Below are 72,089 nucleotides of genomic sequence, written 5' to 3' on the forward strand. Positions count from 1 at the left end.
GGGGAAGATCCTCTGGAAGAAGAAATGGCAACCCACTCAAGTATTCTTGCCTAGAAAATCCCAAGGACAGAGGAGCCTGGCAGGCTATAGTCCAAAGGGTCACAAAGAGTTGAACATGACTAAGCATAAGCATGGATGGATGGATGAATGTAATTATTAAGTTGTAGAACTGACATTAGAAATAAAGAAAAAAGATAAGCTCTCCAGCCAGACTATGTGTTGTCTTCAGTGTAATTTTCTCTGTAAGCAAAACACTACATATATCTATAGCTATGGGTATTTTAAATATGTGTGGGAGAATAAATATCACCATGTCTTCCTACACATTTTTTTTAAAAAATCTGAGGGAAACTGAGCTTAAAATTGTCCTTGAAATGTTATCTTGCTTATACTAAGTACATGACCACTGTCCATAAAATGCAGCCTTCATAATTTGTCAAAATTACAAATTGTGGTAAGTCCTATGACATGTTGGGGAACACATAAGAGAGTAATTCATCAGAAATAAACCTTTTCAATGAGGAACCACTTAAACTAAGACTTGAAGATATATGGAGAAGTCACAGACTAGAAGAGCCTAGTTGCCCATGTGGACGACAAAGGCATGAGCTGGTGTTTTAAGGCTGGCTGGAGTGTAGTCAGACAGGGAGATGAAAGGAATGAGGTAAAGTTGGAAAGGTAAGCTAGGGTTAGATGATACAGAATCTAGTAGAGACTGGCAAAGAATTCACATTTCATTCTATATGCATGAAAATCTATTGCAGACTTATAAGCATATAAGCAAAATGATTTGATAAACTTTTTAAAAAATGACCATACTGGCTTTTGCATGTTTAACAGACAATAGTCAGAGCAGGTGGTGTACAGAACTAGATGGTTTAGGATCATCATATTAAATTAATTATCTGGATTTCTTAGTTGAACATGAAATTTTTAAAAGTGGTCTCATAATATGATAGAACTCTCTGGATTCTCAGTGAATACCATGTATCCAGGCCTGAATGATATGTCCTTTAAAAATAATATATTTAATAAACAAAGTACTATTCATCTTTATTTTGTTGTTTAATTGAAATTGAGAACAGCTTTTCTTTCCTTCTGGTGAAGAATCCTAAGTATGCTAAATATGGTTCAGATGATATATTTATGTATTGGTATATAGACAGGTAGGTAGGTAGATATTATATTTTGCTAGGTGATTAGTATATGATGCATTTGGAGTAGCCTAGATGAAAAGTTTAGCTCTACTTTTCTTTAAATAGTTTAGAGTTTTAGCTAATAATTTTATTTCCACCATTGTATATTTTGCAATTCAGAGAAATACAAAAATTAGACCTATTTTGGTCAGTTGATTTGCATGTGATGTATGATAAATAATAAATTTCTTTCTTTTCTTAAATTTTTGATATGAGAGCTGACATACAGAGGTGTTTTTGTATGTGTATTCTTTCCTTCATAATCATTTTCTTTTCTATTCACATTGTGAGGTCCAAAAATTCTAATAAATATTTGAGATTTTTTTTCTCAGCTAATTTTTTTTTTTTAACTAGGAAATGGGTTTTTGAAATAAATCTTTTGTCCATATGTAGTGTGGGATTTAGTGACTGAATAACACCAACAAAGGGTGGGAATCCATTAAAGAGAAGAAGAGGAACTCTGTCCAAAGAGTTTAGGAATATCTGGATTTCATTTAATACACCAATGGCTCAGGGAGCATATTTATTTAAATCAGTCACTCAGTCCTTGATGCAAAAATATTTTTAAAAACTAGATTTCAAAAAAAAAATCCATCAACATAGCAAATGATCTGAATGAGTCTGCACCAAGCTGTGCTTGTTTTCTGAAGACTATGTAAAGGTTTCCAAAGAAAAAATTATAGAGATTCAAGAAAACTTAATCTTTCTGTGATAAATTCTTATGAGAATTTTATTTGGGAACATAAATATGTTCTAACTTAGAGGCCTGAGGACAATTCAACATCCTAGAGAAATGCAAACACACACATACAATGGCCAAGATGTCAGAAGAATATTTGGAAAATAGTGCACATGGTCAGCATGTTCAATATGAGCAACTATTTCAAATGCATGTAGACGTTGTCAGGAGGTAATTAAGGTAGAAAGTGGAATTCTCCAGGCAAGAGTACTGGAGTGGGTTGCCATTTCCTTCTCCAGGGGATCTTCCCTACCCAGGGATCGAAGCCAGGTCTCCTGCATTGCAGGCAGACGCATTACGGTCTGTGCCACAAGGGAAGCCCTTATTAACAAGTAAAGACCAATTGATCAGTTTATATGTGCTGTGCTTAGTCACTCAGTCGTGTCCAACCCTTTGGGATCCCATGGACTGTAGCCCGCCAGGCTCCTCTGTCAATGGGGATTCCAGGCAAGAATACTGGAGTGAGTTGCCACGCTTTCCTCCAGGGGATCTTCCCAATTCAGGGATCGAACCCAGGTATCCTGCATTGCAGGCAGATTCTTTACCATCTGAGTCACCAGAAAGCCCAAGAATACTGGAGGGGGTAGCCTATCCCTTCTCCAGTGGATCTTCCCGACCCAGGAATCAAACGGGGTTCTCCTGCACTGCAGGCAGATTCTTTAACAGCTGAGCTACCAGGGAAGCTGATAGCCACTTTAAAACTTTAAGTTTATATATATAAACATTTATATATATATATGTTTAAGTTTTATATATGTATATATAACTGTTTTATATTATATATAATGTATATATATTTCTAAGATTGTGAAAGTGAGGAATGAACTTCTTTTATATAACTCACTATTTCAAAATGAAGATTACTTTTGTTGATTTCTATGTGTAAAGGCTTCTGAAAGTGAAAGTAAAAGTCGCTCAGTTGTCTGACTCTTCGTGACCCCATATAATAGTCCATGGAATTCTCCAGGCCAGAATACTGGAGTGGGTAACTAACTATTCTTTCTCCAGGGGATCTTCCCAATCCAGGAATTGAACTGGGCTCTCCTGCATTGCAGGCAGATTCTTTACCAGCTGAGCTATCAGGGAAGTGTAAAGGCTGCTATTGTCAATACATGATATAATCTCTCTGTGTTAGACATACACTTAGAAAAGAAAGAGGGAATTACTTGAGCAGTAGAGATCTTTCCAGACCTGGAAAACATGTCTATGACTCAGGGAATTTAAAGGCAGAGGACAGCACCTGCAATGTGGAAAATGTCATTCAAAACAAATGACCTTTTATCTATCATATGTTGTTTGGGTTTTGACTTGTTACTCACTTCAAATATTTTTAGAATTCTCTGGGTTAAATTTTTAAAATTTTATTCAAAAATATTTGTTCAGTGCCTATATCATTTAGGAAGGTGATAAAAGGTTTTAAAGCCATTAAAAAAAAACAACCCACCACCACCACAACTGTCCTTACATTCAAAGATGTCTATAATTTTATACCAAAAGAAGAGATGCATGCTAATAACTATTAAACGAAGCCTAAAAATTAGAAAAGAAGGTAATGACAGACTGAATGTTTAAAATACAGAAGTTCTCCTCTTTGGGAAGGAGAGGCATATGCAGACTTCAAGACACGTTTCAGTTTGCTTCTGAAATGTAGGATTTTAACAGGTGGAGATGTCAGAAGATATTTCAAAGGAGTAGTATGAGGGAAGATGAACATTTAAGAGAGGATGTTAAATTGGGGTGTTAAAGGATGTTAAGTAAGTGTGGCAGATGCTACTGATGCTTGCTCAATATTTCTGGCCAGGGCATATCTGTGATCCAATTCTGGCCAACGGAACCCTGGCAGAAATCAGGGATGGGTTTCCTGTTACTCTGAAAGATTTTACCCTTTATTAAATATAAAACGTATGAAAGCTAGATGAGGTCATGACTACTGGATGAAGTCAAACCTTAAGAACTTCCTTATTCACTGGGTCCTTGCAAATGTAAATATTCTATTCATACACATAGAAGAGGAGGGGAAAATGTTAGAATGGGCTTATGTACTGTTGCAGCAGGTTTCAAATGGCATAATATGGCAACTTGCACTTCATTTGGTAAGTCTATGATAGCAGAATAATATAACTGTGGAAATGTGTAGTATAAGTAATAAAAGGTTTACTGTTTGCATTGTATACTCCTGTACTCCAGTCAGGCACATAGTAGGAGCTAAGTCAATATTTGATGAATAAATGAAGGTTTGAAACCACACAAAGAGTCATTATAGAGTCGTCAATAATTCTTAATATCTTTGACCACTTTTAAACAATCCTACTTGGATTTATAACATAAAATTTCTCAGAATACATGGATATGTGTAGATGGTGTTTGAATCATCAAGATCTATGTATTTAAGTGGGAGGACCAAATTAACTGCTAGTAAATTCAATTATGCTGCTGAGTATTAATTATATGTTACTGAAAATAAATGTAAAGGAATATAGGCAAAAGAGTAGGAAGTAGGAAAGAATGTAAATGTAGCTATTGGATCATGGCAATTTGTTACATATTTCCAAATTAGCTGGGGACAGTGTTGTAAGATTGTATTTATTTATTTATGCATCTGTAAGTAATGGGGAAGCACCTACCACTTAGGAATAATTACTCTCACCCTGCAATTTCTATAGGCAATGTATGGCTTCTGTAAGATTGTCCAGGATATATTATGTCATTTTTGATTGTAATCTATATTACTGAAACTGAATAGAAAAACAGTGCATTCATAAATGATGCATTTTCCTACAGTCTTTTTTTAAAAATTAGAAAAACAGTGCAAATGTGGGAAGACACCCATACTCCTTAAACAAACTGGAGAATAGCTGATGTTTGTCACTGACAAAATAAATAATTCATTGTTCAGTTTAGTAGCTTGAAAGCCTGTTATGTCACGTTCTTCACTGAGTGACACACATTCTTCTGTAGAAGTGTTCTTCTGCTAAATGCACACCAGAATGTTGGTAATTGGGGCATGCAAATTTGTTCTGCAACCAAGAACAAGAGGAGGATTTAGAAGTTATTTTAATGTGGTAGTACATTTATGTTTAAAGTACAATAATATTCATCTCATTATCATGCATTATTCATATGCAGTGTTTGAAGTGGAGGTCTTTCCAAATATATTAAGAAACTCTTATTCACAATAATCTAATTAATTCCCATATCCTCCCTTTCTCTGATTTCAGCAGGTGTAAATCTTCAGGCTGAATTATATCATAGCCTTTAAACTGGCACTTCATGGGCCAGACCCAGCTAGTGATATGTTTTGCCCACAAAGTGTGCAATGTCTTAAAGATCATTTGCAAGAATCTAGAAAAAGGAAGCTATTACAGAAAAATCCAGATTTTCAGTCCCTTTTCTTAAAATCAAAAGAGCTGGGAAAAGGGAGCCTACACTTCTTCATGGCAACAATTTTCTGTACCTCAGTAGGCCTGTAGGGGACACCCTTATGCTTTGATTTCATGCAGGTCCCATCTTCCCTCAGTCTAAAGAGGGCTTCTTCAGGTACTGGAAATATGTAGATGCTACTCATCACATCCTTACACACAGCCTGGTTCAATTTAATAGTCTATGGCATTAGCTGTAGTTTGGCATGAATGAAAAACACTGGCTACTTCTGGAATGCTATTTCTGTAACTGGGGATGAATGGTAAAGCCAATTTCAGTTATCAGGGGGTTCACTGGGAAGCTACATCAATAAAACGTCTTGAAGAATCATGTCTGCTTTTTCAAGAATCAAGTTTTCAAGTCTCTTAAAAAGGTGTTTTTCATCGTTGTTAAAGCTCAGTTTCCATGAACTGACTTTTCTTTCTCTCTTAAACTTGTTTTATGTAAACCCTACTAAAGAAACTCCGGGAGTTGGTGATGGACAGGGAGGCCTGGCGTGCTGTGATTCATGGGGTCGTTCGTGGAGAGTCAGACACGACTGAGCGACTGAATTGAACCGAACTGAACTGAACTAAAGAAAAGAGAATGCCGTAGATTATGGAACCATGAAATTAAAAGACACATCCTCCTTGGAAGAAAGGCTATAACAAGCCTAGATAGCATACTATTAAAAATCAGAGACATTACTTTGCCAACAAAGGTCCATATGGTTAAACCTATGGTTTTTCTAGTAGTCATGTGCAGATGTGTGATTTGGACCTTAAGAATTGATGCTTTTGAACTGTTGTGTTGGAGAAGACTCTTAAGGGCCCCTTGGACTGCAAGGAGATCAAATCAGTCAATCCTAAAGGAAATCATCCCTGAATATTCATTGGAAGGACCGAGACTGAGGCTAAAGCTCCAGTATTTTGGCCACCAAACGTGAAGAGCTGACTCATTGGAAAAGACCCTGATGCTAGGAAAGATTGAAGGCTGGAGATGAAAGGGGCGACAGAGGATGAGATGGCTGGATGGAATCACTGATTCAGTGGACATGAGTTTGAGCTAACTCCAGGAAATGATAAAAGACAGGGAAGCCTGGCACGCTTCAGTCCATGGGGTCGCAAAGAGTCAGACGCAACTGAGCGACTGAACTGTACTGAATGATACAGTGTTAATATTTTAGGTAGATATGGAGTTTAGATTTTAATATCTTTTTAAATATTGTAACTATGTACTTTAGCATTATGGTGCAAAAATGTACTAAAATGTATTATAATTTTACAAACTAAGAATAATGCTAGTATCTTAAATTGCAGCGTATTTTCTAGTCCTTCGAAATAGAGAATTTTATTATTTGGGTTTTTCCATAAGATATTATGGTGCAATCAATGTGCTGCAAAATGCAAGCAGCAATGTCAGAGATTTAAGATTGATGATTTATTTTTTCTTTAAAGTACAATATGTTTCTTTGACACCTTTTTGTTTACCTATTTTTTCTATTTTATTTTAAATGACATTTCTTCTATGAATACAAGGTAGACACATTAATTAATCAGGCAATATTTCTGTATTCAGTCTGTAGATGTTGTTTAATCAGTAATTAATTTTTTCTATGAAGAGTTTGTTAAAACATCCTAAACTCATATCTGATGGAGAAAAATAAACACGTTGGAGGTTTAAATAACTGTTGGAAGAGGTAATTGAGAGGACATGACCGCCCTGTTCTAAGAACTGGACCTGAGCTATCAGAGGCTGCTCACCCGCTTACTGTCCTTGGAATATACATCCTTCCCACTGTGCCCACAGTGGGGGCCATTTTCAAGGACACAGACTTGAGAGCAACATGCTATTGAGACCATCTGGATGGTATTTGTGACCAAACCCAGGTAAGGTCTCTACGTACCCTTTCAAGATTCTAGTAGGCAGGTGCAACAATCTACTCCTCCTGTGGCCGCCCATGACCAGCCTCCTGAGGAGGTTTCCTTGCTAATTAAATCTGCCACCTACCAATCTGAAGTGGTCTGCCTTTTTCTTCAGTTTTCTCCCCACCCTCTGTGTAAGGGGGCCAGATTGGTAACCAATAACTGACCGTAAATTCATCCTATTTCTCTGTGGATGTGTCAAGGGCTGTATTACGGGAAGAGGCTTTCAACCCCAGTCATCTCCATCAGCATCTCATCTGAATAAAGAAAGCAAAATTCTCTTCTGAAACAAATCTCTGCTTGCTATTTCTTAACCAGGGTACATACCACCAAGCCATTTAGAGCAGAGAGATGGTTAGAGGTGACATCTTGGGAGAGAGCAACTGCATCTTATGTTGCAGGAATAATAATTGTAAAGTTATGGCCAAACATCAATCATAGCACTCTTGCTTCTGTGGCTCCCTTTACTCTGGTGTCATAACTTAGAGTTTTCATAAAATACAAATTTCCCAGTGGCTAACTGTGGCTTCAACTGTCTCCATGTTCTATGTAGTCTGTGGCAGTGTAAAATGTATATAATTATTATTTTATAAATTATAGATTATTTTATATCTTTGTACCATATAATGACATATATTATATAATACACAAGTTTATAATTCATTAATATTTATTATCAACATATATTATTGATATAAATTAATGTAAATATATTTGAAGGTTACTGACAATTAGGTATAATACATACAATCATGTGCTTCTCATCCTGATCACTATTTCAAATGTCCAAAAGATTTTGTTAGATCTAGCCCTGTCCCAGCTTTTAGACTTCTTGCTATGTTTAAGCTTTTTAGCCTTTCTTTCTCTTAGAACAACCAAGCTCATCCTACTGTATGGCCTTTGCTTGTATTCTATTTGTGTGGAACATTCTGTGTTCAAACAGTCACATTTCTAGTGTGCATAGGTACTACCTGAAAGAACAAAAATGTTTCTAGAAAATTTGAATATGCATACCCTGTGATGCAAAAATTCCACATATAGGGACATACCCATAGAGAAACACATATGCATCACATTAAAAGTCTGATTTTAAAAATAATCAGCACTATCATAGTTGTAATAGAAACAAGAAGAGAACAAACAACTTGAAAACAATCCAAATGTCAATAGAGAGCAGGATGGATAAATACACTGTGATGAATTCACACACAAGAATATTATACATTGCATTGAAAATGCATGAATAAGCATGGATGAATATCAGAAACAAAATGTAGACCTAAAAAAATATAGTTGCAAACAAATGGAAAAAGCTATGATTTCATTTTTGTAACATTGTAAGTATGTAAAACTAAACAATCTGTTTTCAGGTATATATGTGTGTGGTAAAATCACTAGGAAAACCAAGCAAATGACAAATACAAACTTAAAAAATGGTGGCAAATTCTGGACGTGGTGGTAAGGGAGAAGTTGAGATCATCAGGGTACATAGAGGATTCAATGTTTTATTTCTAAAGATAGAATTTAGGCATTTGTGTATTTTAGTTTTATATGTGTGGTATAAACATGGAATAAATAATAAAAATAATGACATTTTATGTATTAAATTGGCCATCAGTCACTATGTATTCATGTTGTTTATACTTATCACCATCTGAAATCACCTTATTCATTTATTGATGATCTGTTTATTATTTGTCTCTTCCTTTCCCCACCAGACTGCAGGCTTCATTAAACTGGTACCTGGTCTATATAGTTCAGTGCTAAAAATAAGATAGTATCTTACACTTACTAGGTGCTAAACATAGTGATCTGTTCATTTAATGAATCACTAGCTGATATGTATCACAGATGTACTAACTACAGAATATTGTGAGGGAGACATTTTTAGGTATCTATGTTTCATTCCCATAGGGCCTTGGATTGTACTTGGATTTATTTATATCTTCAGTGACTCAAACCATTTTCTCATCAAACTGGGTTTCCTGTTCCTGCACCCATTGCTCTTCCTTGAATAGCTGACCATCCACACACGTGATTTTATTTTCTTCATTGGAGGCATTTTGAATTTTGGCATCTAATGAATCCTAATGTGACAAGATGAAAGATTAGGAGACACTTGAGCGATGCTCCTCTCATCTATTCTATCACTGGATAGGAAAATTACTTGTAAATTTCCTGAAGGATTTAATCCTATTCCTCTTAACCCCATGAAAAATAATTTGCTTGCATTAAAGAAACATCTTTTTCTTGTTAATTTAATGAAAAACAGTATAAAAACTATTACTTAAATGGTATGGAAAAGCCAAAAGAACTTAATTACCAAAGAAAGACCAGAAAAATGTTAAGTGAAGTGTAACAACAATTATAAAATGAGCTAAGAATCCATTAAGCAACATTTACCATATGTATTTCAAGATTTTGCTTTTACTCAAATTGTACTCTTTGGCTATTTAATTATTTCAGAAATAATAAATGATAATTCTTTAATGTAGAGATTAAAAATAAATTCTTAACGTCATCCCCAAGAATGGAGTCATTAACTAATATATATATATTTTTTCTAAATGAGTTAATACAAAAAATAACTTTCAACTTTTGCCTGTACAATTTATGAAGTAACCTGTTCTTCCTTCTCAGCTCTTTCCTTAAAATTTACTCTGTAAAAAAATTACTGATTAAAAACTGATCATCACCTGCCAGATAGAAAACTGATGGAGATAGAGATACTATCAACCATGAACAATCACAAATTTTAATGTTGCAGAGAGGAGAAACATGACCCACTGTTAACGGGATGGAATAGTTCAGCCCCAAGTTTCTGGACTATACTGCTGGAGTATGAACACTACTTTTGCTGCCCAGGAACGGTCACGTGACCTTCAGAAAGTTACTTTATTTCTGTCGCATATCCTCATCCATAAAATGTGGATAATAATAACAGTTCTTGTCTCATAGAGTTTTGAAGGCTGAATGAAAGAATACATATAAAATACTTGGAATACCTCCAGCATACAGTATCTATTTTACCACTGGTTATCTGAAATACAAAACTTTAAACTTGGATTTTTTTATTTGACTCAAGTTCTGTGTGAAAGAAATTATGGATAACTTACAAAATATCTCTTGAAACCTAACCCGTGACAATGAACATGTCTAAAATAAACTAAGAAAATAGAAATAGTCAAGTTAGCATATAAAGTGATTATCTGGCAAGAAACCATGGATCAACTCTATGTTTAAAATCTTATAAATACTTTTTTCTTGTTTAAGTTGGATGAAATAATATATCACAAATCACATGAAAAATATAGCTAATATTTTCACAGCAGAAAAGTATCTGGTCAATAGAAGGAGAAGACAAGCCATGAACAAAAAGAAATTATTTGCAAAGGACACAATGGATAAAGACTGTTATTCAAAACATTAAAAAGAATTCTTAAAACATTACAATGAGGAAATAACACTATTAAAAACAGGCAAGTCTTTTCACAGTCACTTCACTAAAAAAGATGTATCGATGACAAGAAAGCTTATGAAAAGACTATGAAAGTTTATGGAAAAAATTAGGGAATGGCACATTAAAATAATTAGATAGCATTACATGCCTATTAGGACGGCCAAAGCCTAAAGTGCTAACAGTGACTTAAAGCAAAAGAAACTTTTGGTCACTGCTGATGAAAAATGAACACTTTGGCAGTTTCTTATGAAACTAAAACATTCATATCATACAACTGAATAATTCTGCTTCTTGATAATTACCAAAATAAACTGAAAACTTCAGTTCAGTTCAGTTCAGTTCAGTCGCTCAGTCGTGTCCGACTCTCCACGACCCCATGAATTACAGCACGCCAGGCCTCCCTGTCCATCACCAACTCCCGGAGTACACTCAAACTCATGTCCACACAAACTGAAAACTTACATCCACACAAAAATTTCCACACAAAGGTTTATAGCAGCTTTATTCTTAATTGCCAAAACTTGGTGGCAACCACAATGCCCTTCTGGAGGAAATGGATAAACTCTGGTACATCCAGACAAAGAAATATTATTCAGTGTTAAAAATAAATGAACTATCAAAGTCACGAAAAGACATGGAAGAAACTTTAATGCGTATTACTAAGTGAAAGAATCCAATCTGGAAAAGCTACATGCTGGATGATTCCAACTACGTGACAGTCTGAAAAGAAAATTATGATCACAATAAAAAGTTTAGTGGTCGCCAGGGCTTGAGCTGGGGGAGCAGAGCACAGAATTTTGGGGGCAGTGAGCTTATTCTGTGTAATACTCTATGATAGATACATGTCATATGTTTGTCTAAGTTCATGGAATGGATAGCACCAAGAGTGAACCCTAATGTAAACTATGGACTCTGGGAGATTAGGATGTGTCAGTGTAAGTTCATCAGCTGTAACAAGTCAGTTGTACCACTCTGGTGGGGAATGGCCATAGTGGAGGAGGTAGTATATATCTGTTAACAAGAGTTCATAGGAACTCTGTATTTTCCTTTAAATTTTATTGTGAACCTAAAGTTATTCTGAAAAAAGTACAGTCAATTCATTAAAAAAATGTATCTAGCTTGTAGATATCGACTAAGCAATAATATAATAATGTTAGTAGAATATAGAATCTAATTTTTCAGTACAAGATTTTGAGACTGGGTATTGAAAATATGTTTGGCTTATACACACTTTAGCCATGATTATAAAACAACTAGAAAATTAAGTTCAAATAAAAAAAATGTTTCAAGTTTATTGTCTGAAATTAATCAACTAGGTGATTTAATTTTTTTTCTAGCACTTGGGCTTCCTTTTTTATATTTTTTGTGAACACGAAAAGTTGAGTAAATAAAGATTGAAAGTTGAATTGATAAACTCATAAAAACATTTAGATTTATACCATTATGCAGAATAAGTTAAACATTAAGCCAAGAGTTCTGTAGTTAGTAATAAGAGTGAATGTAAGGGGGAGAAAAAATAGTGACTATAGAATAAATTGCAACTTAATAATGATATCAACAACCTATAATGGAATATAGTCTGAACAAAATGAATCACTATGCTGTATATCTGGAACTAATAGAATTTGTAAACCAACTATACTTCTATTAAAATAATAATGATATTATTCTGAATTGCAACTTAGAGTTGAGCCTCGAGGAAGTAAAAATTAACCTTATTAAAAATAATTTGCATAAGTTTTGTAAAAAAAATTTCAACTAACTTGAATTAACAGGAGATCATATTCATTGGTGACTAAATTTTTATACCAAATTTCAAGCACTTTCCATATATATATATATTTAAACTGTATACATATATATATTTACTATATTTATCTGCATATATACAGGTAAAATACATATATTTTACATATACAAATACATACATTTTACCTGTATATATGTACACACACTCATCCACAGGCATGGGCTTCCCCTGTGGCTCAGCGGTAAAGAATCTGCCTGCAATACAGAAGTCACAGGAGATGCAGGTTGGATCCCTGCTTCAGGAAGATCTCCTGGAGGAGGGCATGGCAACCCACTCCAGTATTCTTGCCTGGAGAATCCCATGGACAGAGGAGCCTGGTCGGCTATACTCCACAGGATCACAAAGAGTTGGACATGAGGCAAGCCACTTAGCATGCACACATGCAAACAGGCATATTCTACTGAGACCAAACTTGCTATCTGTTATACTATTTTATTTACCCCAATGTCAAGTTATTTGTGTTTTATGTTAAGCATTATGTTAAATTTTAGGGGACCTGAGATTTCCTAGTGTTGGGAATGATGCCTATAGATTAACAGTATGGTTGGAAAACAATGTCAATTCTAACTTTGAGTCAAATGGATTAACAGTCCAACTGGAGTAATCAATTTCTTCTGTGCTAATGGTGCTAACAAGCAGAATGACACTTGACCAAATACTACCAGATGAATGATTTCCAGAACAGTTTGGGCACCATATGTGCAAGTAAACCTGTTTTTGTTTCTTTCTTGAAATTAGGAGCTGAAATAGATGTTATTGCCCCATTCTGCCCAATAAAATCAGAGAAAATAACTTAACTTTTCAGTATTTAACTTTCCCTACATGTAAAATAGCTGAAATAGTACAGACTATTTTCTTGTTTTACCCAAAGAAATGTCAAAATTAATATGTCTGTACTGATTTATTATGCACATTTAAAGTCTTTTGTCATCCCAGGACATTCAATGACACATAGTATTTTTGGTGGAACATAATAGTCCTGTGCGAGAATTTTGAAAGTTATTTCACACCCATGAACTTGTTTGAGATTTTCAATCGTCCAGCAAGGTTGTCAAATTAGATATTAATATCTCCATAGAACAGATGAAAAAACTAAGGTTTAGAGAACTGACACACTTTCCCACAGTCATTTGGTGGTGGTGGTTTACTCACTAAGTCGTGTCCAACTCTTGTGATCCTATGGATTGTAGCCTGCCAGGCTCCTCTGTCCATGGGATTCTCCAGGCAAGAATACTAGAGTGGGTTGCCATTTCCTTCTCCAGGGCATCTTCCCGACCTAGGAATTGAACCTGGGTCTCCTGCACTGCAGGCAGATTCTTTACCAACTGAGCTATGAGGGAAGCCCAAGTTCTCTACCCCAGTCATTTGGTCTATATCAAAGCCTAGGCAAGTGACTCCTAAAGTAAATTAGGTAGAGTCCAGACCAAAACCTAGGTTAATGACTCCTAAAGAATTCCTCTTTGCTGCAAAATGATGTTTTTTACATTCTTAGTATAATATTTAAACAGCCTTAATAAACTGTGTAATTCATATTTGTTTGTGATTTTTGTGGTGTGCTTGCTGATCTATTTCATTTTCCTTTAGATTGTGTAGAATAATACTCTAGGAGATACTATTCAAAGAAATAAAATTTATAGCAGCATTTCTCAAACTATTCAGTGGAACATGTGTTCTGTGAGGCTGAAGTTAATAAATATTCCAGAAAAAAATAGATCCTTCAGTCAAATTAGTTTGAGAAATCTAGCATATTAGTATCCTTTGAACAATTAATATACTGAATCCTGCAGTAAAGCTACCTGTTTAACTTTGTTACATATCCTTGTATACCAAGTGATATAACTTAAATTGATTTTCTTATGCGTTGAATTAGAGTATAATTGACTTTAGAACAATTTGTGAAATAATTCTTTACAGAAAATATCTTGAATAATAAGTATTTGTACTTTTTCTTTATTTTTTTTTCTAGTAAAAAGGCCTTGACTCTTCTCTAGTTATAATGATTAAATTCTCATCATTTTAAGCACTTTGAGGGTAAGCACTAGATGTGGCTCATCCTCTTCTTTCCTACTAACTAAGAATTGCTGCCCACACAATGGTAAGTTTTATATGAATATAATGATCAGGCATTTATAGAGTTACTATGAGTACACTACTGCATTAAAAATAAAAACAAATTTAACCAATTTGTAACAATTTTCCTTGAATTGAGTCAATAAGTGACATGAAAAAAAAAGATGAGAGCTCTAACCTTGAGATCTTTCTCCTCTTTTCAATGCATTTCTGATGAAAAATGCATCCTACTCTGCTAGAGACAAAGGAAAAGGCAGAAATCACATTTCTCCTGAAAAATCTTCACTTGAACAGGGGAAAATTGGTTCCACTATTGACAAGATAAACTATAATTATATACACTCACACACATTGTTTTAAGATAAAGCAATACAGCATAGCATTGGTGATGGGGGGCAGTGGGGGAGGCAATGCATTGACCTAACACTTTCAAGATAGTGTATGCATCTTCAAACATTGAGTGTAACACTTTAACATCTTTAGCAGAATGTTAGGACTAAACCTTAACTCTCATAAAGGCAGTGACTGTATTTCCTTCATCACACAGCACCTGACACTTGGCTGAGAGCTGACACACTGGTAGTTATTTGTTGAATGAATGGATGTCTGAATGAGCATATCACCAATCCTGCCCTTTTCAGTATCTTTTGAGACGTTTTCTCACTGAGCTAAGAGTATCTTCAGTTGAAAACTCTTACTATTTTCTTTCCAAAGTTTGTTTTTACTAAATAATTTTTCATTAAAATTCTAACCAAGAGATGAAAAACAGTGCCTTAATACATAGTAATATGTATCTGGTTAAATCCTCAGGCATAGAGCTGCCCAGCAGGATAACTTCAGGGTTAGATTATTGCAGGCTCTGCTAGTGGTCAGTCTGGGCTTGGGCCAAAATGGCCTTGAGGTCCTATTACACTTTGGAGTAATGGCCCCTTTATCATACTCTCTGACCCTAGAGATATTTAAGAAGCCTAGAGTGTTCTGCCGAACACAGGAATCCAATTTCTTGTCCTAAAGTCTTATGGAAAGCTGACCTGCCTAGAGAAGACATATTTTCAAATGGAAGAGAGCTAGTTTATTCATGGTAAACTGAGTTGTTTCTCCTGAACCTAGTGAAAAATGTCAAGAAAATAGTAATTTTCCCTCTCTTCTAGTAGGATGCATTCCCCAACTTCCTCTTAATAATCAGGCAGTCTATACCAGGTATGCTTTTCTTAAAAAGAATTGCAATTGAATAATTTCCACTGTTCAGAACAATGTTGCTCTGTCTAGCCTGTAAGTATAAAGTTTTCCCTATATTTTACCTGCTCTGTAGCCTCAGAATTCAATGACCTAAGTCCAAATTTGATACTACTGAGACACGTAAGTTTAGGATTAGGGTTCACGAAAACAGTCTTGTGTATTCATTGGACTTGGTTCCTTTTGCTAGGATCTGAAAAGTGGAGGTAACAAACACCAATAACATGGTAGGTACTGCAATGTGGTTCTATTTTCCTGTTCTGAATATTGATGTAAACACTCCATCAGTAACATTAGACACATATTTTCGCATTTATAGATATATGCCATATCCTGTGAGCTGCAAAATATTCAGTAATTGAAGACTGCTTCAATCTTGCAATTTTGGACTATTTTGGTCTTGCAATTTTGGAGTTATTTTCAGATTGAGCAAAGATCAAAGCATCCTACATATATGCATAGCTTTAAACATATTAGACTAGAAATAAGCCATGTTTGTTGAGAAAACAAAAGGAAGGTAGAATTATAAAATGTAAAAGTAGTCTGCAAATAATAGTCACTTTTTACTTTATTGAATTTTGATTTCTAATGAAACACTAATAGTAAGTTCTATTTATTTCACCATATTTGATCTAGGTCAGAATCTTAAAACCGGGTTTTCCAGAAGCTACTAGTTTAAAATAAGGATTACTTAGTCAAGATACTTGTTAATCTGCAAATTTTATGCTATATACTTAGCAACAGATAAACTTCAATTTTAATTTTAAGTTCAGCTAAAGCATCAATCATCTCAGTGATTATTTCAGCACTGGACCCTGCATACCCTTGCATCTAATAGGCTATATTTTGAACCCCATAAATGTGTACATTTTTTTCTGTAAAAGATCTGGAGATGACAGAATATATTTTTAAAAGTCAAAACTGTTAAAACTTTAAGCCCATTTACCTAGAATGAGAGTAAACAATAATAGAGCTTGCTATTTCAAAAATATGTTTGGATTATTAATAGGAATCACTGAAACCTTCAGAAGGTTAGAAAAATATTTGCTTTCAACTATGTACCCTCTAGGCAACTAACCCCCTTTCCAAGCATATTCAACGCTATTTACCTTGAAAAAATGTTACACCTCCCTGTTATCTGCTTGCCATTAGGATATAGCAGAAAACAAACCTACTGCATGTTCTAGCTGCTGATACTGCTGTTGCTTTAGTTGTGTCCAACTCTGTGCGACTCCACAGATGGCAGCCCACCAGGCTCCATCGTGCCTGGAATACTGGAGTGGGTTGCCATTTCCTTCTCCAGTGCATGAAAGTGAAAAGTGAAAGGGAAGTCGCTCAGTCGTGTCCGACTCTTCGTGACCCCATGGATTGCAGCCTACCAGGCTCCTCTGTCCATGGGATTTTCCAGGCAAGAGTACTGGAGCGGGGTGCCATTGCCTTCTCTGGCATATTCTAGCTAACTACTCACAATTTTATTTGTAAAAGAAAATACAAATAAGTAACCCTGTTCACTTACTCAGTATTTTCAGACATTTACCTAATATATGATTTAAAATAAGGGTTCTGAGTAATATAATCTTTATGAAATTGCCTCAAAAGTGGTTAACTTAGGAAACCATATGTCTGATTAAGATGCATTAGAAATCTTAAGAAACAATAATGTTACAAGTGGGATGATCAGAATGATAGCTATTATAATAAAGACATTAGGAAAATGGTTTTAATAATCTCAGAACTTTAGCAGAACATTAAATTGCCTTTATATCAGAAGTAGCTATGATTATTTCTGAAAAGAAAGTATAAATAGCAAGCTCTTGCGGGGAGAGCACCAACCCTTTCAGGCAGATAAGAAGGTATAGCCCTGAATCTCCCTCACACCCTTTGGAGAATTTGCTTGATATCTAGGAAGGCAGGATTAGACCCTGGCCTCTGCTTGTGTCTGGGCACCCAGCTCCTCCTCCAGTGGTCAGGTAGCATTTCACTGTGTATGATAAATTGATCCAATCTTCAATCCAATCTAGCTTCAAGTCATTTATTCAGAAGCTACAGGCTCCTTTGGGGCTGTCCAGAAAAATGAGGATAAATCAGGTTTCTCTTACTACTTCACACACCTCAAGTCTCTTTATGTAGTGTCATACTGGGCACTCAACATGGATCGGTTTCTTAGCCTCTCAGTACAAAGTCGGGAAGGGACAGGACATCTCATTCAGGTTCAAAAAGGAACATAGCTTTTCTGTGCTCAAGGTCTGATTTGTCATTTAAATTATAAAGATGCCCAAAATTATTTATTTAATTCTTTTTGGCTAAGTATGTGGCTTCATGTACATGGAAGTATTGAGATGATAACCAAACAAGATGGGCCATGTTGCTTTCTTATTTCTCCCTGCTTCTCTCATAGACTGTGTAAAAACTCTGTTCATTTTTACTTCACCAGTCCCTCATAATCTATTCATTCTTTAGGGTTCTGCAAACTGACCTTCTCGTTCACCACTTTCTAATATGGTCTTTTTGATTCTCAGTCTGTTGACCACTTTTCAGGTTATTCTCCTATTTCTCTTCTTGAATCACAGCCATGCCTTCCTATAGCTTAAGTAAAATAATTTATCCTCTTCCTTCACCTTCAAGATCGAAACCGAGGAAAGCTTTGTCTAAGAAATTATTAACAGTTTAAGTCCTTATCGGTCATGGCTGCAAAGTTTTGTCTGGGTATTGGAATAACCAAAAGAGCTATTTTCTCTATTTTCAATTCTTAAAAAGGCTCAAATAAAAACAGTGTGTGGTGGGTGGGGTGGAAAGTAGGGGTGTGTATGTGCTTGTGGTGTGAGGTTGTGGATGCTCATGGTATTGGGGGGGGTGCTGTATTGTTTGGGGCAGTTGGTAGGGGAAGGATTTTAAAAAATCACTATTTTTGTAATAAGAAATATTCATTCCGCTGTGAGAAAGATGGCCTTGATAATCAAAAAGGCAGGTAAGAAAAAGTTTTATCTCATGGGATAAACTTGCTTCCAGAAAGTTACTGTTCATCTTTGATAAGTGTGTGAATTTGTTCGTACAGTTGGAGGAGTAATTTGGAAGGTCTCCACTGGAGATAAAACTATGATGGAGGTCTTGTCCATCATAAATTATTTCACCTGGCTGGGAGTGTCAAAGCCTCTCCCCACATCCTCCATCTCATCAGCACCAAACCTTCCACCCACCTCCCAACAAAAGTCAAAATTATGCTTGATTCTAAAGGCAAAATTCTCTAAGAACTAACTGGCGGGTGATCCAGGGACTAATTCACCCTGAATTTCTTAGGTGTGCGACTTGTACTGTTGGAAAGCAGAAATGGTTCCTGAAAGAGAAATTAAAATGATGGAGTTCATAAAAAGCAGTTGGAATCTAGGTGTCAAAGGATAGAAAGATATTTTTCCAGAAAGGCTCGACCTACAGATAAGGAAGCAGGATAAGATCTGGAGTCTTTAATGATCTATGAAGGTTTCAATACCTTGGCTGCTTTTCCTTCAGCTTTACATTTCTCCCCTTCCAACATACAATTAATGACATGACACATGACATCTTAGAAAATTTCCATAAATCATCAAATCCTTGTTTTCATATAAAAAAATCAAGGAGTGGGTCTGAGCTGACATGGATGGAACAAGAGCTGAATGAATTCACTGGCAGAAGGTGAGCAGAGTCTGAGTGACTGTGAGAACCTATGGTACCCAGGAATTCACAGCAAACTTGGTGAGGGTGCTGGACTTTCCACAAATCATGGACTAGAGCTTGAACCTAACTTACCTGTGGCTAAAGGACAGAGTGATCCTAGCAGATTCTTGGATTCTGTGCTGGGTAAACATTCCCTACAGTTCTCTCATTCTTGGCAAGGAGTACTGAGTATTATATCTAGAACATATCAATCATTTATGAGATTGAATTTCCCTGTTGAGATCACTTAAAATAATCTCATTACTGGATAAAGAACAGAATCTTTTTCCTGACACCTGAGGCTGTGACAGAATCTACTCTGAACACTGTGAAGCCTATGGTAACTAGTAGAGTGCTTGAACTCTGGGAAGTGCTTAGTAAATGTTTACTGATGATTAAATCCAAAATGTTCCAGAAGCTTTATGCTGCTGCTGCTGCTGCTGCTAAGTCGCTTCAGTCGTGTCCGACTCTGTGCGACCCCATAGACGGCAGCCGACCAGGCTCTGCTGTCCCTGGGATTCTCCAGGCAAGAACACTGGAGTGGCTTGCCATTGCCTTCTCCAGAAGCTTTATAGGAGGTTACAAAACAGACTCGGAAAATAAAAATCCATGAATCCCTCAAGAGAGAGAAATCTTACAAGAATATTCAAACTGTTTTCTCTGAAGCAGTTTTAAAAGAACCATGAAAGAAAAATCCTAAATATCCTATCTTTATGATTCAGGTTTACAAATACAATCAGAATGTAAAGTATTACTATAAAAGGCTTGATTTTTTTTGGTTTAACCTTTCCTTTTGCCTCTCTTTGTTATGAAAAATTTCAAACAATAGAAAGTTGAGAGAATAATAAAATGAGTGTTCATATGCCCATCATCTAAAGTCAACAGTTACTAATATTTTGCCATATCTGTTTGTCCTCTCTCTTGCTCTCTTACTTTCTCTTTCAGCCTGGGAAGGATTATCTGAAAGTAAATTTCATACATAAGGCTTTCCCTCAAATAATTCAGTTTTCACCTTCTAAGAATAGGCATATTTTCTTATGTAGCTATAATTTCACTATCACACTTAAAATACACTTAAAATATCACACTTAAAAATATAATTCTGTAATATCACCCAATATCCAATTCAAATTCAAATTTTCCCAACTGTCATTAAAGTGTCTATTATAAATCTTTTTTAAAAACCAATATCCAATAAAGGGTCCCATATTGCCTTTGTTTGTTATGTCTAGAGTCGTCCCCCACCACTTTTTTCTTCCATTATACTGATTTGTAGAAAAGACCAGGCCAATTGCTTTGTAGAATGGCTTACTGTCTGGACTTCTCTGATTGTTTCCTCCTGGTTTGAGTTAATCTGTGCCTTTGTCCTCTGAAATTCCTGTGAACTAGAAATTAAATCTAAAGTTTTGGTTATTTTTTAAATTTTTTGTTTGTTTTCCCCTTATTTACTTTTTATTTTATTTTAAATTTAATTAATTAATTTATTTTACTCCAAAATATTGTATTGGTTTTGCCATACATTACCTTGAATCCACCTGGTTATTTTTAAATTAAACAATCTTAAGCAAGAATACTCTGTAAGCAATACTCTTACTTCTTATCACTTCAAATCAGAAGGCATATAATGTTAGCTAATCCCACTAGTAATAAAGTTAAATTTGATCTCTTGGTTAAGGTGATTCCCACAGGATTTCTCCATAGTAAAAGTAAGTTTTCCCACTTGCAATTAACAAGCAATCTGTGGAATAATACCTTGAAACCTTACAATTATTCTGTTAGCATTTCCCTACCCTTTAGCATTCACTAGTGATCTATCTTTGAATCAACTGTTTCACTAGGGATTACTCAGCACTTTTTACTGCAACTAGAGATACAAGTGATATCCTAGAGGAAGTGTAAAGAGGAAGCCAGACCATTAATAAAAGTGCTTTTGTTTTGAACTCATTTTGAGAATTGTTCCTCCAGAACAGCATAGAATGGATAAACAATATGGTCCTGCTCTGTATCTTTAGCACAGGGAACTATATCCAATCTCCTGGATAAACCATAGGGAAAGGAATATTAAACAAAGAATGTATGTGTGTGCAAAACTGAGTCACTTTGCTGTACACCAGGGTTTGGCACAATATTGTAAATCAGCTATAATTCAATTTTAAAAACACCAGAAAACAACACACACACAAAGCAGAAAGCAGATAAGAGGAGCCACACAGAGGAACATAATTGCTTCTGTGGGACAGACATTTGAAAAACCGTTCACAGATTTAGGGAAGCTTGAAGAGAAGAACTTTACAGTTTGTCATTATGACCATTCTGGTGGTCTTCATCAATTTTTGGTTACTTATTCTATGGGAACCTGGAATAACTAGATAGCAAACATATTAGAATTGCCTACCAGAAACAAGAAATACAGGAGGGGAGAGTAAACACAGCAAACATCTTTGAAGTCTGAAATAATAAGATCCTAAAAGTAACTTCGGAGAAGGCAATGGCAAGCCACTCCAGTACTCTTGCCTAGAAGATCCCATGGACAGAGGAGCCTGGTGGGCTACAGTCCACGGGGTCGCTACTAGTCGGACAAGACTGAGCGACTTCACTTTCACACATTGGAGAAGGAAATGGCAACCCACTCCAGTGTTCTTGTCTGGAGAATCCCAGGGATGGGGGAGCCTGGTGGGCTGCCGTCTATGGGGTCGCACAGAGACAGACACGACTGAAGCGACTTAGCAGCAGCAGCAAAAGTAATTTAGTAAGTTAGGAAGACAAAGAACATCTTCTAGAATGGAAAGAATTCCTTAATTTCCTCTAGTTCTGACCATTTTAACACTACCAAAGTCAAGGATTGAATGAATTCAGAGGGATGGAAGTCTGAGATGTGAAGCACAGCTTATCTGAAAACATGAGTTTGTGAATTTGAGAGTTACCAACCGGTTTATAGTCAGTCTGTGATTTTTTGCAAGCTTGTTTTCCAGTTTTATGATTTAAGATAGAAATACGATGCTTTCTTTTATTTTCCTTTCCTTTGTCTGAATATAAAAACTGGGTATGCCATTAGCAGAAATTATACAAAGAAAAACAAGGATAACTCCTAATTACATCCTCCAGACATAATATTTTCTAATACTTTGGTGTTTATCATTCAAGATATTTTGACGGAGAAGCCTGGTAGGCTACAGTCCACGGGGTCGCAAAGAGTCGGGCATGACTGAGCGACGGAACAGAACAGATATAGTTTAAGAAAAAATGCAATTAGATTATTATACTGTTTTTGTAATCTGCTTTTTCAGTTAATGTGTATGATGGACATCGTTCTGTGTCCTCTTTCTGTGTTATGTTATCATTAATGATGGAAATGATTACATTATACAAATGTACAATAATTTATTAAATAATAATCTTTTGAAAGGCACAGGGCACTACCAGTTTTCACTGTTGTGAACTGTATAGAAGTGATTTTTCTCATATTTCAGTTTTTGCGCACTGTCCTGTAATTTCTTCACACAAAATTCCAAGATGTAGAATTGCCAAGTGAAAAGACATACATTTAAAATAACTACTTGAAATATATGTTTATTCTACTTATTGCTACATGTTTAGCTACCTAATTGTTTTGTCTAAATCTGACTATTTTATTTTGCCTAAGTTCAGTTTTTTAGTAGAACACTTTACATGTACAAACTTACCAGAAAGCTAGCTATAACATCACCTTCAATGGTCTGTTTGTTTATTAAATATCTCTTCTAGTAATCAGAGGCACAGGATTTTTCTACAGACCTCAGGCTACCAGATGCTATATTACAACAAAAGCAAGTCTTATACCAAATTCTTTTACAAAGGTTGATTGGAAAGTAGACATAAATGTTATCATACATCATTTTATTGTAAATTAAAGGAAGCTTATACTCTCTGTCCTGAGAAACTCTGGAAAAGACTATGAATGGAAATTCCTTTTTTTGTTTTTTTACATCATAGACAGAATGCAGCAAAGGCAAAGACAGCTAATTTTTGTGATGGTCAGGCAACAAGGTACTTCAGAAATGGGTACAAATGGGTGTCCAGATATGGAACTCATTTCAGCAGGTTTTGACCTGTTGAGTCCATATATCCTAATGACTTGTTTAGGAAAGGACATGAAGTCCTTACTACCTTTCTAGGCAACACATTTTATACATCTGTCATTTGTGGTGACCTCAATGGGAAGGAAATCCAAAAAAGATATATATATATATATCTGATGTTCACTTTGATGTACAGCAGAAAGTAATACAACATTGTAAAGCAACTACCCTCCAAAAAAAATGAATGAAAAAATGCTGAAGTCCTCAAGGAGCCTAATATGTCTATTTTAACTCAAGTGTTATATGCACTTTTCAGTTCAGTTCAGTTCAGTTGCTCAGTCATGTCTGACTCTTTGTGACCCCATGAATCACAGCACCCCAGGCCTCCCTGTCCATCACCAACTCCCGGAGTTCACTCAAACTCACGTCCATCGAGTCTGTGATGCCATCCAGCCATCTCATTCTCTGTTGTCCCCTTCTCCTCCTGCCCTCAATCCCTCACCTGACTGCTAAATTCATCTTTGTGAACTTAAGAAAATTCTTAACTTTTCCTAAGAATTTGTGTAGGTTGTGGCCTGTGGGTATTTTTACCCCCTCGTTACAATGGAATGAATGTGTGTGTGTTTTATGTACCTGGTTGGGGAACAGGAGGAACAGGTGGTATGTTAAAACACATTGATTCATCCATTCCACACCAGCTCTCTGGGATACCTTACCTTTTTCAGTTCTGAAAGAAAACATTGATTGTTTGGCCCTCACCATTTCTAAGTCATGAAGGTACAGAATAGAAAATTTCCTGGGCAGACCAAGACTTCTGAAACCAAATGAAGGTGTAATCAGAGTGGAAAGTCATCTACTTTTAAATGATACTCATCTGCTTGTATTAAGTCATTTCCAGATCTGACAATAGGCTAATCATACGTGTTTGAACTTGTCTGCATTGAGGATTGTTTCCTTTAATGTCTAGGTAATAGACTCAAACAGACACAGTTGTTCTTTCGCTCTTCATGTACCTGGACAAGGACATACTCTGAATAAATTTGTCTCTAATTTCCTTTGTTTCCTGTTTCTATTTTGATTTTCTGATCCTGCTGTATTTGGCAGGTAGACAGTTTCTAGATGAGGCAGTGAGGAAGGCAGGAATCAGGACATGTTTTATGATGTTCTTTTCAGGTTGCTTTATGAAGCACCATATCTAAAGAACCCAGCCTTCCTGAATGTCCAGGCAGGTGGCTCCTTTATGAAGTCACTGAAATAGCTCGTCCCAAAATGGACAAGTGACAAGCTACCAACTGAGCAGGTAAAAGCACTGTGCTTGGGGTTCTCTAAGGTCAGTCAGTTTGACTAAATGTACAAAGACGAGAACTACACTGACTTTGGGGCTGCTTTTAAAATGGGTCAATAAATAATCACCATTCAATCAGAACAGCAGTGAAGAGACTGGATGTATTTGAAGGCAGTTAAATGGAGGTGAAAGTAACTTTCTTTCCATTTAACTGAGCTGGTGTAAGGATCAAGCGAGAATTCAGATGAAAATGTTTCAGAAAATGTTGTGTGATTCTTATCTATTCTATCCATTCTTTTTCTATTATTAACTATTTTTGATGATTCCGCCAGAGAGAAGCTATAAATATTACCTGAATTATTACCCTTTACAAAATTATTAAAAAAGAATTCCCCCTTTAAAATCAAATATAGGATGGGTAGTAAATCGCTGACCAACTGTGGTCTTCAGATGGATTTGGTCAGAGCAGACTTTTCATTTTAATGGACTTGTCATCAAAATTAAAAAGTTAATGTTCCAATACAAATTTTGGATTTCTCTTCTTTATTGAGAAAGTGGGAGATTTGGAACAATGGTTTCTCATTCATGCATTCATTCAACAAATATGTATAGAGGTTCTACTACATGTCAGGCACATTTCTAGGCATTAAGTAAATGATAGAACAAAGTATGGCAAAAATCAGCTAAAAATAGCAGCTGCTACTTCATACAAGCATATGCTCTTTAGTTTTATCACAGCCTCTACCACCCCTACTTTACATTCTGACCATCAGGCACACCATATTCATTTCTTGTAACTGCCTGGTCCCTGTAAACATTTATGTGTTTGAGATGCCTGCAATACACCTGCAGTTTGCATATCTTCATTCAAATTCTAGAAAGATATACTAATGAACCCAATTTATTCATTCTTAATAGTACATGAGAAATTAAGTTAGGAAGAAAATTGCTGTCTGTTATTAAATTCAAGCCTCTATTGAGTCTCTGATACATGTCCATTCTTAGGGAAGTTTGGGAATTGAGTTTGGAAGGAGGGGATTTTCCACAGCAGGATGCAAAGGAGGCATGTGTCATTTCAGAGAAAGATAGCAGATCTGGCATGTTTGAAGATGTTGAAGAGACAAGTTTGGGAGGAGCATGGGATAAGGGAGGAAACAGCACAGTTTCACAGCTCTTCACATGATTCAAAACATAATATTGTCACTGTATCCAGAATATTAGCAATCAAACATAAACAAATCCTCTAGAAAATATTGAAGGATAACAAAGAATCAAGTGGTTTTAAAATATTATGTTCTTATGATACCTAAATAAAAGAAAATGAGAACAGACTTGGATCATGTGTTTGTTACTGTATTTGTAAAGCTTTGAAAGGGTGGAAAACAGCCAACTGAGGAATTTTTAAGCATCTATATTTGGTCCCATTTAAGTTTCCACATACTTGGGCATGATTGAACCATTCAGATAACTATTCAGATAATACTCACAGAGTATTCTAATATATTGTTTGATGAGTCATGATGATAAAAGTACTTATTAAGCCTTGGCTTCAGTCTAAGAAATATTTTTAACTTGTTCATGTGTCAAAAATAACTTTTGAAATCGTATTATTTTCATGACATTTTTGGAAAGGATGATAAGATGCCCAATTGTACATGCGTATAAACTATATATAAATGTATTACAAAGAGAAGTGAGGATAGTAGTTAGGAAGTTAGAATGTCATTCTAGCACCTGACATTTTGTAGTTCAGAAAAGAAAACTTCTGATGTCTTTAGGGGCCAAGAAATCTCCACTTCATCAACATGCAATTTGTTTATTTTATTTTAGAAAGTGCTGTGTAAATACCATGTGCCTAGTGCTAGATTAGGAACAGTGGAAATGGCATCTTAGAGAAATCACAGAACTTGTTATCAAGGAGTTTGTGATTTTCAGGGGTCTAGTTTTCCAATGTGGCATTTGCACAGGTTTAAGGAAAGGCTGAGAATCTCATTTTCTATTCTCTTCTCGGTCCCAGGGTAAGGCAAGTTTTCATTATTGGGAGTGGATTGACTGCTAAACTAAATTAGCAGTTATGATGGGTACAATTAACTGATAAAGAATTTATTATCACTTAAAGTACCTTAAGAATTAAATCTGATATTTATTTAACCTTACTCTGTATAGCACATTGGGCTGAAAGGGATACAAAGAAATAATGAAAGTCGCATTCAACACTTGGCTCATCTGTACCTGTCACTCTACAAGACACTTCATGGACATTATAATTTTTAAACTGTGACCCAGGTCTGTCAGGTTGCAAAGTCTATTTTCTTTCCTCTACACTATGCTCTGGTGCTTGCCCTTAGCAAAGTTATAAATCCAGTGGGAGAGACAAGGCTACTACATACCCATAAAGCAGTAAGAGAATAAATAGAATTTAGTTCTGTGGCCTTGATTTTAATACCAAAACAAACAAACAAGCATCAACAACAAAAATAACACAACTGATTTGGGCTAAGTGGCAGAACAGAAGTATAGGTCTCCATGTCTTTAGCATCATGAAGGCCAGATTTGCCTTCACCCTTTCTTACTGTGTGAACTTGAACTCTGATGCTCAGTTTCTTCATCTGCCTCATGACAATAATATCTACTGCACTTGAGAACTAAAGCTACATGTAAAACACTTAGCATAATGTTTGCCCCAAAGTAGAACCTCTGTGTTATTCAATTCAATGGGCATTTTCTGCCTCATGTGAAACGACCCTCACAATTTTTGACAGTAATACTGGTGCCAGCTCTCTTGAAACATCCTCATTCCTTGTGACCTGAGATTTCAGTCTTACACTTTTCCTCCTACCTCTTTGGATACTTCTTGATTTTTTTCAGGACCTAGTGCTGGATCTTAGCCTGCTTCTTTGATCACTGTATCTTCTTCCTATAGACTCTCATGGACATAGACATGTATATTTTGACAACTTCAAAGGTATTTCAGACTTCAAACTGTCTTTTGAGTACCAAACTGGATTATATAACTCCCTATTCAAAACCTCTACTGACTATCTACTTGACCAGTTTCCAAAGGGACTATATCCACACCCAAACGTCCTATATCATACCAACTTCCCCAAGCAACTGATAAACCTACTAATATCATACTTCTAAATACTTCAGTGATTTTACATTGCTCTTAGAATAAAAATCTTGCCTTTTCCTGCATAGCCACATTGTAATTTGCCTTGGATTTCTCCAGCTTCATTTCATGCCATTCTCTATCACATTCAATAATCTTCAGATAGACTATCCTTTGTTAAGATCTTCAAATACCCAAGCTCCTTCCTGAGTCAGATGTTTTGCATCTACTGTCTACCTCTTTGCCTGGTAAATTCTTTGTGAAATTTCAAGTTACAGCTTAAACTTTTTAGAGAGACCTCCAGGAACTCCAGGCTATGCAGATTAAACTTGGTTCTTTTGCTACATGCTTTTATAGAATAATGTGTTTCTCCTTCCTAGAACTTAGAGCATTCATTATATGTATATGTGCAAGAGATCTCGTCGTCTTCTTACAAAGTCCCAATCCTATTGGATTACGGCCCACTTTACATCCTCATTTAATCTTGAATACTTAATCTTGACTTCCCTGGTGACTCAGACAGTAAAAGCAACTGCCTACAATGCGGGAGACCCGGGTTCAATCCCTGGGTTGGTTGGGATGATCCCCTGGAGAGGGAAATGGCAACCCACTCCAGTTCTCTTGCCTGGAAAATCCCATGGGCGGAGGAACCTGGTAGGCTACAGTCCATGGGGTTGCAAAGAATCCAGCACAACTGAGCAACTTCACATTCACTTTTTTTTTTTTTTCACCCTTCAAAGACTTTATCTCCAGATGCAATAAAACTGAGGGTCAGAACGTCAACATACTAATTTTAGGTGAAGACAACTCAGTTCATAACACAATGTTTCATAAATGAGACAGGACTTGAGATAGGCCAAAGTATGTATGTGGAGTGGGTTGCCATTTTCTTTTCCAGAGGATCTTTCCTACCCAAGGATTGAACCTACATCTCCTACATTGGCCAGCAGATTCTTTACCACTGAGCAACCAGGGAAGCCCCTAAAGTATGTAGGAGGAGAAGGCCATTGCAGTACATAGTATATATTCACAGATTTTAAAAGTCAAGGGGAAGTGCTGATTAGTGCAGGAGTCATTAGGAAGTAACTGCAGATTCTCGAGACATCAGCTATAGGCAGAATGGGTCATGTGGGTTCCAGCTATGATATTCTCTCACACATGAGGCCTGAAGCAAGAGTTTCACTGATGAAAATAGAAATAGAAATTTTCAGAGAAAATTTTCCATAAAAATAAAACAAACTTACAATAGCTTGGAGGGGAAAAATACATATATTTATGACTATGAGGCAAGAAAGTTTAAAAAAGCAATATAAGAATGAGGAGATGGTGAAGGAAAAAATTTTAAAATATGGTAGCGATCTCAAGGTAGAACGGCAAACAAAACAGCTGCTTGACAACAAATTCATCACTGCTTGCCCAGGGGCAGAAATCTTTGACCACTGCAACAGCTGCAGGAGCTCTCTAATCTTTGGTAACTCACCATCAATGAATTCCAGTGTTCAGGTGGCCATCATTTTTTCTGCCTTTGCCACTGGTTTTCATCTTCAAAACTTATGTACAAATGTCTCTCTCTTTGCTGTGGAATCCCAAATTATGAATCCTGGTGAGCTGGTGTGGTATATTAAGAAATATATTTGGTCTTTGTTTTTGATTCCTAGGACAGAGCATCTGAAACCTTCGAAACTTCCTTAGTGATAGGGGTGTCTTCTGTAATTCATAAGAAGCTTTGGAGCACATGCTACTGAGCTGACTGGTTGGGGTCCTTGGATAGCCCCAGGATGGGGCTGGTCACTGGAAAGACCAAGTGACTGGAGGGGTTCTCCGTCTCACCCACTGTCTCAAGGAAAGTAGAAGGGCAGAGAAGGCTGAAGATCAAGCTCCAGAAAAACTCTAAAGCAAGTAGATTTGATGAGTTTCTGGGTTAGGAAATATGTGGAGATTTTGGAAGGATGTACTTGCAGATATCCTTGGTGGTTCAGACAGTAAAGAATCTGCCTGCAACGCAGGAGACCTGGGCTTGAACCCTGGGTCAGGAAGATCCCCTAGAGCGGGGAATGGCTACCCACTCCAGCATCTTTACTTGTAGAAATATATGGACAGAGGACCCTGGACAGGACTGAATAACATTTTTCACTTCATATCCAGACACAGCAAGGAAACTTCACACCTCCCACCCCTGCCATGCTTTGCCCTACGCACATCTTCCATCTGGCTGCTTCCAGGTAGCTCACTTTTATAATAAATCAGGTCATGTAAGTAAATGTTTCCCTGAGTTCTGTGAGCCATTCTAGTACATTATTAAACCTGAGGAGGGGATTGTGCAAACTTGAATTTATAGCTGTTTGGTCTGCAGTATCCATGACAACTTGAATTTGAAACTGACATCTGCAGCGGGGGCACTCTTGCAGGACTGAGCCCTTAATCTGAGGGATTTGATCCTATCTGCAGGTAGACAGTATCAGAATTAACTTTGAAGGACACCCAGTTGTTGTCTGCTGAGAACTAAAGAATTGCTTGATTTAGGAAAATCCCCACTCATCTGGTCTCAGAAGTCTTAAGAAAAGGGAAGAAAGATATAGTTTTCCCTTACAGGTGGAGTCAATACCAGAGAGCCTCATGTTCGGTGAATTTATCTCAGATTAAATATCTATGGCTACACTTCTCAACTATGTAAATGTATAACTGGTAGCATTTGGCATCCCCATCCTTGAGCTCCAAATTATGCTCAAATACTAGTGGATATTTGAATGTATCCCTAACCATCTTAAAAAACTTCCTCCTTATACATTTGAAAGTTATGATATGTATTTATTTATCATTTTTATTTTTAAATAACTTGATGCTGAAACAAAAAACTTTGGTACATATGTGAATATAGAATCTATCAGCATTGTGTAAGTATGGCAAATCCAGCTATAAAGGAAAAAGAAGAGAAATCTCTCTTCACTCTATTATTTAGAAACCATCAACTATCAAGGCTAGGCATGATTTTCCATGTGAGGGAGAAACCAGGGCAAACAATCTTTTCTTTAGAAGATCTAGCTCTAGGTTTTGGCTTTAAAACAATGTCATTGTTGAATCTGAAGGGCAAATTTGCCACATGATAATCATGGGGATGTCATAAATTGCATTCTTTCCTTCTCCCCAAAGAGGTTATTATAGAACAAGGATTATTTTGAAAATGTCATCAGAGATGTGGAAAAAAATAATCTCCCCCTCTAGGTAGAAGATAATAAAAGACTAAGGGATCCTGGTGGATTTTCAGCTAACAGAGGGCACAACCTTGCTTTCAGTTAAAGCAAGAAAAAATGCGGCAAGGTTACATTCCTTTTGTAAGAACCTGCTATTTTTATTTTATGGTTATTAAGCCTTTCCTTCATGCTCAAGCTCTTACAGAACATGCAAAAAAAACAAGTTTTCAAAATGGGTTAAAATCTTAGGAGAAAAAATTTTGCTCTCAATAAGGTTACCTCTGGAAAGAGAAAAAACAATTAGACACAGGCAGCATTACACACTTTGCAATGTTTTTATGAAGACTGAGGGCTTCCCTGGTGGCTCAGCTGGTAAAGAATCTGCCTGCAATGTGGGAGATCCCTGTTCGATTCCTGGGTTGAGAAGATCCCCTGGAGAAGGGAATGGCTACTCACTCCAGTATTCTGGCCTGGAGAATTCCATGGACTATATAGTCCATGGGGTCACAAAAAGTCGGACATGACTGAGTGACTTTCACTATGGAGATTGCAAATGGGCAGTATGACTGGACTTGGGAAAAACGTTTACTCATTTTTCTTTTTATCTATTCCTTTTATTCCATAGGACATTTCAAAGCAGCATGATCAAGAGCCAGTCTAGAGGTAAAGGGATTACAAACAGAGGAAAGAGTAGTCTTTAGTTGTGAAAGATGGGAACATTTTCCACATATGAAATAGGGTAAAAGAATAGATGGGGAGAGTGTGGGTGTAAACTAGAAGCAGAAAAGTCTGTTTGATTTAAAAAAGAAAATGACAAGTGCAAGAAAAGTGAGTTCAGTTTCTCATTTTTTATGTGCATGTAGTTTAGTTCTGCAAAGTAAAGAAATTAGAAACATCTGTTCTAGTAGTATATACTAAGCTATGATTTTTGTCCCCATAAAATTCCATGTACCTTAAATGATGCGTGCTTAATAGCTGGGCGTATAGTTCTCATTGTGTAAAATCCTAGAGATGTGGAAGTTTGAAAGTGAAAACTAGTTGTTTATATTTGATGAAAATATTCAGTGGTGAAGACTGAGGAGATTTGAAGATCCAGAAATGAATCTATTCAAGATCTATTCAAGACTAAATTTTATTCCCATAGCTATGAAGTAAAAGCTTTAATATATCCCCCCCTGTGCTGAAAGCCTACTTTAGAACTAGTTTCTAGGGCTATTTGAAACTCAAGCCCCAATCACTGACTGCACTAGCTAATTTCATATACTTGCCAACTTGTCTAGATTACACATGGGAACCGATGTGGCAATGTTGCCCTGTGCCCTACTGACAGTCTTCTCACACAAAGTAGAGATCACCCTATTGGGTGGAAATGTGACTGGTCAGTGATCTCAAAATAAAATGGTGCTGTAGACAACAGCACTTTCAGGCACACTTTTTCCACTTAGGACCTGTGAACAGAGTGGAGGTCAAGTAGAGTTGAAAAGGCCAAGTGGCTCTCAGACAGAACTCACTGCTTTTGTTCTTTCAAATGGTGTCAGGGTCACTGCTCCAGAACAGCAGAAATAATGAGCATATGTACTTGGCCTGAACCCTCCATGTTTTACTAACTATAGATCATATGCAAGGCTACCCAGTTGACTCTAAAAGTATCATTCAAGTTGAACTTGAATTTCCCTGGCTCTATGGCACTTCCTAGTGTATAAGTTACAGGGTCTTGAAAGCTGCAGTCTATTAAGTCACTGAAGTGAATGGCTAACAACAAGGCCTATTGCCCTGCAGATACAGATATACTGCAGGTCAAATAATGACTGGCAATTTGATCTCTGGTTCCTCTGCCTTTTCTAAATCCAGGTTGAACATCTGAAGTTCACAGTTCACGTATTGTTGAAGCCTGGCTTGGAGAATTTTGAGCATTACTTTACTAGTGTGTGCTGCTGCTGCTGCTGCGTTGCTTCAGTTGTGTCCGACTCTGTGCGACCCCATAGACGGCAGCCCACCAGGCTCTGCTGTCCCTGGGATTCTCCAGGCAAGAACACCGGAGTGGGTTGCCATCTCCTCCTCTAATGTATGAAAGTGAAAAGTGAAAGTGGAGTCGCTCAGTCGTGTCTGACCCTTAGAGACTCCATGGACCGCAGCCTACCAGGCTCTTCCATCCATGGGATTTTCCAGGCAAGAGTACTGGAATGGGGTGCCATTGCCTTCTCTGACTAGTGTGTGAGATAAGTGTAACTGTCATTACCTAAGAATATTTGAATTCTACACTTGAACCAAGTGAATATTTAAGTCCAAAATCAACATTCAGCTTTCTGTGATGTAGGGGACATATTTTCCAAATGCTATTTTAGCCTGTGAGTGCCCAAAATTTTACATGTCACAATCCATTTTGAGGGCTTCCCTGGTGGTTCAGTGGTAAAGAATCTGCCTGCCAGTGTAGGAGATGAGAGTTCAATCCCTGGGTTGGGAAGAGCTCCTGGAGAAGGAAAATGGTAACCCTCTCCAATATTCTTGCTTGGGAAATCCCATGGACAGGGGAGGCTGGCAGAATACAGTCCATGGAATCACAAAATAATCAGGCATGACTTAGCCACTAAACAACAATACACTTTACAGTATATAGATAGAAGTGGTGTTCATAAATGAAAGACAGTATGAATGTTGATGTTGTTGATAATGATGGTTGTGGTGGTGGGAGTGATGTTGGTGACGAAGATGATAGTGATAAAAATCTCTTACATTTGACTATTGTCCAGTGCAACACTTATAAAAGTGATTATACAAGTTCCACGGAGGCTACTAAATTTGGGAATTGAGGGGTTAATAGTTTCTCTTCTGTGCTGTGTTTTCTAGATGTTTGATATTCCAAGAAATTCTTCTTTTGTAAACTTTTAGGAAGTAGATGACATACACAGAATTCCACATGGGAATATTTCATTCCCTTACCCTAAAATATCCCTTACCATAAAACCCTAAAAGTAGAATATTAAAAATATTAAGTATCTAGGGGAATATATTTTATGATGCTGTCAACTGATATATGGACACATAGAACCATAGTGCTGGAGGTGACCACAGCTACATGCCATCCAGTTCCAAATCTTCATTAAGTGGATAGGCCTTTGAAGATCAGAGAAGTTACATGACAATTTTAAGGCTAAATACCAAATTAGTGGTAGAGGAGAAATTATAGTCCAAGCTTACAAACCCTAGGGTCTTTCTTTTTATTACATCTAAGATGGAAGACTAGCCCCAGGCTTCCTTTATCTTTGCCCAGTCTCTAAGTTAACCTTGCAACACTTTGACTTATCACCTATTCTTAGACTTTTTTATACCTTTAATTTCTTGGTTCAGGAATTCAAAAGTTATCTCCATGACCTCCAGGCTCTCTGCTGAAAGGACCTCTCCATGAATCATTTATCTTTATATGGATTCTGTAATATGGTTTTATATCTGTTTAAACAATGAGGAAAACAATATCCAGACAGTAAGATTTGTTCAAGGTCACAAAACAGTTAGTGATATGAAGAACCAGGCCAGGATACTGTCTGATAGCTAATCCCCTTTTCCCACATTTTTATTTATCTATTATTTTACAGAATAAGGGCTATTACTTTAAGTGCCAATAATTGTCTTATCTAAGTCCTTTAGTTATGTCATTTAATCTTCTCATTGGCAAATAAATAAATTCAGGATAATTATATCATTTCCAAGGTCACAGTGTTAGCAAGCAGCTATCCAGAATTTGAACCCAAATCTAACTTCAGTGTACTGCTCCATTGACCATACTAAGCTGACTTTGATTTTTAATTTGCAAATATAAAAAAATTAAAATCATAATAAATTTTGACAGAGTCTACAGTCACAAAACCACTTTTAATATCAATGAAATCAATAGTCTTTTGTAAGTAGGCAGCATAGATATCTCTATCAAGGCCTGGAAAACCTAGGTTCCTCTCCAACTTTCACTCTTTATTGGCTTCAAAATCTTAAGCAAATCACTCTGAATTGCAGTTTCCTGGCCTTTAACAGATGAAAACTGATGCATACTAATTTGTAGTACAGCTCTGAGATTAAGATCTGGAGAGTCAGAGATTAAATTGGCAGACCCTACTCACTGAGAGAGGAGACCTATAAGCATTGTTAGAACCTTCTAGCCAAGGTAAAAATAAGTATTAGACAGAAAGATTTGCTTGCTGGGTACATCTCTGAGGTAGACAATGATAATAGCACTTTATGGATAATTTAGAAATGCCTGTAAACTATGAAACAATATAAATGTGACAAACATAACTAGAAAGTGAGTAAAATCATGTTTACCAAGTTTGTAATTTAAGAGGAACCAGATTTTGAAGGAAAGAAAACTTATTTATATTTTGTGGCTTGTTTTTGACACAGTAATTATTTTTGTGACTTGGAGTTGAAACTGAAAGCCTCATTGAATGAGGCATCAGATAAACTGGTATGAAGCAACCACTTTACAATATTTAGAGCACTTCTGGGAATTTTGAAACTGTTTATATGCCATTTTAAAACAGAGGATTATGCAAAACGAGAGAAGAGATCACTTTTACAACTTCACTCATATTATGGGGGGCTTTAACTTGATATTCATAGATTGGTATTTTAATGAGTTACATAAAGTCTCTCCCTTAATGTTTATGACATATGTTTGTTCCTGTAAGCTGCATTTCTAGGAACTTAAATGCCCAAACACTTCTAATACTCTAAAAGCCACAAAGGTAAAAAAGAAAAGAAATGCAAGCAGGTTGGATCAGCTGGCATAGAAAACAAAGCTTGTGCATGTACAACACTGAAGAATAAAACTGGTACCTCAGTCTAAATAAATATGATGTAGAAATAAATTTCTGTTGCACAAGAGTAGTACCTTTAAACATATTGGAAAATTTCTAGCTAGTCTTTGCACCATTCAACCTAAAAATAGAGAAGGAAAGGGAGATAAAGTTAGAGAAGAGAGCTTCTGGCAAAATGAAAAATTACCTTTATTAGAGTGGCACCTACTTCAGCTGTATTGTAGCCAAGTTTTGTCTGAACTGGTGTTGTAAATCCTGATTTCCAAAGATTTATAGTGTGATTATAAAAGGCTGATATAGACCCTTCAAATGTCTAGCCCTTAAGATTTAAGTTGATTCATCGATATACAGTGACTGATATATAAAAATTCAACAGTGGGCTTATCAAATATCAGAAATATTTTAAAGTATCAATATATTTCTAAATATTAGGCACCATAAAAATCTATATGACAGAACTATGACATAATTTCTATTTGCATCCAAATCCATATCCAATATTTAAATTGAGTCTCCGAGTAGTTCAGTGATTATTCCAAGGTCACACAACTAATAAATGGCAAAGCCAGGATGCAAACCTAGAGAGGTTAATTCTGAGCTCCAATTGTTTAATTGTGTAGAAGTTAAGCTCATTAGTTCCTGTCACCATATCTAAAACAACACAGAACATCCTCAGTTGTTTTCATGGAAATAATTGTTGCAAAGTTCTCAGGACAAAAAGATTTAAAGTCATTTATCTAGGGAATAGGGACAGCATATTAAAAAGCAGAGACATTATTTGCCGACAAATATCCATCTAGTTAAAGCTATCAGGTTTCCAGTAGTCATGTATGGATGTGAGAGTTGGACTATAAAGAAAGCTGAGCACTGAAGAATTGATGCTTTAGAACTGTGGTGTTGGAGAAGACTCTTGAGAGTCCCTTGGGACACCAAGGAGATCCAACCACTCCATCCTAAAGGAGATCAGTCCTGAATATTCATTGGAAGGACTGATGCTGAAGCTAAAACTCCAGTACTTTGGCCAACTGATGCGAAGAACTGATTCATTGGAAAAGACCCTGACGCTGGGAAAGATTGACGGTGGGAAGAGAAGGGGACGACAGAGGATGAGATGGTTCGATGGCATCACTGACTCAATGGACATGAGTTTGAGTAAGCTCCGGGAGTTGGTAATGGACAGGGAGGTCTGGAGTGCTGCAGTCATGGGGTCTCAAAGAGTTGTACATGACTGAGAGACTGAATTGGACTGAGGACTTCCCTGGTAGCTCAGCTGGTAAAGAATCCGCCTGCATTGTGGGAGACCTGGGTTCGATCCCTGGGTTGGAAAGATTCCCTGGAGAAGGGAACAGCCACCCACTGCAGTATTCTGGCCTGGTCGGACTCAACTGAACAACTATCTCTTTCAACTTTTCAAAGTAGGGGATGTGCAAATTATAAGAAAGTAATAGTACCACAAAGTTTTAAATAACTTTTTACTGACACTTTATCCTAATAAATATTGCTGCTGCTGCTGCTAAGTCACTTCAGTCGTGTCCGACTCTGTGTGACCCCATAGACGGAAGCCCACCAGGCTCCCCCATCCCTGGGATTCTCCAGGCAAGAACACTGGAGTGGGTTGCCATTTCCTTCTCCAATGAGTGAAAGTGAAAAGTAAAAATGAAGTCGCTAAGTCGTGTCTGACCCTTAGTGACCCCATGGACTGCAGCCTACCAGGCTCTCCATCCATGGGATTTTCCAAGCAAGAGTACTGGAGTGGCTTGCCATTGCCTTCTCTGAATAAATACTAGACAAGAATATATCTGAATTAAATAATAAAGAGTATGTCTCATAAAACTTTGTTATTCTGGAAATAAAGCATATCTTTTGTGCACTGCTTTCAATTTACCATTTTTCTTCAGAAACCTTAGGAAGTCAAAATCTCTGTACGCTATCATTTGATTTTTTTGATGATACATTTTTTGAAAGTGTATGAAATTAATACCGTAATTTACTTGCATGTGAAAATGTGTCTTTCGGAGCTTTATAGTGTGTTGATAAGCAGATGCTCTTAAGATTACCGCCTTAAATTAAAAAAATTTCAAAGCATTTGTACATGGTATAGAACATAAAAAAGTAAATATCTGGTATGAGGGGTAGAATTATTTCTATTTTGATTTTTCTCATCTTCCTTTCCTTACTAATGTATCTGTTCTATGATAATGTTAATATCCCTTGAAAGTGAAGAAACAAAAGCTATAGAGAATACTCTGTGCATGTACACATATAAGTTTATATATACATATTCTACAGGAATAGCATATTTGCTTATATTTATCCATAAAGATTTGTGGTTTGTATCAAGTTGTTTTGAGGATTAAATAAAAGAGAAAAAAGCCAAGCCATTAATTTATTTGGTTACTCTCTATTGAGAACCTACTATTATGCTAATCAATGTGTCAGATTCAAGATTAATCAATAACAGACCCCAAATAAAGAATAAATTATATTTTATTCTTAGTCTAACATATTTTTAAAATGTGATATTATTGGCTTATAAAGAAAGACTTTTTAATCAATTTACTTTGGCCTCCTACTGTTCGAATTCATCATTTTAATAGAGAAGCAGGAGTAATAAGTGACATTTTAGAATGACTTTTCAATACTGTACAATCTGTATCCAACCTGGGCAGTTAATCTGTGTCCTGAATCTATCGAACAGTGAGCAGAACAGAGTGATATAAGCAAATATTGAAACTTGTGCCTAGTCACTCAGTCGTGTCTCACTCCTTGTGGCCCCATCGACTGGGAGACCCGCCAGGCTCCTCTGTCCAGGCAAGAATACTGGAGTGGGTTGCCATGCCCCTGTCCAGAAAAATCTTCCCAACCCAGAGATCGAACCCAGGTCTCCTGCATTGCAGGTGGATTCTTTACCACCTGAGCCACCAATAGCACTGAGTTAAAAAAAGACAAATAGAAATTTCACTGATCACTTCAATATAATAACAATATTGACACTGACTATTCCCATATTTACTTTAATGACTGTATCCATGAAGTTCAAACTCTTATTTTGGGAATTAGTTCTTATATTCATAACAGCTTTCTGAAGTATAGGGAGTTTTTTTTTTTTTAAATATACATATGGCAATGGAGTAACATAAAGTTTAAATTAATATCTATCTATATATCTATTTCAATATCCAGGTGGCTTTATTTTTCAACTGGATAGATTGATCTTGTCAAGTTCCTACATATAAACCACCTACCTAAATATTAAGACTCAGTTCTTATACCTCATACATACATCTTTCCAACTAGTTAGAGATTATTCTAATTCATTATCTAGTGCCAACTGCCTATATGTTAATTTGGCAAATATTCAGATATTACTTTGTGACCTTTCTTTAGTCATTCTATTAAACCACTGTTGATATTACATATTAACTTCTCACCTACATAATAATCATCCTGCTAGCTTGGTTTTTCTCTTAGGTTGAAAACTGGTAGTTCCAGGACTAGGTTCACTGGTATATCCAATAATACATGTATTTAGTTTGGTCTAGTACATTTTTTAATTAGACTAAATATGAAAAGTAATTGACCTTTGTCTTATGACATATTTTCCTTATAAGTTTATAAGTAAGTTTACATGTTCAAATGTAAACTTGAACATATTTTATTTTTAATAATGTAATAGCACTCAGGAACCCTCCATTCAATCCACAAGACAGGATTTTAATTACATGAATCTAATAATGTATTCCTTTCCTTTCTCCAGCAAATATAATTACCGTTCTGTATCACTTGTATTCATCATTCTCCTTTTTCTAGAGTTTTATTGCACATGTATATATCCATTAAAAGTATATTTTTATAACTTTAACTCTACGAAAAGTTAAAAAGGCAATATAAAATATTTTGGAATTTTATTTTATATTTAATATAATGCTAAGCTTCATCTATATTATGTATCTTCCTGTAGTTCATTTGCTTTGATCATAGTGGGTTTAAAAACACATGAAATAATTTTCCATATTTAAGGATTGGGAGATGAGAGTTTCCATAAAAACTCAAAGCTTCAGCTTCTCTGAAGCAATTGTATGAGCTGGAGAAACTTGTTCTGCATTTTTATATGTGACTTATCAGAGCTTAGAAGCAGCTACTGCTTTCCCTGGGGACTGACATACCCCTGCCCACTTCACTACTTTACCTAGCCACATTGTGGAATACGAGTTTGTACCTCCCCTCTTAAACCGGCCTTTAATAATTAACAGAAGTAACAGTTGATAGTTAAGAAAATCACATATGATAATATACATGTTTCAATGCCATTCTCCCAAATCATCCCACCCTAGCCCTCTCCCACAGAGTCCAAAAGACTGTTCTATACATCTGTGTCTCTTTTGCTGTATCATATACAGGGTTATCATTATCATCTTTCTAAATTCCACATATATGCGTTAGTATACTGTATTGGTGTTTTTCTTTCTGGCTTACTTATGAACCAGAGGGATGGGATGGGGAGAGAGGTGGGAGGGGAGTTCAAGATGGGGAACACATGTACACCCGGGGCAGATTCATGTCAATGTATGGCAAAACCAATAAAATAATGTAAAGTAATTAGCCTCCAATTAAAATAAATAAAAAAAAGAAAATCACAGAATCTTATATTTTTAAAATGCCTTTTTTAAAAAAGATGGTAATTTAAAAAATGATCTACCCCAGCTGATTCATGAGGACATAGTTATTGCTGCTCAGTGCCAGGTGGTACCCAAGCGTGTATAAGAAGGACTGACAATAAATATTTCTCAGCACTTGCCTTGGGTCTTTCTGAATGTGACCTTTAAGAAGCAGCAGTAACTATTTACCAAAAGTCAGAAAAGGATTGTTCTCTGGAATAATACATTTCTTTGACTAGTGCTTTAAATTTGTTTACCCCATCAACATTTTACCCTATATCTCCCGAGAGTAAAAGAAAATGTTCTAAGGTTCTATGTTTATATAGTCAAGATACATTGACAAATTGAGGCATTCATCCAGATAATTTAAGCAAAGAGCCATGATATTAGGAAAATAAAAATGTTGACTAGGATCCTTGGTCAAACTGACGTGTTTTGGCAGTCTACATCAAGCAAGCGTTCTCTCTTATTCATTTGTTCATACACTGGACTATTCTTTGAGAACTTACTATGTGCTAGGCATTGTCCTTGAAGTTAATCTCATAACAGCTCTCTTTTGATAATATTCATTCATTGCTGCTGCTGCTGCTGCTGCTAAGTCGTTTCAGTCGTGTCCGACTCTGTGTGACCCCATAGACGGAAGCCCACCAGGCTCCCCCATTCCTGGGATTCTCAAGGCAAGAACACTGGAGTGGGTTGCCATTTCCTTCTCCAGTTCATGAAAGAGAAGAGTGAAAGTGAAGTCGCTCAGTCGTGTCCGACTCTTCGCGACCCCACGGACTGCAGCCTACCAGGCTCCTCCATCCATGGGATTTTCCAGGCAAGAGTCCTGGAGTGGCTTGCCATTGCCTTCTCCGCATTCATTACTACAATGTATTTAAACTCAAAGAAAAAAATACTTGAAAAGCCAATTAGTAAAAAATTAAAAACATTTGTTTTCCATTGATTTCAGGTTTTTATACTTTTCTTATGGATGTTAGATCCAAACAAAAAGAATTATATGTAACCTTACCTGAAAAGAAATTACAAGGAAATAAATATCCCTTTAAAATATCTAGATAGAAAAAAACTTGTCTATAGTAATAATGCAAACAGCCAAACTGAATGCTATGATTAGTTCATTAGGAAGGTAGAGATATGGAAAAGAATGTACAAACCTACAGGGAAATGTAGCACAGTACCCGATGGAAGAGAGAATTAAATAACTACCAATCAGGGAAATGTTCGCTGAGAAGAAGCCATCTCAGTGAACATCGGTAGTTTCAGGCTTTAACCTGAAGCATGCACTGGCTGAATGCATGCTTCTAAAAACAACAAATCAAGTGTCTACCACTCTGAAAACTGAAAAATGTGGAACACTTCACATAATTCTGTGAAGGCAATATTTTAGTTGTTTTTGCAGTTATTTAGCATGTCTTTAATTCACGAAAAGGCCTTTGCCTTTTCAGTCTGCCAAGTGAGAAATGGTTCAGGAACTTATGGCCAGCTTATGATTTTACTTCAGACACGAATGCAACGGCATCAGCAGACAGGATTCCACATTTAAATTTCAAAGAATTTGTTCCTAGAGAGTAACATCGAATGTAACCCTGAAAAGAATCTTCAGATGCTTAAAATATCTTCACATCTTTGCTTAAGTATTCCAATAAGGTACAACACGTTAATGGCTAATACTCTTTTCCATGCTGGATAAAAATTCAACTGAGCCAAATAAAGAGGAATAAAGAAGCATTTTTAATATGTTAGTTTCTTTCAAAAGTCATAGGTCAGCAATAAAGAAAAATACTCTCAAAGGAAAAGAAAGAGAACTTTTGACAGTATGGGTCAAATAAAATGTTAATGAAATTAAGTGACTTATTAAAACATGCATGGTCAAACAAGAGGAAGGAGTCCTTGTAAGTTAGCCATAGAGAAGAAAAATTGAGGAGCAACTCCAAAAAAGCCATATGTCTATTCAACAGAACATAACAATGACTTCAAAGCTAGTTAAATCCAAATTAGAAAGTGATGAACAAGATATAATGCCTACTCAACAGGGGACTGCAAATAGACATAGGGGAAAAATACTTTTAAAACTTTAGATAAAGGAGCTTATCATTTACAAGTTCCCCCAGAAGGACAAATCTCCCCCAAAGTACAATAATGTTAGCTTAAATTATTAGAAGACACCTGCTTTATATTTTAATTGCTTTTCATTTCTTTTTCCAAATAAGTCAATTAATTCTAAATGCTTAGGAAGAATAAGACAATTCAGTGTAAATGTTAGTTAAAATACTCAGTATGCAACTGTACACACATCTATTAAAAATTTACAGAGAATTTTTTGCTATAAGCATATCATTACATTTATAAAATACATAGATTCACTCAATATTAAAGACATGGCTTACACTTTAGTATGCAGAAATATAAATATATATATGATATCATTTGTATTAATTTCCAGAGATTTAGACTGAGTAAAATGCCAATCCCCAATCTTACTTACAAAATTACACTTATACAGTGTTCTGGAAATGACAGAATTAAAGAAATGAAAACCAGATTAGCGGTTCCTAAGGATTAAAGATGGGGTGAAGCTGGAGGAAAGTAGCTCTAAAAGGAACAGGAGAGGTCCTTGTGGTGATGCAGATACTGTTTATTTTGCCTGTATCAATATCAATATCTTGCTTGAGATACTCTACTATAGTTGTGTAAAATATTATCATTGTGAGAAACTGGGTAAAGGTAACATGGGGTCTCTGTATTATTTCTTACAGCTATATCTACAATTATCTCAAATAAAAGGTTCTGTTAAAAAGTATGATGTTATAGAAATTCATGGCTATTAGTTGCTTTGAATAAGTGAAATGAAGTAAAATAATTTCAAAAAACATGATAAAAGACAAGAAGAGAATATTTTTTGAGGAATCCTGAGTATGGATGTATGATAAATTTTATAATTTGCTTCTAGACCCAGGAATATTGAGGGAAGAAATCAGATAGAAAAACTTTAGCTTCAGTGTATAATAGAAAAATGTAACCACTTGAATTTCTGAGAAAATATTATATACATAGAATAACGCTAACTTCTCAAAGAAGTAGGCATATATCAAAGAACTCCTTACGTTCAAAAAGTAAACAATGTCTTCAGTTCAGTTCAGTTCAGTCGCTCAGTCGTGTCCGACTCTCCGTGACCCCATGAATCACAGCACGCCAGGCCTCCCTGTTCATCCCCAACTCCCGGAGTTCACTCAAACTCAGAGTCGGTGATGCCATCTCATTCTCTGTCGTCCCCTTCTCCTCCCGCCCCCAACCTTTCCCAGCATCAGAGTCTTTTCCAGTGAGTCAACTCGTCGCATGAAGTGGCCAAAGTATTGCAGTTTCAGCTTTAACATCAGTCCTTCCAATGAACACCCAGGATCGATCTCCCTTAGAATGGACTGGTTGGATCTCCTTGCGGTACAAGGGACTCTCAAGAGTCTTCTCCAACACCACAGTTCAAAAGCATCAATTCTTCGGCGATCAGCTTTCTTCATAGTCCAGCTCTCACATCCATACATGACCACGGGAAAAACCATAGCCTTGACTAGACGGACCCTTGTTGGCAAAGTAATGTCTCTGCTTTTTAATATAAAACAATGTCTTACAAACTTTAAATTAGGACTAGATTCTAACATCAGTTAAAATCCTTTCTCCAAGACTCTGGTAGTGAGATTTTGGTCACATGATTTAATCTTTTGAACTTCATTTTATTCATCTGTGAAAGAGGACTAATGATTCCTTCCAAGGACTGAGTAAGATATCTTTTGTAAAGATCTTATCAGTCGGTCAGCTATAGATATCCAATCAATGGTAGTTATTGCACTGTTTTCAGGGGTTCAAGAATCTGAGGCAAAGACTGAGTCTCCACTTTCTTAAGCAGTTTACCCATGTGACCCAGCACACACTTTATGGCTGTGTAGCCATTCATACAATAGCTCCAAAACCAATGTCACTGATGACATACATTTCCAAGAGTCCCTAAGTGTCCTCTGTACTATTATTTTTTAATGGAGAAATGGCTAAAATTTAAAAGGTGGAAATATATTTTTAAGAATTGTACATATCCAATAAAGAAAATAATTCTCTCAATATGAAGATACTTGCCCAGAATGAAAACAATCTGGCAATACAGTTAAGTTGACAATAAAACCCTTTGATCTAGTCAGTCTGGAAACTCAGTTTCAATTCCTTTCCCTCTGGCACCTTCCACATCCAGTGACATGTTAACTCCTATGAATTAAACTTTCCAATCTCCCTCTTAGTGATTTTTCTTCTTTTACTCCACCTTACTTGCCAAGACACAAGTATATATTATTTTTCACCTTATCTATAAGGAATTAAACCAGTCAGTCCTAAAGGAAATCAACCCTGAATATTCACTGGAAGGACTGATGCTGAAGCTGAAGCTCCAATACTTTGGACACTTGATGCGAAGAGTCACCTCACTGGAAAAGACCCAGATTCTGGGAAAGATTGAGGACAGGAGGAAAGGGAGTGACAGAGATGAGATGGTTGTATGGCATAACTGACTCAATGGACATGAGTTTGGGCAAACTCCAGGAAATGGTGAAGGACAGGGAAGCCTGCAAGCTGCAGTCCATGGGGTCACAGAGTTGGACATGACTGAGCAATTGAACAACAAATATCTATGCAATAGCCTCCTGAATGAATCCTCACTGTTTTGCTGCTAGGTATAATCTGAGAACACAATTATGCTGCATATTCTTACCAACGGTCTTACCAACAGTGATAAAGAATCTACCTGCTAGTTCAGGAGAGGAGGGTTCGATCCGAGTCAGGAAGATCCCCTGAAGGAGGAAATGGCAACCCACTCCAGTATTCTTGCCTGGAAAATGCTATGGACAGAGGAGACTGGCCAGCTACAGTCCATGGGGTTGCAGAGTAGGACACAACTGAGTGACTGAACACACACACACACATTCTTTCCAACAATAACCACTAGCCATATCCTGAAAACTCATAATGTCATATAATTTCCTGATCAGAAGAAATCTTTGTCTGCAGCATAATGCTTGAACTCCTCAGTCATGGTACTTTATATCCTCTGTAATCTGACCCCAGCTTCATGAAAACCATCTCAACAAAATCTATGATACTGCCAAAAGAAACCAACACTAACCCTGCTGACTTGCAGGACTTCATGAATATGGGCATCTCTCCACTTCTCTGTCACTTACAAAACTCCTACTATCTGAAGCCTGGCGTGCTGCAGTCCCTGGGATGGCAAAGAGTTGGACACGACTGAGGGGCTGAACAACAACAACCTCTGCAAGTATATATGTGCTCAGTTCATTCAAATCTTTGTGACCCCATAGACTGTAGCCCTCCGGGCTAGCCAGAATACTGGAGTGAGTTGCCATTTCCTGCTCCAGGGAATCTTTCTGGCCCAGGGATCAAACCCAGGTTTCTTGCATCTCCTGCGTTGACAGGCAGATTCTTTACCACTGCACCACCAGGGAAGCCCACTCATCTGCAAGACTGAACTCAAATCCTACTTCCTCCCTGAAAATTTTAACTCCTGAAAAAGAACAAAGTAAACAAACAAACAAACCAAAAAACCTAAGCTTTTTCTGTACCCCTCAGTTCAGTTCAGTTCAGTCACTCAGTCGTGTCCGATTATCTGCGACCCCATGAATCACAGCACGCCAGGCCTCCCTGTCCATCACCAACTCCCGGAGTTCACTCAAACTCACATCTCATCAAATATATATTTACTATATTATTTCTTTCATTTTTATTTAAACTATATTTAATTTTAATATATCTAACTTTGATTATGTTATATTGTATTTTGAATTTTTAAAATAATTTTTTTGTTGTTCAGTTGCTCAACCATGTCTGACTCCTTGCAATCCCATGGACTGCAGCATGCCAGGCATCCCTGTCCTTCACCATCTCCTGGAGACTGCTCAAACTCATGTCCATTGAGTCGATGATGTCATGCAACCATCCATGTATTTTACAGCAAAAATAAATGCTATATATACGCAAAGACTGAATCTATGCCTAGTAAGACTATCTTTGAATACCACTGTGCTATGCTCCTTGGTGTTCACCACATGTAAAACACTGAGTCCAACAGATGTTTTTTGGGTAAATGAAGGAATGACTGCACATATCTATATCCCTGGACGAATATATCCCAGCACAATATATCCTACTCAGTAAAAGCTTTTGAGTAAAATAGTTCTGGTGAAATATTATTATAATATTTCTAAAGCTCACATGTTCAATTTAAGTGAAGCATTACTATAATATTTTTGAAGCTCAAACAGCTAAGCCATACAACATGGATAGAAGGACAAATGAACAACTGCAGAAGAAATAAGGAAATAACAAAACCTTAAGGAAGGATGGTTCATAATGCTGAAAGACGAAATAAAATGCCATTGTGAAAGGCTGGGAAATGGGAAATTGTATTAAGTATATAAGTAAACAAAAAATAAAGTGAAGTATCATAATTTATGAAATGAAACAGCCATGAGAAAGGGCAGGTTTTTCTGCCTTTGCACCAAAACTAAGCTAGGAAATATTACCAATAACCAATATATAGAAAAAGGAAATGATAAATATGCTTTGTGACGTTCATAATGTTAGGTATCATGGAGAAATGAAAGAAGAAAAAGGAAAGATGTTGTTACGCTCTAGCTATTTCCCCTCAAATCTTAAAACATATGTCTAGAAACTTCATAGGTAAATGCACAGCTATGCCACATAGTACAAACTACACTGAGAATATTGCTGGTGAGGGATTTCGGTGTGATTCTCATAAGTGATAATATATTTATATTATATACAGCGATTCACCATAACACTAACACACCAGAACATAACAAAAGACCTCAGATTAAAAGGCATATCTCTTTTGCAAAATGCTGATGGGTTGATATTATTTTTAAAATATTAAATAGTGTATTTAAAATATTAAATAGTGTGCCCATTCTCCAGAACACTTATCGGCCAATAAAAACCCATTCTCCCCTCGTTGTGTTTAAAATAAAATCTACTCCAGTTCCAGAAATTTAGATGAGAAGAGTCTCTGACTATCTGAGATGGTCTTTCCCAACAGAGAATTTTTAATTGGAGGAAAAGGTGATATTTGGATAAGCAAAAATGAGCCTTTACCTATAAAATTAACTACTTTGAAATATTTTTTAAAGGATTTTTGAAATGCTAACAATGATTATTGGTACTGTTTATAGTATTCCCTTTCCAGTCCAAATTTTTTGGAGGAAATTGCTTTTTATCTCTAATCAGTTCTATACTTAATCAAAACCTCCCTTGAAACATTTCAACAAATGTGATACACCAGGAACCTCCATGTAACAAAATGAAATGTTACTAACTATGACTAACTTCTAATTCAAAGAAACCCAAATGTCAAAACAATGTGGAAGTTCTAAGAACAACTGCAAGCTGAGAAAAAGATTTATAGTTCCTCCCGGTCCCCCACTTATTTTATAGCTGCCATATGAGATTATCTTTCTGGATGAAAGCTGCATTGATAAAGAGGTTTAATTGTCTGTCAGTGTGCCTTATGGTGAAGTTGCTTCATTTACTTCAAGCCTGAATCTCATTACCAGTTCAATTCTCCAGGCTCCTCTCCATCTAAAGGCGGTGCTTAATTAGTGTAGCTGTGGTGATGAAGGCAAATACAGCTTGCTTTCCCTTCCCCATCTTCTCCTGACGAATCTAATAGACTATCGATTTTCCATCCTCAAATAGATCAGGCACCATTCAATCATGTTATTAGCTGTCATTAACTTGAATTCCCCACTCTGATGAGCTATCAACACCATCAAGGCCATCCGATGAACCAATCAACAACTAGGCAGCACCTGCAGTTGGAAATCTCTGAAAACCCTGCCTAAAATACTGTTCTTTGTTATTTTTTTTTCCAGAGGAGTTTATATTCCCATCCTCATTTTTCTTATTTAGCATTTGAATAAGGCTTTCATTTCCTAACAGCTATACTTGGAAAGAGGTGTTTGCTTTTGAAAGGTTGATTGTGTTATCTGCCGACAAGCCATAATTTTACTCAAAACTAATTCTACCCCTTTTCCACATCTGTAATATTTTGAAAATAATCTGACACTATAAACAGTTAGAACTTGTCAAAGCAAACAGATCCTTCTAATTTTAGAAAAAAGATCTTTATTAATTTTCACTGTAGTTTTACGAGATGATTATATTAAGAAGCAAAGGGGAAAAAAATGAACATCTGACTCCCCCAACGCACACACATATGAATGTTCAACACCTAAACCAAAGGGAAAAGAGAGGCTGACTGTGATTTTGTTTAAGTGTGGATCAACACAGGAGAAATCACAGTCAGCAATACCTGTGTCATTGAAAACATGGCAACCACAAAGTCCTCTTCAGAGAGTAAAAAGTCTGAATGTCTGCCTTCAACTTTAGAAATATTCTTTATTTTTTAAAATTACAGAACATATTATTTACTAAGATTCGTTGTACAATGAAAATATAGTGATCATGCCCTTTGTCTGAAATGCCATTTCTTCCCACAACTTTCTACATGTTGAAACTCTATTCAAGTTAATTCAGGTACCCTTTTCTCTGTGAGTACTTCCTGATCTCCCCATAAAAGCAACTGCACTCTCTTCACCGCTCCTATTGTCTTTTATTTATTGGGGCACTTCTGACATACAGCATGGCTTACAGTAATGGCACTTTTCTCCCCTTGAGGACAGGTAATGATACGTCTTTGTTCATTCATTCACTCAGTCAGTTGGTCAGTCTTTCTTCTAGTCATTTGATAAACATTTACTACAAATCTATAATGTGGTACATAAAACTGAACACTTTTAACATAGGGATTTGTTGATTTATGCAAAATTTAGCCCATGTTGAAAGATTCCTGAGTTGTCTAGAATCTGGCACAGCAAAATGGGAGCAGCAATGAGAGCACAAGATTACACTGTGAGTTTTCATTTTAAGTGAAATCCTGGAAAACTCTAGGAAGATTTGTCTTACCATTTTTTTTTTCTTTTTTTTGCTCAACAAGAAACACAAACTCCATACTCAATTAATGCAAAACCTGAATAAACTGAAGTATGCCTTCCATGATCCACAGAAAGGTCTAAGAGTAGCCAGGGGTCAGAGCAAAGTTTTAAGGAACATCTTTAAAGATGATGCATCAACCTTGACAGCTGCCATGAGAAACCCCCAACTCAGCAAAACACATTGGCACTACATCGCATTCGGAAGTGAACACTGAGAAACACTGCAACTTTTGGAACACAAGTTCATTGCCTGAGAGAATTAATTTCACAGATTTTTTTTTTTTTCACATTTTAGCTCTCTGTGAGTCTCTGCATTGACTAAACAGTAAGTTTTCTTTTCACAAGGGTGCCTATTTCATGCTAGCAAATTCTTTTGAACTTTTTACTTCTGAGATTAATTAAAACTTCCTTCTCAATTTCCTTACCATGTTTAACTAAATGGTTAAAATGATGGCATATATATTGCAAGTCAACATAATTACTGATACCACTAATAAGTTTTAATCACTTTCTGAAGCTGTTTACCCAGATATGGAACTACATTCTCTCCTTTAATCCCAGAACCCTAGGGACAGACTTCAATGAGAATGAATAACATTAGCACCATTTAAATGGAATCTGTGCCAAGAGAATCTCTAAGCACATTTTCAGATGAAACCAGGGCATTTTTGAAAATGCAATATCAAATAAAATTGACCAGTTTCTCCCTCATGTGTGTTAAAATCTGGAGATCATAAACAAAATTAAATACTGCAAATTAGCACATATACCACAAGGCGTATATCATGGCCTGGTATCTACAGCAGCAAACAACATTTGCAATTCTAAAAATGTTTTACTTATATGTTACAAATGATTTCAAAATGCATACATGTGGATTATCATATTCAGATTTCATCACACATTTACGAGATCGGGATCAGATAATTATCATTTTCAATTTATAGATAATGAAAGCTGGTTCCATGGCAGAACTGGAACTAAAATGTCTGCTTCATAACTCCCACTGTTTTCCCTTGATTTTCCCTTTTGATTTATACAGTTGTTTTTAAAACAGCTTTTGGTTTTAATAGAAATGTCCAGTTTTAATAAAGCAGTTTATCTTTAATATGAGTAACTATCAGAATTTCCCAGCAGGGAGCCCAACTTAGTTGATATCTTCATTTTGTGGCATTTTCATTTATTTAATGAGATCTTATTCACGTTATCAAAGCTAAGATTCCTGATGAATGCAAAGCCAGGCTTCTATGTAATACATTTTCTAATGGCATATGTATTTTAAGACATTCACTTTTTGGATTTTGGTTATACCACTCATTTGCCTTATGCTCTGTTCTTTAAACTGGAAATGATTCTACCTATTGGTAGTTTAAAAGAAAATCCTTTTGCTACTCAAAATGCAATCAATTTATGGAGCAGCAGCCTTTGTGAGATTTGGTTAGAAATGCAGAGACTCAGGCCTCACAGTGAACTGATTTATCAAAAATCTGAATTTTAACAAGATGCCTAAGTGACTCAGATGCACATGAAAGTCTGAGAAGTACTACAGGACTCTATACGCTATTGAGTGTATCTCTTCTGAACAGGACTGCAGAAAACTGAGACTACCAGACATCCAACTTTTTATATATTTTCTTATTGTCCTCCCCACTTGAAACAGCATTTGAGTCACCGAATTCCCTGAATTTGATAAAAATATCCTCCACCTTTTACCTTCATCGAATAATTTTTTAAGTGCGTACACAGGCAAATAGACATAGACATGTATATATATTTTATACAAAGAACAATTATGTCATGCACATCTGAATTTTCTTCTTTTATGATAAATGCAAATTTTCAAAGACTGAATTACAAGATGTGAAATATGGATAATCAAATACATTCAGTACATCTCATAAACAAAGGAAAAATATTCAGGGGGTTAATGAAACTCTCAGTGGAAACAGACCCAATCCTGGATAATCTCATTAAGAGCTTTACTGCAAGTAGTAACAAATTAGCAGCATTATGCATGCGATTTGTATTTAAATTTCCTTTTTATATTTCCTGTGAATGCGTTTGCTTTGGTCCAACATTTATAGGGAAATGCTTTGATTTTAATCAGATGAATGTTAATACCACTTCAGTGATATGCTGCAGAGAAAATACTTGGAGGAAAGACAGATAAAACAGCTAATCCAGACATAAGCTTAGAGCTACACTAACTGAACTGTGGGCACTTACGCTTGTACATATGTACCACTTATCCACTGACAATGAATCACTGCCCTATTAGGGGGAGCTGCTGTGGAGTGATAATGAGTGGGTATCCTTGTTCCTAATTAGAGGCTGTGCCACACCTCTGACCACTTCCATCAGGACTTGTTCTCTCTATGAAACCCCAGGAGCTATTTCAGTTACCCTTTGTAACTGCTTTCTTTGTAAACCTAGAGCAGAGATTTTCCATTATACACTGTGTTTTTATTCACAGCTGGATACACTGACTCCAAAACACTACATAATTGTGCCCTATACTCATATCAATTGAAATCATTTCAGACTTAATGATTGACTATTCAAAAGGTTGAGTGAGTGACTAGGGGAATTATCTGTTTTTAATGGAAGCTTGATAGAAAGTACTCACGTACATTATATTAATACAGAAAAACAATTCCTTGCAGATCTAAATCCAAATCATTTTAAAGGCTTCCTTTTGGCTATTAATATTCCATTTGACAATTTACACTGATCAAATAAACTGCCAAGATTTTACTTTTCTGTTTGGTGTGTAGACCGTCCAAACTTATTCACATTCATTCACTAATTTTTGCCCTGAAGAATAAATATGAATGATTTCAAAAAGTGATTTGAGTTCTAAGCAGAGCTATACTTGAAATTTTGAATAGTTACAAAAATGAAATGATTAAGCCTTTGAAATTCCTTGCCATGGACAGAAATTTCCCATCTGCTTATTAAGAAAACATTCAGAAAATTGGATAATTATAATCATTTATATGTAGCTAGCATCTTTCTGCAATGGTACTCATGGACCAGTTGTCTCATTAGCCATCAAATCATTCTCAGAGTGGAAAAATTGAAGCCCTTCGAATATTTGGTAGTAGAGAAAGTCACACGTTATCAGTTAAAAAATTACATATACACACAAACACACACCACTTGTCTGCTTGTAATGTTTACTTAATTACTTAATTCACTCCAGGATATTCTCAGAAAGATGTTGCCTTGTCTTTTAAGGTCACCTATGAAAGTCTCAGAGAGTTTCTAAATGTCACTAGCATGGGTTTTACAAATTCAATTATATTTAAAAATATTCTAACAAATACTCTTAATTAAGAAGAAGAATGTTGAGAGTTTCCACTAAAATAACATAATTCAATAGGTTTTCTAAAAAATTATCACCCCTAACAAAAACCTAAAAACATACTAGTAAAACAGACTAGTGGTTTCCATTGTTATCAGTTATGTTATTCAAAAAAAAAAAAAAATCACAAAATATTTAGTAGAAATCCCATCTCAGTCAAACATAATGATTTTTATATTTATTTTGGGGTTTTCACATTTAAATTTTATCCATTTTCAAACTTAACTACTATCTACTTTTGTAATGGAGCAGTAGACATATAGTCATAACCCCTTGCAATTGCATGCCTAACACTCCAGTCAGGATTATTCCTTCTGATTAAACCTTACAGGTCATTTTAAATACATGTATTCTTTGTAAGAGTAAAGAAGTCCAAGCTATTCGGTTGACATTAACACATACTTATTAATCATAAATTAACTGTGAATTAATTTACTAGATAAGCCGATTCTCATATGGAAATCTGGATTGTAAAAGAAAAAATGAATATGTATAATTGAATGTGATGATAGGAAGTATCAATGATAGGAGAACTGGATTTCTTAAGAGTGGTTTTCAGGGACAGAGTAGGGGAACTATGCCATTTGTTCCTAATTTCCTATCGATATTTGATGGTGTTATCTAATTGAAAGCAGAAGCATGAAGAAGTGGAGCTACCTCATTCCAAAAATAATTTATTTACATTCTTATTTATCAAGAGTGCTATCTGTTGGCATGGCTTGAGCTTATCACTCATAAAATTAATGTTGCTATATTAATATAAAATCGAAAGCCTCCAATGGACCAGAGGCTAGGATAGATTCTGAGGTTATAATGACAAAGTGATGTGATCTCCGTTTTCACTCACATAGCTCCTGGACCATGTGAAAAGCATTATGGTGAAGTATTAGGGGATAAATAAATAGAAAAGATGGGTAGCGTGCCCAGCCTGGGTGAATTAGAGAGTTAAACTCAGTTGAAAGAGAGAAACCGTGGGAAGGGCACCTTGTATTAGCGTGTTCAGATAATATTTCAACTTCTTTGTCATCGTTCAGCAAAGCAGGAGGAAGGATATGAAACCAAGAGTTCCTAAATTTCAGATGATTCTTTAATGTTATATGTCAGATGTCCTAATTTTATTTAATTCTCATCCACACAGAAAAAGGAAGAAGGCAACATTGACACTAACGGACTGGTGACAAGCTTCTGTGAACAGGTTACAAGAATTTCAGTCAACCTAATGAAGCTGAAACCAGCCACTCACTGGAACCATGCCAGCAGGTTATTAATATGTCAAGAGAAAATAGAGCAAATGCTTATCAATTTGAGAAGAGGCTTATTTTCACTATTAAAAAAATTTACTTCAACTGTGTTTCCAAAAATGAATAGTTTCCACATAATACAAACTCAAGTACAAACTTGATACATAATACAAACTCAAATACAATGCAGCAAGTGCTATGAAGCAAAAAGAATCATCAGTGTTTAGCTTCTGAACTTATTCTATGAGGCTAGCATTACCCTGATAACAAAACAAGATAAAAATATCACAGAAAAAAAGAAAATGCCAGGCCAGTATCACTGATGAACACAGGTGCAAAATTCTTCAACAAAATATTAGCAAACAGAATTCAACAATACAGTAAAAGGATCATACACCATGATCAAGTGAGATAGTAAAGATAGTTTAATATATATAAACAATGTGATACACCACATTAACAAACTGAGGAATAAAAACCATATTATCAACTCAATAAATGAAGAAAAACCTTTTGACAAAATTCAACATCCATTTATGATTAAAAAGCTCTCCACAGAGTGGTTATACATATCTCAATATTAAAAAGACCATATAAAATAAGCCCATAGCTAACATCACACTCAACAGTGAAAGCCTAAAAACATTTCCTCTAAGATTAGGAACAAGAGAAGTTAAGGAAACAATCCCATTTACTTTCACATCAAAAGCAATAAAATACCTAAAAATAAATCTCAAAAAGGAGGTAAAAGCTCTGTACTTGGAAAAGGACAGAGGCAATGTATAAGGCACTGATGAAAGAAACTGAAGATAACACAAACAAATGAAAAGGTATACTGTGTCTGTAGATTGGAAGAATTAATACTGTAAAATGACTATATTACACAAAGCAATCTAGAGATTCAATATAATCCTTATCAAAATAACCATGATACTTTTCACAGAATTAGAAAAAATAGAAAAAAATGTACATAGAACCACAAAAATCCGTGAATTGTCAAAGTAATCTTGAGAAAAAAGAATGAAGTTGAAGGTATCACACTTTCAGAGAAGAACATAGGTAGAACGTAGGCAGAACATTTATATGACATAAATCATAGCAATATATTTTTTGGATCTGCTGCCTAAGGCAAAGAAAGCAAAAGCAAAAATAAACAAATGAGACCTAATAAAACTTAAAAACTCTTCCACAGCAAAGGAAACTATCCTCAAAACAAAAAATACAGTCTACTGAATGGGAGAAAATATTTTCAAATGATGTTACTGATAAGGCATTAATATCCATAATATAAAAACAGCCCATAGAACTCAATATCAGAAAAACAAACAACCCACTTAAAAAGTGGACAGAAGAAATGAATAGAAATTTTTCCAAAGAAGACATACAGATGGCTAACAGGTACATGGAAAAATGCTCAACATCATTAATCATCAGAGAAATGCAAATCAAAATTACAGTGAGATGTCAAATCATGCCTATCAAACTAGCTATCATCAAAAAGACCAGAAGCAGCAAATGTTGGTGAGAATGTGGAGAAAACAGAACCCTCATAATCTGTTGGTAGGGATGTAAATTGGTGCAGCCACTGTGGAAAACAGTATTGAGGTTCCTCAAAAAATCAAAAATAGGACTACTATATGATCTACGAATTTGACTCCTGAGTATAAAGCCAAAGCGGGGGAGGAAACTAATTTGAAAAGATACATGCACCTCAATGTTCATAGTGGAATTATTTACAATAGCCAAGATAAGGAAGCCATCTAAGTGATCTTGAGCAGATAAAGAGATAAAAAGTGCAGTGGAATATTATTCACCCTTCAAAGAATGAGAATTTGCCATTTGCAACAATGTGGATGAACCTAGAGAGTTTTATGCTTAGTGAAATAAATCAAAGACAACTATTCTATGTCATCACTTATACATGGAACCTAAAAGATAAAACAAACAAATATATATAACAAAACAGAAACAGAATCACAGATGAAGAAAATAAGCTAGTGTTTACCAGTGAAGAAAGGAAAGGGAAAGGTGTGAGATAGGTGTTTGGGACTAAGAAACATAAACTACCATATATAAAATAAATAAGTCACTAGGATACATTGTACAGCACAGGGAAACGTAACCATTATATTATAATAACTTTAAGTGGTGTACAATCTATAACAATATTATATCATTATGTTGCATACCTGAAACTAATATTATAAATCAGCTCTACCTCAACAAAAAATAATCATCAATGTTCATATCCTCTTTGATATTGATTTTGAAAACTCACACTTATTATTTTTATTAAGGATTATGATAATACTAATAATTACTGTCACAGTCTTATTTTAGGATTTACTTATTTTCATGATGCCTACAAAAATGTACATGGATTTCATATAGCAGTTGTGTTACTGGGAACCTGAAAGAGTATACTGATAGTAGTGACTGAGAAAAGAAATGAGGCTCAAACCTTAAATGATCCACCTACTTCTCCCAGGTTTCTGGGGCCATACTCTAGTCCACTTGTACCCTGAATGCCTCTCTCATAGATGAGTAATGAATCAATGCTTGAAAATGTCTATTTGTTGCCTACTTCCTTTCTAAATATAAATATAATCTATCCTGACTCTGTGAGAAGGCAATGGCAAGCCACTCCAGTGCTCTTGCCTAGAATCTATCCTGACTCTGTGAGAAGGCAATGGCAAGCCACTCCAGTGCTCTTGCCTAGAAAATCCCATGGATGGAGGAACCTGGTACTCTGCAGTCCGTGGGGTCGCTGAGGGTCGGGCGCGACTGAGTGACTTCGCTTTCACTTTTCACTTTCACGCATTGGAGAGGGAAATGGCAACCCACTCCGGTGTTCTTGCCTGGAGAGTCCCAGGGACGGGGGAGCCTGGTGGGCTTCCGTCTATGGGGTCGCACAGAGTCGGACACGACTGAAGTGACTTAGCAGCAGCAGCATCCTGACTCTGTACCAAAACCAAGTAAGCATGATTCCTGGAAATCTTTAAGTAGAAAACTAGTCTGGACTAGAGATTGGCTTCAGTATCCACTCTGTGACTTCTTTTCCCTCGTACCATGTTGATTTCTGAGGCCAAGAATTCCTTCTATGCCTGAGGCATGAAGAAAAGAAGGAATCTATTTCACTCTTTCTCTTTGGGAGTGGAAATGATGAGGACGATTTCTGACCTCCCTCTAAAGTCCAAAGTGTATGATCAGCTTTGCCATTCAGGCATTTAAATGCTGACAGAAGTTTACTTTGTTAAGATTTTTTAAAAAACTGTACACTGGGTATTTGCAAATTGCTTTAACACAGTTAAATATATGAGCAGCTTGAGAACAAGAGCATTGTCTAGTTGTATGATTTGGTCTTTGATCTTTTAATTTCGGATTACTTTGATCTGAGGTCATTGTGAGTGTACTGATCTCTGTTATCACATCTGATATTCTTCATGATCCTTATGATGACTAACACATGGAAGAATATGTTTGCTATTCAAGTTCCAGGAAATGGAATTGTAATGACAAATGCAGAGAAACCATTTGTTCTTTAACTGTCCATATGCCCTCCTTGGAAAATTCATGAGAAGAGAGCCACTTTGAGCCACATTTTCTTCAAAATCATTTGTCAAATTTCTCTCAGTCTTCCTTCGTTCTGTAGCATTTGTGAAATATTTATTGACTTTCTGATTTGTTGCTATAAAAATAAGGTAAGACATATAACTCACACAGTGCTCTATTAAATAACACTTCCATGATTATATTGTTTACTAGACTTTAGAAAATTTTACACTATTAAGTATTAATATATAGATTTATTGGTACTTGATTAAATAAATCCATGTTGTGTAGAAGACTTTTCAGGGGTTACCATGGGAGACAGGTGTGAAGGCTAAGTGTATGCGGTTTCTAATTCATTCCCATAATTGTTTTAATCTCAGTATCTCCATTTATATCATACATTCAATGACCACTAAAAATGTCACATAAAAATATTCTATTGCCAAAATTATTTGAAAATTTACTCCCTGAATGTGGTGCTTATAAGTAGTGTCTGTAAAATGTTACACATATAATATGTATGTATATAGGGGCTCTTACACAAGACAGTGACTCCCCTGTTGTGTTTTTGCAATCTAATTTACCATATATCTCTGCAATTGTTAGTGACTTTTCAGGAAATCTACAAGATGTATGTAACAACTACCCTTAATTTTCATTGGCTACCTGTTTGCTACTAAAATTGGATTTTTCTTCTAGAACTAAATCCAGCTCCATACCTGTGTTCCGTTTTTTTTTTTCCCACAAAGCACCTTTACAACTAACTTTTGAAGCTTCTTCAGCAGGTTCAAGGTCTATTTGTCTATTTTTCAGATCCTGTCAAGTTACCCTCATACATTATCTTATCTCAGTCATGTTGACCATGAAGAAACAACATGACAAGGGTGCTGAGGCAGAAAAAGGCTTGTCTAGTCAAACATCCAAAAATGCCCCAAAGAAAGTGTCCAGAACATTTGATATGAGGCTGCATGCCTGATGAACTCTTTTGCTCCTTGCTGGGGCAAGAGAGAAACCGTTAGATGCTACAGGCAAGTCTCCTCTGATCAGCCTGATCCCTCTGCCTCTTTTCACTCTGATTAGGCTATTACTTTGCAAAAGGTGGGACCACTGCTGACCAAGTCACAAAGCTGCTGAGATGAAAAATATTACACTTTGTGAATGGCTTGCTGTTTCCCTTTTCTACTTAAAAATACATACTCTTCTTTGTGCGTCTGTAGAGCCAAGGAGTGCTGAGCAGAAACACAATTTATTTTCCCTGGAAACACACACAGAGAGGATATTTATCAAGGTTTAATAGGGTATAACAACGAATCTTAAAAAAAGTAAATAATAGATACTATTGCTTATATCCTCAGGGCAGACTGCCTGAAAGAGATAGAAGAATCAGCACTGTAGGTTTTAAATGATGTTTGAATGATTACCAACTAGAGCTAAGTTATGAGACAAAGGATTTGAAGACATGTTGAAAACAACTCTACAAATATAATTCATCATTATTACACATTATAGTTTGACTCTACAAAGGAGTATAAAAGCTACAGGATCTTAGGGTAAGTGTGTGTGTGCTTAATCTCTCAGTTGTGTCTGACTCTTAGTGACCCCATGGACTGTAGACTGCTAGACTCCTCTGTCCATGGGGATTCTCCAAGCAATAATTCTAGAGTGGGTTGCCATGCCGTCCTCCAGGGGATCTTCCCAGCCCAGGATTTGAACCCAGGTCTCCCGCATTGCAGATGGATTCTTTACCATCTGAGCCACCAGGGGATCCCAAGAATACTGGAGTGGGTAGCCTATCCCTTCTCCAGGGGATCTTCCCGACCCGGGAATCCAAAGGTCTTCTGCATTGCAGGCTGATTCTTTATCAGCTGAGCCATCAGGGAAGTCCCTTAGGGTAAGGAAATAAGCACTAAGCAGGAACTGATTATGAATATGTCACTATGTTAGGAACTGTGATAATGAAGAGAATCCCTGCCCTTAAGGTTTTAATAATTAAATGGGAGACATCAGCATATAAGGGCTTCCTAGGTGGCTCAGTGGTAAAGAATCTGCCTGCCAATTCAGAAGACACAGGTTCCATCCTTGGGTTGGCAAGATTTCCTGGAGAAGGAAATGGCAACCCACTCCAGGATTTTTGCCTGGGAAATACCATGGAAAGAGGGGCTTGGCGGGCTACAGCCCATGGGATTGTAAAAGAGTCAGACAGAGCTTAGTGACTAAATAGCAACAACAAATCAGCATGTAAATTGTTGTTGCTGTTGTTTTCAGTCGCTAAGCCATGTCTGACTCTTTGTGACTCCATGGACTGCAGCACACCAGGCTTCCCTGTCTTTCACTATCTCCCAGAGTTTGCTCAAACTCATGTCCATTGAGTTGTTAATGCCATCCAACCATCTCATCCTTTATCACCCCTTTCTCCTCCTGCCCTCAAACTTTCCCAGGATCAGGGTCTTTTCCAATGAGTTGGCTCTTCACATCAGGTGGCCAAAGTATTGGAGCTTCAGCTTCAGCATCAGTCCTTCCATATTCATGGTTGATTTCCTTTAGGATGGACTGGTTTGATCTCCTTGTTCATGTATATAAAAATGGAGAAACTGGAGTCATGTAATCTAGTCACTAGTTAATGAAAATTTTCAGATAAGAGACAAATATACATAAGAATGAAGAAGGGACTTTCAGAGAAGGAAATCTATTTGGATATATAGAGTGAAGAAGATAAATGACCTAAATATGATTCCCAAATTTACTTAAAAGGTAGACGGAGCCATTACAAGAGTCAGTAAGTGCATAAGTATGAGCACCTGTGATGGAGGGTACAGGCAGAAGAGAAATAATAATGATTTAAGCTTAAGGTATATTGAGCTGAAATGTTAGCAAAAGATTCATAAGGAAATGTTCACCCAACAGCTGCAACTACCCAATTGCCAACGTCAGCTGGATCATAGAAAAACCTACTTCTGCTTTATTGACTATGCTAAAGTCTTTGACTGTGTGGATCACAACAAACGTGGAAAATTCTTAAAGAGATGGGAATACCAGACGACCTTTCTGCCTCCTGAGAAATCTGTATGCAGGTCAAGAAGGAACAGTTAGAACTGGATATGGAACAACGGACTGGTTCCATATTGGGAAAGGAGTATGTCAAGGCTGTATATTGTCATCTTGCTTATTTAACTTATATGCAGAGTACATCACGTGAAATGCCAGATTGGACGAAGCACAAGCTGGAATCAAGACTGCAGGGTGAAATATCAATAACCTCAGATATGCAGATGACATGAACCGTATGGCAGAAAGCAAACAGGAACTAAAGAGCCTCTTGATGAAAGTGAAAAAGCTGGCTTTAAACTCAACATTCAAAAAACTAAGATCACAGCATCCATCTTATCACTTCATGGCAAATAGATGGGGAAAGAGTGGAAACAGTGAGAGACTATTTTCTTTGAATACAAAATCACTGCAGATGATGATTGCAACCATGAAATTAAAAGATGCTTGCTCCCTGAAAGAAAACCTATCACCAACCTAGAAAGTATATTAAAAAGCAGAGACATTATTTGCCAACAAAGGTTCACTTAGTCAGAGCTATGGGGTTTCCAGTAGTCATGTATGGATGTGAGAGTTGGACTATAAAGAAAGCTGAGCACCGAAGAATTGATGCTTTTGAACTGTGGTGTTGGAGAAGACTCTTGAGCTTCCCTTGGACTGCAAGGAGATCCAACTAGTCCATCCTAAAGGAAATCAGTCCTGAATATTCATTGGAAGGACTGATGCTGAGGCTGAAATTCCAATACTCTGGCCACCTGATGCGAAGAACTGACTCATTGGAAAAGACCCTGATGCTGGGAAAGATTGAAGGTGAGAGGAGAAGGGGATGACAGAGGATGAGATGGTTGGATGGCATCACTGACTTAGTGGACATGAGTTTGAGTAAGCTCTGGGAGTTGGTGATGGACAGGGAAGCCTGGCATGCTGTAGCCCATGGGGTCGCAAAGAGTCATACATGACTGAGCGACTGAACTAAAGTGAACTGAGGCAGGCCTGGTGTGCTGCAGTCCTTGGGGTTGCAAAGAGTCAGACACTGTGCAACTGAAGTGAACTGAATCCAGTCTTATGAGACAGTTTATCTGGACTAATTCTAATTTCACAAAGCACTAAAAGTTATATTTTCTCCATTCCTTTTATTCATTTAGTCAATAAGCATTTTCTGAATGCCTTCTATGTACCAGGTACTACATTAGATATGTGTAGCAGAACAAAACAGACATGGTCACCCTTTCTTATGGAGTTCAAAGTAAACTGGAGCAGGCAAACAACAAATAAATAAATAAACAGGTACATAACTACACAGTGAGATCAGTGCTACAAGGGAAACGAAAAGGGTGCTATAGGTGGGTTGTGTCTTGAATTTGGTAGTCAAGGACATTCTCTTGAATGAGATGACATATAACCCGAGACTCAAAAAACAAGAAGCTGGGCATTTGAAGATTATTTTAGGCAAAAAGAATAGCATGTATATTCATCCTGAGGCCCATAAGAGCTTGTCAATTTTAGCAAATTTGCAATTACAGAGACTTCTAAATGGAGATGTAAAATATGTGTCAGATATAAAGCCAGTTTTGCCAGTGACAAGAAAATGAAAGGTGATTTACTAAGAACAAAGTACTCTTTTGAAAACATAAACATTTTCCTGATTTCCATTTAATTGACATCACGCCTCCCCCCATTTTGAAGCATCTCATTAAGGAGACTAGGAGTTCAATGAAGAAAATGCTGCAGTGACCACTCATCAGTGTGGGTCTGTGCTATGAGACAGGGAAGGTGAAGTCCTTGTGAATTTTGTGTGGTTAAGAAGAGGAAAGCTATATGTTTAGAAATATTATCTAACACACTGCATATTTTTAAATCCTGCTATTTCAAATGTAAATGTGAAATTTTGTTTGCTTTTTGGTGGTTTAGTCGCTAAGTCGTGTCTGACTCTTGCAATTCCCATGGACTGTATCCCTCCAGGCTTCTCTGTCCATGGGATTTTCCAGGCAAGAATACTGGAGTGGGTTGCCATTTCTCTCTCCAGGGGATCTTCCGGACCCAGGAATCAAACTCCGGGTCTCCTGCATTGCAGGCAGATCCTTTACCGACTGAGCCACCCACAAAATAAAGCTGGCAATGGCAGCTTTCAGAGTGATATTACTGATTGGCATTAATATCAATATGCAGTACAACTTCAAAATTTACTACAGTTTTTATATACACATTTATTTCTTAGAATTATCTAGTGAGATAGATATTATTATTATTTAGAATTATCTAGTGAGATAGACATTATTATTATTTTATTTTTATTAAAGAAGAATCTGAAGCTCAGTGAGAAGAAAATTGCCTAGGGCATTACACTAGCAGATAGGTAAAACCTAGGCCTTCCTAAATTCCCACATTTACTCCATGAGATAATTATGTTCACAATGAAAGTTTCAAGCAAAATTTTTCAGAGGATTTAGGGTAGATTAATAGAAACTGTAACATTCAAACAGGAGTCCAACCAAAATGAAACCCAATGGATCCCTATTAGATCTCAATAGCATATGGTGTAATAAACAGCCTCAGTCTGCATATGGGGAGAAGCCTGGTAGGCTATAGTCCACGGGGTCGCAAAGAGTAGGACACGACTGAGCAACGGAATGGAACGGAACAGAAGGCAAAGTGACATGGAAGGACTTGAGTTGCAAGCCACATAAGCTTTGATCAAACTGCAAGATAATGACTTTACCCTGTAGCTACCAGTTCCTGTAAAAGGTATTGAGTCCTTAAAATACAATTGTTTAAACATATTAGATAGAAAACAAAAGGTAGTAACCATCTTTCCATTTATGTTTCAAACTAAATTGCTTTCTAGAGTATTAATTAAATATAAAGTTACTAAAAAGTTTAAGAAAATATGTAAGTATTCTGTGATAATCTAAATGAGAAAAGAAATCTGAAAAAGAACAGATGCATATATATATATGTGTGTGTGTGTAACTGAATCAGTCTACTGTACACTTGAAACTAACACTACATTGTAAATCAACTATACTCCAATATAAAATAAAAATTTTTTAAATTAAATAAAAAATATGCAAAATCATCTTGTTACCCCTATATTTGTATTAGAGTTACTATACTACATGGAGGAGGGCATGGAAACCCACTCCAGTATTCTTGCCTGGAGAATCCCATGAATAGGAGAGCCTGGCAGGCTACAGTCCACAGGGTCATAGAATCCGACATGAGCGAAGTGACTTAGCACACAAGCAAGCATGCAGTATAGCGGAATATGGGGCCTCCCTGGTGGCTTGGATGGTAAAGAACCTGCCTGCAATATAGGAGACGGATACTACACAGAACACTAAATGACAACCCACTCCAGTATTCCTGCCTGGGAAATCCCCATGGCAGGTTACAGTCCATGGGGTCACAAAAGAGTTGGACGGACTTAGCAACTAAACAACAAAAACAACAACATATAGAACACTAGGACAGAGTGTTCATACTGCTTTCTTGGATAATGTTCAGATCTGTACATCCATGTGATAAAGACAAATTTCCTTAACTCAATTTCCATGGAAAATAGAATTTCCTTACTTATATTCCAAAACCATAATACTAAATTTATTATACTTTCTTCTTTAGATATATAAGAGCACAGACAAGACCATCTGAGAGAAAAAAAGGAGATTTACGAAACACATTAGAATGGGTATTTGTTGGGGATGAGAGGAAGCAGGCAGGAGGTTCAATCTTTATATTTTAATAAATATGTATAGTAATAAATATATATTAACTAAATTATTCTGACATTGACTAAAAGGATTTTCTAAATATTAAAGCTACAACAGCTGAACAGAAAAAATTGTATTTGAGGTTTGAACAATTTTTTATAAGGTTAAATTTATGGTCTAACTTTATATCTTTATGAAATGACCAGAACTGTCATGTACCAACATGTGTCAAGTGCTCCAGAGATCCCTTTCCTCCTGAAGTGAAAAAGAGAGAGAAAAATTTTATGAAAAATATAACTTTTTGGTATGTCTCAAAAATGTGAAACACAGGATCCTGAAATTATCATTTCCATTTAATTTTCCTAAATTACCAAATGGCAACTTATTTTGATAACAGTTCTTAATTAGAAGTACAGCTCAGAGTACCTATGGATAAATTACACCTCCTGATAACCAAAATTCTCATGTTCCCATCTGAAAAATTTTGTCTTCTAATCACTAAAAATACAACATATCTTTTCTGTCATAGCAATGGCCCTCCATTTTGAAAATGAAATTATTTTCTCTTTTTCCTATTACACTCATACATCCTTCGCATATACCCTTCCCTCTGGTTTTTCGTATGTGTCTTCCCAGTTCATAGCTGCCTCCTTGCATTTGCCCGTCCACTACTGTCTCAAAAGCTCTAGTCACCTGTTTTTGGTCTTTTCTCTGAATAATCCCATTTTACAGCTATAGTCAAGGGGCTATTAGGTACTTGAGGACTGCTTTCTACACAACATACCCATTTTTCTCTCTTTATGCTTTGTAAAATTCATTGTATTTTTATTTATAATTATAATTTAAATGTATTTGTCTGTTCTTTCATAAATCGAGAGATCCAAAAGCTCAGAGATAGTCAAAGATTTATTTTCAACTCACTTCAGGATTTCTTTGGCACAGTATTTGTGGAGTAGATTCAAATACTTTGCTCTTTACTTTGGAACTTGGCCATATTTGAGGAGCCTTTTAATAGTAGTGATAATATTAAAGTTTAGATAATTTATAGAGGCAGGGGAAACATTGGTTAGTAATTAATGAATTATAAATTACCTTTTAAACATATTCATAAATTTAACTGACATTTGAAATTAGGTGGACTTTGTAAAGTTTCATAATATATCCAAAAAATTCAAGGAAAATCCCCCAAAACAAATTTTACTACTTTTAGAAAACCAAAGTTTAACACTGTTACAAATATGTCTTCCAGTATCTAAGGAAAGGAAAAATAAATAATTTATCAAAGTATGTTAAAGAATAATATTTCTAGAGACTTTCCTGGCAGTCCAGTGGTTAAGATTCTGTGTTTTCACTTCAGGGGCACAGGTTCAATCCCTGATTGGGGAATTAAGAGTCTGCAGGCCACATACACAGACAAAAATAAAAATAAAAAAAAAATTATATTTTGGATTAAAAATGATAGTGACCACAGCATAAGGAGCCTTATAATAGTAGTGATAATATCAACAGTAGTGATAATACAATAGTAGTGATAGTATTAATCTCTGTTAGTTTTAAAGAAGAAAACACTATGAAAGATTAGTTTTGGATCTCATATGGTCACTGGCTAGATACTATACTAGCTAAAGCAAATATTTCAGGAACAGACCAGGGTTAAATGTGAACTTATTATTAATTTGGGTTTTCCTTTTAAGTAAGTGGAAAGTATTTCCTATCATTAGGTCTAATTTATAAATCACCTTAAGAAATTTTTAAAAACTCAGAGTGGAAATACATTCTATAATAGTTGAATAAATGCACAACTCACATGAAGCACTGGTAATAAAAATAGATTCCTATGAAAATAAATAGCTGTTTTAAAAAGTTTAACCAGAGAAGACTAGCACTGAAGCCCTTAAATAATCCATTTGCCAGATTGATTAGAGACCACCACAAATTTTATCTTGGTTTCATAGCTCTAGGTTAATTTCTTTCAGTTACCAGTTCATCTCAGATCAATCATTGCTCTGGGTAGGTCAGAGCTGTCTGGAAAAGAGAAATTCTGCCTCATAGTTTAAGCACTATGCTTCCTCAGGCTACACAGATTATGGCCTAGCAATGCATCAAGGTTGCAACATTATTTACAATTGTGAAAATCTGGAGGATGTGGCAAATAACTTTGAAGGTGAGACATTATTACTTTAAAGTGAGTAAAAATCACCTGGATGGGTCAGACAAGGGCCAGGGATTGACATTCTATCCAAATTCCCAATGATGTCTATCTACACTGTTGTTCTGAGGACCACATTTTAAATGGGAAGTGACCAGAAATCCCTGGGTTTTCTGGAACATTGCTCTGATTTCCTGCAAGAAATTTTAATTTTCTTAAATTTTGCTGTGGGTCATGTACAAATATTGCCAGTCCTCTCAGGTTTTTAATCCTTATGAGCCCTTATATGCAACTTGATTTCTATTGGTTTGGTTACAAAAAGTTGCTTTTAGTTGGTTCTCAAATAGCCAAGTCACCCTGAATGAATTGATCCAAATGTTCTTTCCCCTTGAAATATCTTTGTGAGGCTTTCTAGAGCAAAAAAAAAAAAAAAAAAAAATCCTTTCTTAAGGCACTCTCAATTTTATTTCTTTTTCCTATTTAAAATTCTAATTCAAAATAATTTGCACTATATATACAGAACATTTTGTTGATTCTCACACAGAAACGAAATGATTACACCTAAAGATACATGTTCTTTACAACAGGCAGGCTGATTTCTCTCTACTTGTATGGCTTTTGTCTGTCTTATATGCATGGAAAGTTTTTACTTTATTCTTCATTTTAAGAGTTAATGATAGAATGGATGCCTATGCTATGAGACAAATGGTAGATCCTTAATGAAAAGCAAGTCTTTGTCTATTGAACTGCTTTTTGACTGATAAAGAGTTAATAAGTTAAAGCAAAATGTTTAGATATAGTAAACATACCATCACAGAACCTGGGTCTGCTATATGCTATCTTGAAAGAAGGAATGGTCTGTTCATACAGTCTCTAAGGTATATTTTGTGCAGCATATTTAGCTTTCTGTATGCCTTTGTGAATTTGTCATAGAAATCCTGGATGTCTATCAGTAAGAGAATTACATCTTGAACGTAACTGGATTAAATGGATCTGTGATACACTCCACGTGAATGCTGCAGAACTCTTTTGAATGATTTATTGGTACCCTCACCCTTTACAATAAGAATAAAAATGCTGCTGAAAGATCTGTTAGATTAGTATTTATTAATACTAATTATTAGTACTTTTTAATTTTTTAAGTATAGGTTCCTTTTGCCCCCAGGGCTTACAAACACGAAGTGTAAGCAATATTTTCAGGTCCCTGGGAAAGACTATGTGCTTATAAATTGTACATTTCTTTAAGCTTATGAAACTCTGAATGTAAATATTTTAATATATTCTCTCTCTTTTTTTAACAAAGGTGCTGTTTTTGTGGACTTTGTACTATACATCCACGAGTCAGAGGCAGAAGGCACAATTTTGTGATATTCTGCTCAAGTTCTAGTTGAAAGAAGGAAAGCAGTAATAAAGAGCAGGTCAGAGGAAGAACCACATACTGAGAATGGCTAGATAAGCTTCCAGGGGAAATATTTTAAGCAAACGGTACCCAAGACAGGTTATATGTTTATTTATGGGACAAACTTCTACATCTTCCATTATGTTCTGAAGTGAAAGAATGCTGATCATGCTTCAGTCCCTGGAACTATATGCATTTAAATTAAAAATATAGCAAAGTACAGTATACACTGAGGTGGGATCTATTGACTGTGTCAGTAATAGCAGCGTTTTCATTTTTCCTTTTGTAATAGAAGTCATTGTGTGTGTTCGGGATGGATTCTTGGTCTTTATTAATCTCAGCCGTGAAAGCGTCTGAGATTTTAAAAGCTATTGATTTTTTAAAAAGAGACTGCAGTTCTGTTGTGTGGTATCCTCAACTTCTATTTCAAATCTGTCATAAAACAGGTCTTCACTGCAGATGGTCCAGAACTTGGTGATGCATTTTAGGTACCTTCTTTACTCCGTTTTGAAAAATTTGGATACTTGTTTAATTTTAAACAATAAAAAAATCATTTTGCTTTGATTGAAGATCTTTCTTTCCACACTCTCTTTGGACAGTTTGATAAGCAAGGCCTTCAATTGTGACAATTAAGGTTGCAAATTGGACACTTTTCAGGAGGTTTTTATTTTTTATTCTCTGGAGGCCTCCTAAGTAGTCTATTTTCCCTTCTAGTCACTTTTAAATTTTCACTTGTCTTTGAATCTTACTGCTTTCTCTCCTGGAGGAAGGCATCTGAACCTCTGTTGGCCCCTACGTTGAATTGTTTAAGCTTCTTCAAGTTAACTATTAAGTTAGGGCATTAAGGTCAATACAAAGTAAATCTTGAAACAAAATGGATTTTTTTCCCCAATCACTCTATGATATTACTTTATTTTACATCATGGCATTATAGGGAAAAACACAAAATGTAATAAATGCTAAATATATACCATTTAGTAAAAACTATTAAAACTTTGTTTGCATTCATGATGATTTAAAAGTCTCTGCCTTGAGTAGCAAACGGTACCACACTACAGGAATACAAAGCAAAAGATGACAATAAAAAGTCCTTCCTGAGATGGAGAACTCATGTGCTTTCTTTTTCTGTTATGTACCTTGGGATTAAGAGAATTCCATACATCACTATAATTTTCTGTCATAACTATTCAAATGAGAAAAGCATGGGGCAATGGATCCTTACAATCAATTAGGGAGAGTATTACAGGAACATGGGCAAACATAAACAGGCTAAAATTAATTTGATAGTGTCCACAGGTCCAACTGTGGCACAGAACTTTATACTACATTTAAAGGCCAGGATATAGAGTCACAAAAAATCCCAGAGAATGAGTCTATGCAAAGATCTAAACCCCATACTTGGACTTGCAGTGAGAGTGAAAGAGCAGGGTGTACTTGTTAGTTAAATCACTTAAAACTTGGCATCAGTACACATTTTTTCTTTCACATTATCTTTATGTAGCTTAAGATAATAAAGGCATTTTATACCTTTGAATTTATGTATGCACTGGCAAGCTTCGTAATTCTACACTTAACTGTTATAGAAAGGTTGATCAGCTTGTTCTTACTGTGCTAAATATAAAACAAAATGGCTTTAAGAGGATGAGTGCATCAAACAAACTCCTACCTTATTGTTTGAAAAAAAAGTAATAGTTTGTCTATGAAAAAAAATGATATTATACTTCAGAAAAGATTTTATATCACATCACCAGATTAATTGCATTTTGGATGCTAAAAGAGATTCTGAATTTTATCTTTGAAAATTTATAACTAGAAAAAATTAAAGACTACAATACAAATATACTTCATAGAGAACCTGCTATAAGCTTTTGATTTATAAAAAAAATGGATCCATGTATTATATATTATTTAAGGGTATTTTCCAAATATTTCTTTCATTTTTTTTTGGTAGTTCTTTTTTTTAAATTTTTTTTTCTAATCATAGCAACTAAAATTTTTATTTAATAAATGGTACAAAGCACAGTGCCAAAAACATTAACAGTTAAAATTTCACCAAAAGAATAAATACTATAGAATACACAGTTGTAAAAAGCTACATTATTTTAAAATTGCCTCAGGCACTTACAGTGTTGTGTTTGTTTCAGGTGTATAGCAAAGTGATACAGTCATATATATATATATATATATGAATTAACAAAAACAGTTCCCGTCTTTTGATGGGGTGCTCATGGTTTATAACATAAATGGCAATATTTTGAGAGAGGGATAACTTAGGTATGGCATTGGGTTTTTTTCTTTTTACAAATATTTATTTCAAATAAAATAATACTTTGAATATTTTGGAAAGTTTGAGATTGTTTTAGGAAATAGGAGGAAAAATGTTCATGAATTTTACCACAAAGATACAAAGGCTATTAAAATTTTTGAGTTTTCCATTCCAATAATTTTAAGCAAGTATATGATATATAGAGCTGCTTACATTGAGTTATAAAATTTGTACTGTTTACTGAACTTAACATTTTGATATATTCAATTCTCTAAATTTCTACTGGAGCTTTTTATCCTATCATTTCAAAGGTCATAATGAATATTTTATTATATGACTGTTTTCTTTAAGGGTACATATTAAAGTTATTCAGCTTCCCTGGTGGCTCAGGCAGTAAAGAGTTCTCCTGCAGTGCTGGAGACCTGGGTTTGATCCCTGGGTTGGGAAGATCCTCTGGAGAAGGAAATGGCAATCCACTCCAGTATTCTTGCTTGGAGAATCCCTAAGGACAGAAGAGCCTGGTGGGATATAGTCCATTGGATAGCAGGGTTCAATTGAGAGACTAAGCACAGCACATTAAAGCTATTAATAACTGAATTAATGTCTCAAAATCAGAAAAAAATGTTTAAGATCACTTGTTTAACAGTCACTATAATCCAAAATTGTATATATATTCATTATATATATATACACACACACATATATATATACACACACACACATGCTTCATTAAATATTTATGGAAAGACCAAGTGATTGTGGTTGAGGTAAGAAGTTGGTGAGATATTTAGTACATTTGGTCAGAGAATTACCTTACACTATATATACATATATATACATATGTGTATATATACATATATATACATGTATACTATTTGACTTTTAAAAATTCACACACAGATGGATATTAATGATTTAATCCAAAAATGCATTCATATGCTTGAAAATCAACTGACAGTATTTTCTGTAATGGTAATTAGGAGACTTTTATTCAAACACTTGACTATGGTAGGAGCTCAAATACTGTTTGTTAAAAACTATAGAATAAATAAATTCATTTTAAAAAGTTGAACTTAAGATTCCGATATCATGGCAAATGCTTAACTGCCCTTGAAGACACAGAATTCAGAGTTTCCACAGCATCTCAAAGGGTCTCACCTACTGGTATCAGAGAAATGATTATTTGAATTGATTCTTTAAATATCCTACCTTCAGTTCAGTTCAGATACATCTTATATGTGATTCAAACAAAAGCTTTGGATGTGTTTTTATTATAGATTTTTGATCTCTTGTATTAGATAAAGAAATTTATTTTCTATACCTAGTTTGTTAGAGATTTTTTACCACAAATGAGTATTGAAATTTATCAAATGCTTTCTCTGTATCTTTTGAGATGTTTCTCCTATAATCTATAGGTGTTTCTCCTATAATTTATGTGGTAAATTATCTTGGCTATTTTTGGTTCTATTTATTTGTGATGAGCCAAACTTACATTTCTGGGATAAGTATATACTATGCTTTTTTTAAAAATTCATTGTTAAATCTGTCAAAATTTTGTTGTGATTTTTTTAATCTATGTTTATGAGTGAGACTGACCTATGATTTTTTTCTATACAGTCTTTGATTTTGATTCTAAGTTACATTCATCCTTTGGAAGA

Source organism: Moschus berezovskii, chromosome 1 (assembly GCF_049115385.1).
Source record: "Moschus berezovskii isolate FMDL1 chromosome 1, NW_MosBer_1.0, whole genome shotgun sequence".
NCBI classification, from domain to species: domain Eukaryota; kingdom Metazoa; phylum Chordata; class Mammalia; order Artiodactyla; family Moschidae; genus Moschus; species Moschus berezovskii.